This window comes from Oncorhynchus clarkii, chromosome 21, assembly GCF_045791955.1.
Source record: "Oncorhynchus clarkii lewisi isolate Uvic-CL-2024 chromosome 21, UVic_Ocla_1.0, whole genome shotgun sequence".
Taxonomy (NCBI): domain Eukaryota; kingdom Metazoa; phylum Chordata; class Actinopteri; order Salmoniformes; family Salmonidae; genus Oncorhynchus; species Oncorhynchus clarkii.
The window spans coordinates 9287374-9359462 of NC_092167.1; the positions used below are offsets into that span (position 1 = coordinate 9287374).

General features: G+C 42.7%; 1 protein-coding gene across 1 annotated transcript; it reads left to right on the plus strand.

The window, feature by feature from the left end:
- Window positions 1–1215: 1215 nt before the first annotated feature.
- LOC139378469 (anoctamin-4-like) lies at window positions 1216–53653 on the plus strand. The gene is made up of 29 exons (XM_071120662.1): window positions 1216–1660; window positions 2592–2672; window positions 18523–18759; window positions 29241–29435; window positions 30181–30317; window positions 30643–30795; window positions 31642–31742; window positions 32139–32183; window positions 32288–32419; window positions 32878–32984; window positions 33327–33382; window positions 33768–33889; window positions 34126–34260; window positions 34562–34658; window positions 35130–35190; window positions 42041–42123; window positions 44869–45009; window positions 45289–45453; window positions 46586–46622; window positions 46785–46896; window positions 46991–47048; window positions 47587–47684; window positions 47783–47925; window positions 51266–51418; window positions 51739–51886; window positions 51993–52112; window positions 52211–52319; window positions 52423–52626; window positions 53002–53653. The coding sequence occupies exons 1-28, from the start codon at window positions 1420–1422 to the stop codon at window positions 52612–52614; spliced, it is 3459 nt and encodes a 1152-aa protein (XP_070976763.1). The 5' UTR covers window positions 1216–1419; the 3' UTR covers window positions 52615–52626; window positions 53002–53653.
- Window positions 53654–72089: the final 18436 nt, after the last annotated feature.

Below are 72089 nucleotides of genomic sequence, written 5' to 3' on the forward strand. Positions count from 1 at the left end.
GGGGGTGGAAACATCATGCTTTGGGGCTGTTTTTCTGCAAAGGGACCAGGACGACTGATCCGTGTAAAGGAAAGAATGAATGGGGCCATGTATCGTGAGATTTTGAGTGAAAACCTCCTTCCATCAGCAAGGGTATTGAAGATGAAACGTGGCTGGGTCTTTCAGCATGACAATGATCCCAAACACACCGCCCGGGCAACGAAGGAGTGGCTTCGTAAGAAGCATTTCAAGGTCCTGGAGTGGCCTAGCCAGTCTCCAGATCTCAACCCCATAGAAAATCTTTGGAGGGAGTTGAAAGTCTGTGTTGCCCAGCAACAGCCCCAAAACATCACTGCTCTAGAGGAGATCTGAATGGAGGAATGGGCCAAAATACCAGCAACAGTGTGTGAAAACCTTTTGAAGACTTACAGAAAATGTTTGACCTCTGTCATTGCCAACAAAGGGTATATAACAAAGTATTGAGATAAACTTTTGTTGTTGACAAAATACTTATTTTCCACCATAATTTGCAAATAAATTCATTAAAAATAATACAATGTGATTTTCTGGATTTTTTTTCTCATTTTGTCTGTCATAGTTAAAGTGTACTTATGATGAACATTACGGGCCTCTCTCATCTTTTTAAGTGGGAGAACTTGCACAATTGGTGGCTGACTAAATACTTTTTTGCCCCACTGTATACAACAATAATAATTTGGTGGGTGCTTATAATTATTTGTCCTATTTTTTTGTGCATTTGCCAACTACACCTGAGACACCCTCAGAGTGGTATCACGGGTTACCCTATCCCTACATTCGGTTGAAAACTCAAACCCTGGCATTAGAACTAGTGAAATTAAAAAGGCTACTTCATGCCGCCATATTTTTATATAATGTAACGACACTCGGTACACACAATGTGCTATATGCTTCAGAATGTGTTGTTTTACGTCAGTCAAATGTAGGTACTTTTCAATAAAAGGTTGTGTGCTTAAATCAGAAAATGCCTCTAAGGTTCAAATATACTTAATGGGCTTAGGCTACAGCAAAATGCTACACTCATGGTTAACTTATAACGATGCGTATTTTGCAAGTCTCTAGCTGTAGGATCACGTCCATCTATTGATCTGCAGCCTATGATCAGCCAGGAGAGTATGGCAGGGTGCCACCTGGATGACGTGCATGAAAACCACGCCTGTCCCAAACTCTTCGCCCACTGCTAAATCCATCGACCTTATTTTCCAAGCTTTCTGGAAGGACGAAGTCAGGGTGGCCGATAACAGAATGGCAAGCCAAATTATCCATAAAAAAATACGTTATACATCATGAGTAGTTGTAGGCTAGGTTCTGTATTTATTTATAGTCATTAAAATATTAGCTACACTTGTGCTCGAGACATGTAGGCTGGTTAACATATCCCAGGAATTGAACTTGCTGGTGATGATGCTCGTGGATCATGACTGTTCTGGGACTGATGTTCGGTTGGTTCGTCAACTCAACAAGGGTATGAGGATTCAACCAGGGATATGCAGCGGAGGGACCGAGCAGCAACGGGGATGTAAAACCGGAGACGTCAATGAAAATATCGTTTGTCTGCAATCTCAGGATGAAACGGGACGGGTGTGTCCTGGAAGCCCAGCACTGGCGACAGACACGCGGCTATCCTCCTGTTCCACAGCAGGTAAAGTCCAAAGAAAGCATTGTATATTTTTTCTGTAAGGTTTTCAAAGTAGGCGACACGAGATTAATGAAAACAAATGAATAACCCCTTTACATAGGAGCTCGTATATCTGATTCTGTAGATAAGTGTTGGTGCATGGGTGGTGATACAATGTAGCAAAATGTACAGTGCGCTACAATTTACACTAACATCCCACACTAACTTTAAATTAACAATTTAAGCAAGTACATCCCGTTTCATCCTGATGAAGCCTAAATGTGATTGTTTTTCTATAGGCCAACTCAGAGTTATTAAACATTAACTTTTTAATTTCCCTTGATGACCCAGATTTAATTGGTTATTTCTCAGCTCATCAGCCATAGTTTTCAAGGTTAATTTTTTATTTGACTGGATGACCCTCATAATCGTAGCCAGCAAAACTGTCTGACTCAACATAGGTCTTGTAGTGTACGTGGAGACAGTATTGCAATTTAGGACCTATTTAGTGCGCCTTTACTTTAAATACATATTGGATAGTTCGGCGCAAATGTTTTCAGTTCATTTTCAGAGTGGCGACAACAAACATCCCCTGAATTAAAGGAAACATGTATCTCTGAGTACAGTATTGATTATATTGCAGCACTTTCCCCAACCCAGACACAAAAGTCCATTCAAAAACAGACGTTATTTATTTAGTACGTTTCAGCAGCCTCTGGCCAGATTTAGCTCCTCCATTAAAGCTAATCGAACTAATGGGGGCGTTTTTGTCTTCTGTTCTAAAACACAAAAAATGTCCTCCAAGAAACTCCAACGCAGTAAATCAACTACTGTGTGTGACCTTGCATGGGATAAATTCAGGTTATCTGGGGTGAATAAACATGTTCTTGAAGGTTGAGTGTGATGTGAGAGTGGCTCTGATCAAGGGCAACCAATGATGATGTTGTCTTTCCAGACCGTGAACCAAGCAGTGGCAGTTACAACGTCTCCACTGGAACGGGAACCTTTTACAGCTGCGTCAGTCAGATCACCATCGGTAATTGTACTTTACAGAATGTCTTACTCTATATCCAAAAGAGAGCGCAAGGGGAGGCCATATTTGGTTTGGCGGGAAAAAGTCACACTGAAACTTTCAGAAATGTTTGGAAAATAGACCCTGTGTGAAAACGCTGACCACGCCAAGAAATTCGACTTTTAAAAAATGAGTCTGTCCTTTATCAGGTAGAAGTAGACCAGATCCAATATCATGCATCTTTTACACCTGCACATGAACAATTCCTCAGGTGCTGTATGTGGAGTTCTTGACAATGAAATTGATATAGAGTAGCCTAGATAAAAAGCTAATGTTTAATGGATGCATGGATGAGTTTTTGACCAGGCACAAGTCACCCACAGATTGATCATTCTAAATGTAGCACACATGCTTTACCTTGAGCCTCCTCTAGTCTTCAGAAAATGACAAATCAATAGCCTTTCTCAATAAGCTGCCTTCAGAGGAGTCAATATACCCCCTGGATGAGTGTGATTTTAAAATCTTTCCCCATTGTTTGGCCAGGATAGGGTACTCTGCATCACTATGGGTCCCCTAAGTGCTAATGGGCGATCAGTCTCCCCTAATTCAACCCTATTGGTTTGCTGTAGTCTTTACTCTAGTAAGTGCTGTTGATTATTGGAAATGAATAAGCGTATTATAACCATGGACAATTCCTGGATTACAAACAAATGGTGTTCTAAAGTGATGAGCTACATCTAATCAAATGTATTTAATTGATTTATTGATGCAGAATATTCGCCTGGTCAAACATACTGATTGCTGCACTCACCATTGTTTGAATTCACTTATTGACCAGGCCAGCTGATCACAGCCCATGATGAATCCAGATACAATTCCATTTTACTGTAAACAAATTGACCAGACTTTCAGCACGCTTATAGGGAAGGACGTTCAACAAGCACTTGCACAAATGACTGAGGATTGGCTGAGAGAAATTGATAATAAAAAGATTGTGGGAGCTGTTTTGTTAGACTTCAGTGCTGCGTTTGACGTTATCGATCTTAGTCTGCTGCCGGAAAAACACGTGTTATGACTTTACACCCCCGACTCTGCACTATACACGCCAGCTACTACAGCGAGTGAAATCACTGCAACACTAAACAAAGAGCTGCAGGTAGTTTCAGAATGGGTGACAAGGAATAAGTTAGTCCTAAGTATTTCAAAAACTAAAAGCATTGTATTCTGGACAAATCATTCACTAAACCCTAAACCTCAACTAAATCTTGTAATAAATAATGTGGAAATTGAGCAAGTTGAAGTGACTAAACTGCTTGGAGTAACTCTGGATTGTAAACTGTCATGGTCAAAACATGTTGATAAAACAGTAGCTAAGATGGGGAGAAGTCTGTCCATAATAAAGCGCTGCTCTGCCTTTTTAACAACACTATCAACAAGGCAGGTCCTACAGGCCCTAGTTTGGTCGACCTGGACTACTGTTCAGTCGTGTGGTCAGTTGCCACAAAGAGGGACCTCGGAAAATGACAATTGGCTCAGAACAGGGCCCTTACATGTACACAGAGAGCTAACATTAATAATATCCATGACATGCTGAATGCACTGAGGTGTCTGTTTAAACTACTAGCACACAGCTGAGACACACATGCCTACCCCAAAAGACATGCCACCAGAGGTCTCTTCACAGTACCCAAGTCAAGAACAGACTATGGGAGGTGCACAGTACTATGTAGAGCCATGGCTACATGGAACTCTATTCCACATCAGGTACAGCGCATTCGGAAAGTATTCAGACCCCTTGACTTTTTCCAAATTTTTGTTAAATTACAGCCTTATTCTGAAATTGATTAAATAGTTTTTCCCCCTATCAATTTACACAAAATACCACATAATGACAAAGCAAAAAACCCCTTTTTGGGGGACATTTATTTTTTAAAAAACATGTTTTTTTAATGGTATCACATTTACATAAGTATTCAGACCCTTTACTCAGTACTTTGTTGAAGCACGCTTGTCAGCGATAACATCATTGAGTCTTGGGTATGACGCTACAAGCTTGGCACAACTGTATTTGGGGAGTTTCTCCCATTCTTCTCTGCAGATCCTCTCAAGCTCTGTCAGGTTGGATGAGGAGCATCGCTGCACAGCTATTTTCAGGTTTCTCCAGAGATTTTAGATCAGGTTCAAATCTGGGCTGTGGCTGGGCCACTCAAGGACATTCAGAGACTTGTCCCGAAGCCACTCCTGCATTGTCTTGGCTGTGTGCTTAGGGTCGTTGTCCTGTTGAAAGGTGAACCTTCACCCCAGAGGTCCTGAGCGCTCTGGAGCAGGTTTTCTTCAAGGATTTCTCTGTACTTTGCTCCGTTCATCTTTCCCTCGATCCTGACTAATGCCCCAGTTCATGCCGCTGAAAAACATTCCCACAGCATGATGCTGCTACCACCGTGCTTCACCGTCGGGATGGTGCCAGATTTCCTCCAGATGTGTCGCTTGGCAGTCAGGCCAAAGAGTTCAATCTTGGTTTCATCAGACCAGAGAATCTTGTTTTTCATGGTCTGAGAGTCCTTTAGGTGTGTTTTGCCAAACTCCAAGCGAGCTGTCATGTGCCTATTACTGAGGAGTGGCTTCCGTCTGGCCACTCTACCATAAGGGCCTGATTGATGGAGTGCTGTAGAGATGGTTGTCCTTCTCTGGAAGGTTCTCCCATCTCCACAGAGGAACTCTGAAGCTCTGTCAGGGTGACCATCGGGTTCTTGGTCACCTACCAGACCAAGGCCCTTCTTCCCTGATTACTCAGTTTGGCTGGCGGCCAGCTCTAGGAAGAGTCTTGGTGGTTCCAAACTTCTTCCATTTAAGAATGATGGAGGACACTGTGTTCTGTTTTGCTAGCACAGACTGGAATATGTTCCGTGATTCTTTCAATGACATTGAGGAGTACACCACATGAGTGCATCGAGGACGTCGTCTCCACAGTGACTGTACGTACATACCCCAATCAGAAGCCATGGATTTCCGCTTTCAAGGAGTGGGACTCTAACCCAGAAGCTCATAAGAAATCCGTCTATGCCCTCAGATGAACCATCAAACGGGCAAAGCGTCAATACAGGACTAAGATCGAATTGTACTACACCGGCTCGGACGCTCGTTGGATGTAGCAGGACCTGCAAACTATTACAGACTACAAAGGGAAGCACAGCCGAGAGCTTGCCAATGACACGAGCCTACCAGATGAGCTAAATAACTTCTATGCTTGCTTCAAGGCAAGTAACACTGAAATATGCATGAGAGCATCAGCTGTTCCGGACGACTGTGTGATCACACTTTCCGCAGCCAATGTGAGTAAGACCTTTAAACAGGTTTACATTCACAAGGCTAAAGGGCCAGACGGATTACCAGGACGTATACTCCGAGCAATGCGCTGACCAACTGGCAAGTGTCTTCACTGACATTTTAAACCTCTCCCTGTCGGAGTCTGTAATACCAACATGTTTCAAGCGGACCACCATAGACCCTGTGCCCAAAAACACTAAGGTAACCTGCCTAAATGACTACCGACCCGTAGCACTCATGTCTGTAGCCATGAAATGCTTTGAAAGGCTGGTCAATGCTCACATCAACGCCTTAATCCCAGAAACCCTAGACCCACTCCAATTTGCATACCGCACCAACAGATTCATAGAATATGCAATCTCTGTTGAACTCCACACTGCCCTTTCACACCTGGACAAAAGGAACACCTATGTGAGAATGCTGTTCATTGACTACAGTTCAGCATTCAACACCATAGTGCCCTCAAAGCTCATCACTAATATAAGGACCCTGGGACTAAACACCGCCCTCTGCAACTGGATCCTGGACTTCCTGACGGGCCGCCCCCAGGTGGTGAGGGTAGGTAACAACACATCTGCCATGCTGATCAACACAGGGACCCCTCAGGGGTGCATGCTCAGTCCCCTCCTGTACTCCCTGTTCACTCATGACTGCATGGCCAGGCACAACTCCAACACCATAATTAAGTTTGCTGATGACAGAACAGTGGTAGGCCTGATCACCAACAACGGTGAGACAGCCTATAGGGAGGAGGTCAGAGACCTGACCGTGTGGTGCAAGGACAACAACCCCTCCCTCAACGTGATCAAGACAAAGGAGATGATTGTGGACTACAGGAAAAGGAGGACCGAGCACGCCCCCATTCTCATCGACGGGGCTGTAGTGGAGCAGGTTGACAGATTCAAGTTCCTTGGCGTCCACATCACCAATAAACTAACATGGTCCAAGCACACCAAGACAGTGGTGAAGAGGGCATGACAAAACCTATTCCCCCTCAGGAGACTGAAAAGATTTGGCATGGGTCCTCAGATCCTCAAAAGGTTATACAGCTGCACCATCGAGAGTATCCTGACAGGTTGCATCACTGCCTGGTATGGCAACTGCTCGGCCTCCGACTGCAAGGCACTACAGAGGGTAGTGCGTACGGCCCAGTACATCACCGGGGCCAAGCTTCCTGCCATCCAGGACTTCTATACCAGGCGGTGTCAGAGGAAGGCCCTACAAATCGTCAAAGACTCCAGCCACCCTAGTCATAAACTGTTCTCTCTGCTACTGCACGGCAAGGGGTACCGGAGTGCCTAGTCTAGGTTCAAGAGGCTCCTAAATAGCTTCTACTCCCAAGCCATAACTTTCCTGAACAACTAATCAAATGGTTACCCAGACTATTTGCATTGCCCCCCACTGGAATGCTGCTGCTACTCTCTTATCTATGCGTAGTCACTTTAATAACTCTACGTACATGTACCTCGACACCGGTGCACATTGACTCTGTACCGGTACCCCTTGAATATAGCCCAGATATTGTTATTTACTGCTGCTCTTATTATTGTTATTTCTTACTTTTTGGGATATTTTCTTAAAACTACATTGTTGTTTAAGGGTTTGTAAGTAAGCATTTCACTGTAAGGTCTACACCTGTTGTATTTGGCGCATGTGACATACAATTTTATTTATTTGATTGGACTTTCTTGGACCTTCAATGTTTTGGTACGCTTCCTCAGATCTGTGCCTTGACACAATCCTGTCTGGGAGCTCTACAGACAATGTTAACTTGCCAAAACTATATTTTGTTTTGTTTTGGCAAGCCGGTTAAGCTTCTGATAGGCTAATTGACATTATTTCAGTCAATTGGAGGTGTACCTGTGGGATGTATTTCAAGGCCTACCTTCAAACTCAGTGCCTCTCTGCTTGACATCATGGGAAAATCTGAATAAATCAGCCAGGACCTCATAAAATAATTGTAGACCTCCACAAGTCTGGTTCATCCTTGGGAGTAATTTCCAAATGCCTGAAGGTACCACGTTCAGCTATACAAACAATAGTATGCAAGTATAAACACCATGGCACCACGCAGCCGTCATACCGCTCAGGAAGGAGACGCCTGTCTGCTAGAGATTATTGTACTTTGGTACGAAAAGTGCAAATCAATCCCAGAACAACAGCAAAGGACCTTGTGAAGATGCTGGAGGAAACGGGTACAAACGTATCTATCCACAGTAAAACGAGTCCTATATCGACATAACCTGAAAGGCCGCTCAGCAAGGAAGAAGCCACTGCTCCAAAACCTCCATAAAAAAAGCCAGACTACGGTTTGCAACTGCACATGGGGACAAAGATCGTACATTTTGGAGAAATGTCCTCTGGTCTGATGAAACAAAAATAGACCTGTTTGGCCATAACGGACCATCGTTATATTTGGGGGAAAAGGGGGAGGCTTGCAAGCCGAAGAACACCATCCCAACCGTGAAGCACGGGGGTGGCAGCGTCATGTTGTTTGAGTGCTTTGCTGCAGGAGTGACTGGTGCACTTCACAAAATAGATGGCATCATGAGGGTGGAAAAGTATGTGGATACAGTGCCTTGCGAAAGTATTCGGCCCCCTTGAACTTTGCAACCTTTTGCCACATTTCAGGCTTCAAACATAAAGATATAAAACTGTATTTTTTGTGAAGAATCAACAACAAGTGGGACACAATCATGAAGTGGAACGACATTTATTGGATATTTCAAACTTTTTTAACAAATCAAAAACTGAAAAATTGGGTGTGCAAAATTATTCAGCCCCTTTACTTTCAGTGCAGCAAACTCTCTCCAGAAGTTCAGTGAGGATCTCTGAATGATCCAATGTTGACCTAAATGACTAATGATGATAAATACAATCCACCTGTGTGTAATCAAGTCTCCGTATAAATGCACCTGCACTGTGATAGTCTCAGAGGTCCGTTAAAAGCGCAGAGAGCATCATGAAGAACAAGGAACACACCAGGCAGGTCCGAGATACTGTTGTGAAGAAGTTTAAAGCCGGATTTGGATACAAAAAGATTTCCCAAGCTTTAAACATCCCAAGGAGCACTGTGCAAGCGATAATATTGAAATGGAAGGAGTATCAGACCACTGCAAATCTACCAAGACCTGGCAGTCCCTCTAAACTTTCAGCTCATACAAGGAGAAGACTGATCAGAGATGCAGCCAAGAGGCCCATGATCACTCTGGATGAACTGCAGAGATCTACAGCTGAGGTGGGAGACTCTGTCCATAGGACAACAATCAGTTGTATATTGCACAAATCTGGCCTTTATGGAAGAGTGGCAAGAAGAAAGCCATTTCTTAAAGATATCCATAAAAAGTGTCGTTTAAAGTTTGCCACAAGCCACCTGGGAGACACACCAAACATGTGGAAGAAGGTGCTCTGGTCAGATGAAACCAAAATTGAACTTTTTGGCAACAATGCAAAACGTTATGTTTGGCGTAAAAGCAACACAGCTGAACACACCATCCCCACTGTCAAACATGGTGGTGGCAGCATCATGGTTTGGGCCTGCTTTTCTTCAGCAGGGACAGGGAAGATGTGTCATGTACTGTCATGTTGTGTCTTGTCTCTGTCCTTTCCCTTCACCCTGTCTCCCTCTGCTGGTCGTTGTTAGGTTACCTTTTCTCCCCCGCTTTCCCCCAGCTGTTCCTTGTCTCCTCTGACTACCCATTCACCCCGTTTCCCACCTGTTCCCGTTTTCCCTCTGATTAGGTCCCTATATCTCTCTCTGTTTCTGTTCCTGTCCTTGTCGGATTCTTGTTTGTTGTGTTTCATGCCTGAGCCAGACTATCGTCATGTTTGCTGTAACCTTGTCCTGTCCTGTCGGAATCTGCCGGTCTATCTGAGCCTACCTATGTTTGGTTATTAAAGAAGCTCTGTTTAAGTTAGTTCGCTTTTGGGTCCTCATTCACTCACCATAACAGAAGAATCCGACCAAGAATGGACCCAGCGACTTCGGATCCTCTCCACTCAGCCGTCGGGATCCAGGGAGCGATGCTAGGCAGACACGAGCAGGAAGTGTCTGCTGCTCGACATGCCGTTGAGACCCTGGCCACCCAAGTCTCCAACCTCACAGAACAGGTTCACCATCTCCGCCTCGATCCACCGGCCACTTCCAGGGCTTTCGAATCTCCGGAGCCCAGAATCAATAACCCGCCGTGTTACTCTGGGGAGCCCACTGAATGCCGCTCGTTCCTCACCCAGTGTGATATTGTGTTTTCTCTCCAGCCCAACACTTACTCCAGGAGCACTGCTCGTGTCGCCTACGTCATATCTCTCCTTATTGGACGGGCTCGTGAGTGGGGCACGGCAATCTGGGAGGCAAGGGCTGAGTGTACTAACCAGTATCAGGACTTTAAGGAGGAGATGATACGGGTTTTTGATCGATCTGTTTTTGGGGAGGAGGCTTCCAGGGCCCTGTCTTCCCTATGTCAAGGCAATCGATCCATAACAGACTACTCTATTGAGTTTCGCACTCTTGCTGTCTCCAGTGGCTGGAACGAGCCGGCCTTGCTCGCTCGTCTTCTGGAGGGTTTCCGCGCAGAGGTAAAGGATGAGATTCTCTCCCGGGAGGTTCCTTCCAGCGTGGATTCCTTGATTGAACTCGCTATTCGCATTGAGCGACGGGTTGATCTTCGTCACCGAGCTCGTGGAAAGGAGCTCGCGCTCTCCGTCGCCTCCCTCTCCGCATCACTACCATCTTCCTCTGCCGGCTCGGGTGCTGAGCCCATGCAGCTGGGAGGTATCCACATCTCGACTAAGGAGAGGGAACGGAGAATCACCAACCGCCTCTGTCTCTATTGCGGTTCCGCTGGTCATTTTGTCACTTCATGTCCAGTAAAAGGCCAGAGCTCGTCAGTAAGCGGAGGGCTACTGGTGAGCGCTACTACTCCTGTCTCTCCTTCAAGATCCTGCACTACCTTGTCGGTCCATCTACGCTGGACCGGTTCGTCAGCTTCCTGCAGTGCCTTAATAGACTCTGGGGCGGAGGGCTGTTTTATGGACGAGACCTGGGCTCGGGAACATGACATTCCTCTCAGACAGTTAAAGGAGCCCACGGCCTTGTTCGCCCTGGATGGTAGTCCTCTCCCCAGGATTCAGCGTGAGACGCTACCTTTAACCCTCACTGTTTCTGGTAATCATAGTGAAACCATTTCTTTTTTAATTTTTCGTTCACCTTTTACACCTGTTGTTTTGGGCCATCCCTGGCTAGTTTGTCATAATCCTTCCATTAATTGGTCTAGTAATTCTATCCTCTCCTGGAACGTCTCTTGTCATGTGAAATGTTTAATGTCTGCTATCCCTCCTGTTTCCTCTGTCTCTTCTTCACAGGAGGAGCCTGGTGATTTGACAGGGGTGCCGGAGGAATATCACGATCTGCGCACGGTGTTCAGTCGGTCCAGGGCCACCTCTCTTCCTCCACACCGGTCGTATGATTGTAGTATTGATCTCCTTCCGGGAACCACCCCCCCCCGGGGTAGACTATACTCTCTGTCGGCTCCCGAACGTAAGGCTCTCGAAGATTATTTGTCTGTAGCTCTTGACGCCGGTACCATAGTCCCCTCCTCCTCTCCCGCCGGAGCGGGGTTTTTTTTTGTCAAGAAGAAGGACGGGTCTCTGCGCCCCTGCATAGATTATCGAGGGCTGAATGACATAACAGTGAAGAATCGTTATCCGCTTCCTCTTATGTCTTCAGCCTTCGAGATCCTGCAGGGAGCCAGGTTTTTCACTAAGTTGGACCTTCGTAACGCTTACCATCTCGTGCGCATCAGGGAGGGGGACGAGTGGAAGACGGCGTTTAACACTCCGTTAGGGCACTTTGAATACCGGGTTCTTCCTTTCGGCCTCGCTAACGCTCCAGCTGTCTTTCAGGCATTAGTCAATGATGTCCTGAGAGACATGCTGAACATCTTTGTTTTCGTTTACCTTGACGATATCCTGATTTTTTCACCGTCACTCCAGATTCATGTTCAGCACGTTCGACGTGTCCTCCAGCGCCTTTTAGAGAATTGTCTTTTTGTGAAGGCTGAGAAGTGCACTTTTCATGCCTCCTCCGTCACATTTCTCGGTTCTGTTATTTCCGCTGAAGGCATTAAGATGGATCCCGCTAAGGTCCAAGCTGTCATTGATTGGCCCGTCCCTAAGTCACGCGTCGAGCTGCAGCGCTTTCTCGGCTTCGCGAACTTCTATCGTCGTTTCATCCGTAATTTCGGTCAGGTGGCAGCTCCTCTCACAGCCCTTACTTCTGTCAAGACGTGCTTTAAGTGGTCCGTTTCCGCCCAGGGAGCTTTTGATCTCCTCAAGAATCGTTTTACATCCGCTCCTATCCTTGTTACACCTGACGTCTCTAGACAGTTCGTTGTCGAGGTTGACGCGTCAGAGGTGGGCGTGGGAGCCATCCTTTCTCAGCGCTCCCTCTCTGACGACAAGGTCCACCCATGCGCGTATTTTTCTCATCGCCTGTCGCCGTCGGAACGTAACTATGATGTGAGTAACCGCGAACTGCTCGCCATCCGGTTAGCCCTAGGCGAATGGCGACAGTGGTTGGAGGGGGCGACCGTTCCTTTTGTCGTTTGGACTGACCATAGGAACCTTGAGTACATCCGTTCTGCCAAACGACTTAATGCGCGTCAGGCGCGTTGGGCGCTGTTTTTCGCTCGTTTCGAGTTCGTGATTTCTTATCGTCCGGGCTCTAAGAACACCAAGCCTGATGCTTTGTCTCGTCTCTTCAGTTCTTCAGTAGCCTCCACTGACCCCGAGGGGATTCTCCCTGAGGGGCGTGTTGTCGGGTTGACTGTCTGGGGAATTGAGAGGCAGGTAAAACAAGCGCTCACTCACACTCCGTCGCCGCGCGCTTGTCCTAGGAACCTTCTTTTCGTTCCCGTTCCTACTCGTCTGGCCGTTCTTCAGTGGGCTCACTCTGCCAAGTTAGCCGGCCACCCTGGCGTTCGGGGTACGCTTGCTTCCATTCGCCAGCGTTTTTGGTGGCCCACCCGGGAGCATGACACGCGTCGTTTCGTGGCTGCTTGTTCGGTCTGCGCGCAGACTAAGTCCGGTAACTCTCCTCCTGCCGGCCGTCTCAGGCCGCTTCCTATTCCCTCTCGACCGTGGTCTCACATCGCCTTAGATTTTGTCACCGGACTGCCTTCGTCAGCGGGGAAGACTGTTATTCTTACGGTTGTCGATAGGTTCTCTAAGGCGGCTCATTTCATTCCCCTTGCTAAGCTTCCTTCTGCTAAAGAGACGGCACAAATCATCATCGAGAATGTTTTCAGAATTCATGGCCTTCCGTCAGACGTCGTTTCGGACAGAGGTCCGCAATTCACGTCTCAATTTTGGAGGGAGTTTTGCCGTTTGATTGGGGCTTCCGTCAGTCTCTCTTCCGGCTTTCACCCCCAGTCTAACGGTCAAGCAGAACGGGCCAATCAGACTATTGGTCGCATCTTACGCAGTCTTTCTTTTCGTAACCCTGCGTCTTGGTCAGAACAGCTCCCCTGGGCAGAATACGCCCACAACTCGCTTCCTTCGTCTGCGACCGGGCTATCTCCTTTTCAGAGTAGCCTCGGGTACCAGCCTCCGCTGTTCTCATCTCAGTTCGCCGAGTCCAGCGTCCCCTCCGCTCAGGCTTTTGTCCAACGTTGCGAGCGCACCTGGAAGAGGGTCAGGTCTGCACTTTGCCGTTATAGGACGCAGACTGTGAGGGCTGCTAATAAGCGTAGAACTAAGAGTCCTAGATATTGTCGCGGTCAGAGAGTTTGGCTCTCCACTCAGAACCTTCCCCTTAAGACGGCTTCTCGCAAGTTGACCCCGCGGTTCATTGGTCCGTTCCGTATTTCTCGGGTCATTAATCCTGTCGCAGTTCGACTTCTTCTTCCGCGATACCTTCGTCGCGTCCACCCGGTCTTCCATGTCTCCTGCATCAAGCCCGTCCTTCGCGCCCCCGCTCGTCTTCCCCCCCCCCCCCCCCCCCATCCTTGTCGAGGGCTCACCCATCTACAGGGTCCGTAGAATTTTGGACATGCGTCCTCGGGGCCGTGGTCACCAGTACCTCGTAGATTGGGAGGGGTACGGTCCTGAGGAGAGGAGTTGGGTTCCCTCTCGGGACGTGCTGGACCGTGCGCTGATCGAGGATTTCCTCCGTTGCCGCCAGGTTTCCTCCTCGAGTGCGCCAGGAGGCGCTCGGTGAGTGGGGGGGTACTGTCATGTACTGTCATGTTGTGTCTTGTCTCTGTCCTTTCCCTTCACCCTGTCTCCCTCTGCTGGTCGTTGTTAGGTTACCTTTTCTCCCCCGCTTTCCCCCAGCTGTTCCTTGTCTCCTCTGACTACCCATTCACCCCGTTTCCCACCTGTTCCCGTTTTCCCTCTGATTAGGTCCCTATATCTCTCTCTGTTTCTGTTCCTGTCCTTGTCGGATTCTTGTTTGTTGTGTTTCATGCCTGAGCCAGACTATCGTCATGTTTGCTGTAACCTTGTCCTGTCCTGTCGGAATCTGCCGGTCTATCTGAGCCTACCTATGTTTGGTTATTAAAGAAGCTCTGTTTAAGTTAGTTCGCTTTTGGGTCCTCATTCACTCACCATAACAAGATGGTTAAAATTGATGGGAAGATGGATGGAGCCAAATACAGGACCATTCTGGAAGAAAACCTGATGAAGTCTGCAAAAGACCTGAGACTGGGACGGAGATTTGTCTTCCAACAAGACAATGATCCAAAACATAAAGCAAAATCTACAATGGAATGGTTCAAAAATAAACATATACAGGTGTTAGAATGGCCAAGTCAAAGTCCAGACCTGAATCCAATCGAGAATCTGTGGAAAGAACTGAAAACTGCTGTTCACAAATGCTCTCCATCCAACCTCACTGAGCTCGAGCTGTTTTGCAAGGAGGAATGGGAAAAAATGTCAGTCTCTCGATGTGCAAAACTGATAGAGACATACCCCAAGCGACTTACAGCTGTAATCGCAGCAAAAGGTGGCGCTACAAAGTATTAACTTAAGGGGGCTGAATAATTTTGCACGCCCAATTTTTCAGTTTTTGATTTGTTAAAAAAGTTTGAAATATCCAATAAATGTCGTTCCACTTCATGATTGTGTCCCACTTGTTGTTGATTCTTCACAAAAAAATACAGTTTTATATCTTTATGTTTGAAGCCTGAAATGTGGCAAAAGGTCGCAAAGTTCAAGGGGGCCGAATACTTTCGCAAGGCACTGTATATTGAAGCAACATCTCAAGACATCAGTCAGGAAGTTAAAGCTTGGTCGAAAATGGGTCTTCCAAATGGACAATGACCCCAAGCATACTTCCAAAGTTGTGGCAAAATGGCTTAAAGACAGAGTCAAGGTATTGGAGTGGCCATCACAAAGCCTGACCTCAATCCAATGGAACATATGTGGGCAGAACTGAAAAAGCGTGTGCGAACAAGGAGGCCTACAAACCTGACTCAGTTCCACCAGCTCTGTCAGGAGGAATGGGCCAAAATTCAACCAACTTATTGTGGGAAGCTTGTGGAAGGCTACCCCAAATGTTTGACCCAAGTTGAACAATTTAAAGGCAATTCTACCAAATACTAATTGAGTGTATGTAAAAATTTGACCCACTGGGAATGTAATGAAAGGAATAAAAGCAGAAATAAATAATTCTCTCTACTATTATTCTGACATTTCACATTCTTAAAATAAAGTGGTGACCCTAACTGACCTAAGACAGGGAATTTTTACTAGGATTAAATGTCAGGAATTGTGAAAAACTGAGTTTAAATGTATTTGGCTAAGGTGTATGTCAACCTCTGACTTCAACTGTATATAGACAGGTGTGGGCCTTTTCAAATTATGTCCAATCAATTGAATTGACCACAGGTCTCAAGGATGATCAATGGAAACATGATGCACCTGAGCTCAATTTTGAGTCTCATAGCAAAGGGTCTGAGTATTTATTTATTTATTTATTTTAGTAATATGTATATATTTTAATTGTTTGTACTTTTTACCCCTTTTCCTCCCCAATTTCGTGATATCCAATTGATATTTACAGTTTTGTCCCATCGCTGCATCTCCCGTACGGATTCGGGAGAGGCGAAGGTCAAGAGCCATGCGTCCTCCGAAACACGACACTGCCAAGCCGCACTGCTTCTTGACACACTGCTCGCTTAACCTGGAAGCCAGCCGCACCACTGTGTCAGAGGAAACACTGTACAGCTGGCGACCAAAGTCAGCGCGCATGCGCCTGGCCGCCACGCTGAACCAATTGTGCACCTCCTCATGGGACTCCTGGTCGCGGCCAGCTGCGACACAGCCCGTAATCAAACCCAGATCTGTAGGGACACTTCCAGCACTGCGATACAATGTCCTAGACCGCTGTGCCACTCGGGAGACCCCTGTTTTTATTTTTAATACATTTGCTAAAATGTCAACCTGTTTTCGCTTTGTCATTATGGGCTACAATGTGTAGATTGATGAGGAAAACATTTAATTGAATCAATTTTAGAATAAGGCTGTAACGTAACAAAGTGTATAAAAAGGGAAGGGGTCTGAATACTTTCTGAATGCACTGTAACTGATGATTTAAAAAACAGACAATAATACACCTCATGGAACAGCGGGGACTGTGAAGAGACACACACACACGCCTACACATGATAATACACCCACTCTACACACAAGTACACCTGGATTTTGTATTATAGATATGTGGTAGTAGAGTAGTTGCCTGAGGGAACATACTTAATGTGTTGTGAAAAGTGTTATGAAATGTAATGTCATGTAATATGTTGCCTTAATGCAACACATTTTTTTACTTTGAGATTTGTGTATTGTTGTGAATTGTTAGATACTACTGCACTGTTGGAGCTAGGAACACGAGCATTTCGCTACCAATAACATTTGATTTGATTTAATGTTGCTGGACCCCAGAAAGAGTAGCTGCTGCCTAATGGGGATCCTTAATAAATACAACATAATACAAATCTAGCCCAATTCTAGGCACCTGCATAGTAGTATACCTTGGTCCCTCTAAGAGGCAGGAAGTGCTGGCGGTGGTGATCTGGGCCTGACGTTCCTCAGAGAGCTAGGCAGGGTCATTTTTTTATGATGACTGCGACAGAGATGTTGCTTAGAACACACTGTATCATTCAAACAGCTCATTGCATGGATGGTTTTAGAGGGCACCCTGAAGCACACACAGGTGTGGATTACCTTGTATGCTATAGCATTTCAAGTAGCATACAGTTGCAATGGAGGTTGAGATTTCCCAGGGATCCACTACATTTGCAATTATAGGAATAAAGATTTATGTTAATGAATAAAGAGTAGTAATAAAGTTGCCACCCGAAGAGGCGATACATTTTTTTCCTACATTCTTAACTCCATTTTACCGCTTGCTTCAGTGTAATATATAGCCTAATAAAAAATGCAATAAATTATGTATTACTGTCTACTGATGCTTTACACAACATTAATAAGAAGGGTACTTCAGCTCTTCAGTATGGGCCATTCTACTCTCAATGTTTGTCTATGGAGATTGTCAGCAACGGTTGTGGCTGAAATAGCCAAATCCACTCATTTGAAGTGTATCTTATAATGTGCTGGGGGTGTGTTTCCAGAAAAGCTAAAGAAGGCTCTCTTTGCTCTTTGGTGTGATGCCCGTTGAGTGTGGACGGAGATATTTGCGTTGATGCAATGTCTTTAGGATTGTTGGGTATGTTGGCAACCTTCATGTGGTATGCTTCAAAAGGAAAGTCAAATGCATAAAGTAAACTCTGTTAAATCAATTCAAGTTAAATGTACACTCTGCCGCATGCTATCAATGTTACCATATTTTTCTTATTTAATTCTACAGATTTTACAGAATTGACAGACTTCCACAAAGGTGCTTGCAGTTGGAAATGTTTCACAACATACCTTTTTAATAAAGATTTAGTTGTCAACTGTCAAAACATACTTTTTGTCATAAGTAGCCTCCTCATACTTAGTTATGATACTTCCCAAGATGTATGTGGAAGTAGACCACTGACAAAGGAGAAACGAAGATGGACTCATCAAACAAGGGAAAGGACAGTCGTGGAGCAACATCAACCACTAGAGAGCAGCATTGTTATGGACATAGCACCCACATTTTTCCTTTTGAACTGGGAGAGCGAAATATGTCAGCATTTTGCTTAATTGGTCCAACTAGGGAAGCGGAACCCTGAATTTCTGAGATATAGGAAATGTAATCGTAAGTGGAAACTCAATCCTCCAGAGAGCAACAACCTTAGTTTCATTATGAAACAGGAAATTATTTGAATAATATCACTAATTTCCCTTTTCAAGGAATGGGATTTTTCTGCAATGTCTGACTTTCTGGGATCTATTCAATAACAAGGATTTTCAAAGAACCATGACATTGCTATAAGAGAAATAGACTAAGTATGCAAGTTGCAAGGACAAGTGTTGACATTCACATGCTTTCCAGGGTTATGTGTTATAGGAAGGGAGTCCATGTTTTGAGAAACTCTTTCTGAGATATTAATATTCCCTACAGGGTTTGATCTCGGGGGCCAAGTGGCCATTGGCATCTCTCATTGGAAGAGTCCATTCCCTCCCAGAGGTCACCCCCTGTGTGACAGTCCTGATGGGGTTCGCTCCGAGGCCTCTGCTGCCACAGCCCCGCATCTCCCTGAGTACCAAGAGCCAGTGTCCTGTCCTGCCTCCCTGTCAATCAACCCGATATCATCCCACTGCAGCGCCAGCCAGGAGACCATCAGCGACAGCAGCACAAGTAAGGTTTCACCTTTCAACTTTGAACCCTGACTTCATTCTAATCTCAGCTCTGTGGTTTGGTCACTAGCAATCCGGCCTAGAAACGGCTTTATCCTGCCTAAGCTCAGAACCTTTGGCGTTCGGGGTAAATTGGTTCTGAGTTGCACAGAAGAGAGTATCCTGGAATCACATTATAGTGTGAACACACCTGGATCGTTCCATATCATTTCACCAAGTCATTACACCCACTATCTCAGATTGTTCTGAAATTATTTATGTAGTTAGAAACAGATAAGATGTCCTGCAGCATTATTTTGTTGAAATATAATTTGTTGAAATATAATTTGATCTCTGAGAAATTAAGCTAATTGATTGCATCCACATTGCCAATTTTTTATTTAGAGGATTCATATAATACTCAATAAATAAATTACAGTGGGGCGATGGTGGTCTGTGAGTGGCTTTTGACAATTTCTCTGGATTCCTCATGTCTAACTCATTGTTAGAAAAAAGTTTGGTCCAAATTGGATGTTAGGCACTATATTTATTGAATATTATATGAACCCTATACATTTAAAATGGCAAATTTGGGTGCAATAAATTAGCTTAATATCTCAACAAAATAATGTAGCAGGAATGATAATCTTATGTTTCTAACAACAGAAAGAATTTCCGAACAATCTGAGATGGTGGGTGTAAAAATTCAGTGCTTGAAACAAATATGGTTGTTACATAAGCATAAACACATTCTATTTCTGGTTAGTACCCGTGGGGGGAAAAGTACCCAGTTGTGATACTTAAGTAAAAGTACAGATACCTTTTAACAGGAAGTTACTCAAGTAAAAGTTAGTCACCCAGTAAAATACTACTTGAGTAAAAGTCAAAGTATTTAGTTCTAAATATACATGTACTTAAGTATCACAAGTAAATGTAATTGCTAAAATATGCTCAAGTATCAAAAGTAAAAGTATACATCTCTTCAAATTCCTTATATTAAGCAAACTAGATGGCACCCTTTTATTGTTTTAAACGTATGTACATGATGTACAGATAGCCAGTGGCACACTCCAACACTCAGACATTATTTACAAATGATGCATTTTGTGTTTATTGAGTCTGCCAGATAAGAGGCAGTAGGGAGGACCACGTGTTCTCTTGATAAGTGCGTGAATTTGACCATTTTCCTGTCCTGCTATGCATTCAAAATGTAACAAGTACTTTTGGGTGTCAGGGAAAATGTATGGAATAAAAAGTAAATCAATTTTATTTAGGAAAGTGAAGTAAACATTGACAACAAAAAAAATAGAATACAGATACCCCCCAAAAAAAGTCTTAATTAACTCCTTTGGAGATCGGTGTCCCTTCCACGGGACGGTTAAGGCTAATGCGAATAGCATGAGGTTGTAAGTAACAAGAACATTTCCCAGGAAATAGACATATCTGATATTAGCAGAAAGCTTAAATTATTGTTAGTCTAACTGCACTGTTCAATTTACAGTAGCTATTACAGTGAAAGAATACCATGCTATTGTTTGAGAGTGCACAATTTTGAACATGAAAAGTTATTAATAAACAAATTATAAAATGGTTCATTGGATCAGTCTAAACCGTTGCACATACACTGCTGCCATCTAGTGGCCAAAATCTAAATAGCACCTGGGCTGGAATAATACATTATGACCTTTCTCTTGCATTTCAAAGATGGTGCAAAAAAATACAAAATAATGTTTTTTCTTTCTTCTTTGTATTATCTTTTACCAGATGTATTGTGATATTCTCCTACATTCCTTTAAAAATTTCACAAACTTCAAAGTGTTTCCTTTCAAAGGGTACCAAGAATATGCATATCCTTGCTTCAGGGCCTGAGCTACAGGCAGTTAGATTTGGGTATGTCATTTTAGGCGAAAATTGAAAAAAAGGGGCAGATCCCAGAACTTTAAAGTATTTTTAATTAAGTACTTTACACCACTGGTTAGCAGACTGTGTTCCAGTTGGATCCTGCCTGAAAGCAAATTGTTAAAATAGTGTTACTAACATGGTAAAGCGTACAACAGACTTGAAAACACACTTTTGGCAAGCAGCCAGCTATTATATATGTAGGGTTTGTTTAATTTGCAGTAGCGTGACACTCACTCTGAGTGTTGCATGCAAGTAGGGTAACTAATGGTAGAATTTTTTAAGGGATTCCTCCTTTTAAAATATACACACTCTATACAACAATTGTGTGTGTGCATCAATGTGTTTATGTGCATGTGTCTGAGGTGCTGGCTTTAAAAAACACATTGACACCCAGAGCAGCAGCAACTGTCATTCCTTTGGTCAACAACCACACTGATAGAGCCAGCCCTGCTCCGATTGGCTACCCTCAAAGCTCCTGTCCCACGGATTGGCTGACGGGGATAACTGATTAAGAATACTGATTGTCTTGCAGCTCTCTTGCACTCCCCCTCACTCTCTCCCTCTCTCTGCATAGACATTCTGCTTGTATTTTTCCCTGAGAGAAGATCTAAGCTGGTCTGCATCTGTTTCTTCCTGAGCTTTGCCTCGTGCCGGCTGGACAGAGGTTTATATAATCTGAGGGATGTTTTGGGGATGAGCAGAGTGGTGTGTGTGTGTGTGTGTTTGTGTGTGAGGGAGCTCAGAAGCTAGAGCAGAGCGCTGCGGTGCTCGGGAGTGGAGGTAAACATGGGGAATGCAGCTAATTGCCTCTGCAGAAGGTCCTTTTCCTTTTCCAGCTGCGGGGTCTTTAGTACGGGAGCCAAGTTTAGCTAGTTGTAGCTACTGTAGCGCTTGCGGAACCTCCGCTGGGTCGGCCCCCGGGCTGTCGTCCTCTCCTGTTGCCCTCTGAGGGGTTGAAGCTCTCTCCCTCTCTACCCTGCATGGTGAGTGCTGCAGGCAACTTGTTTTAGACCCACAGCAGTGTTGTTGTTTTTTCCCTCTGTAGTGGTTTTGCTGCAGTGATCTCTCTCTCTCTCTGTCGCTCTCGCTCACCCACCCCCCCCTCTCTGTTTCGATCTATTTCTTTCTCTGTCCCTCACTCATATGCTATGACCCAAATGTACTCTTCTTTTACTGTCTATCATCTCTGTTCTCTTTTCACACTATTGTGTTCCTGAACCGTACAGGCATTTGACCTTCACACACGCATACACACACACACTCACTCCTTCTTTCTCCCATCTCTCCTTGGCTCCCATTCCCCCCTTCTCTCTCTCCCGTATCGCCCTCCCTCCCACACGGTTTCACTCCGGGGGTTGTAAATGAGCTGTGTGTCCAAAGTGTAGCACTCCTCCATTATGCATGGTTCAGAGAAGGAGAAGTGGGTCAGGGATCAGTGGAGACGCCGTGTGTCCAAGCTCTGTTTCCCATCTGACAGGTGTGAAACGGCCATTGTGTTGCCCCGGGGCCTGATGGAGCCTGGAGGTCTGTTGTCCCCTGACTGTGCTGGTGTAGTGGTACAGAACCCTCCTCTGTCTTCCTGGTCCCCATGGCAACCATCCCCCCCCTTTTCTATTTTCCGCTCACTTACCCAACCAGCTAGCCTACTGTGAGCTGTCATGCTAAGGCAAGGTTATGTCATATGAACTGAGGAGGCGCTAGCGATTTCATTGGGGAATCATTTTTTGCAAGAAAGATTTCTCTACTGACAATCCATCAGTGGTTATGATTCAGGGTTACAAATCAACTAGCAATACTGTTATACTGTAGCATTTTTCATTTAATTCAAAAGTCATTTTCGCAGCATAACTAGCAGTTCATGCACTTCGTTGCAAAACATCTTAATATTCAACAAAAGTTTTATTGTACCCAAGAATGTAAGCCTGGAATCCTTGGGCTTGTTTCCTTGATGCGTGGAGAAGTCCGCTAAATAGTTATTTGAAAACCAACCGAAACTAGCTTCGACTATTTATTTGAACCCTACTTCTGATTTTTAAGTATTCTCATGTAGCCTAGATTGTTGGTTAATCGGTGTGTCTGACTGGGTATCATGCAACATTTGCTGTTGTCTGTCCTGTTCAACAGTTTTAGATTGTTTGTAGATTCCATGATGAATATATTGTGTAGGTGGTCTAGTTTTTGACGAGTTCACCATTTCCATACATTCAGATCCAAAAATGGGCGTCCATCCCAAAATATCTCGGTGCTCTGTCTGTTTTCCTCTGCTGCCAAGGCTGAGGTGACCTCACCAGTAGCTTATGTTACAAATGAATGGAGATTCCGTATGAATTCAGGACAAAGAAATACCATGATTTTTTGGGATTTTCACTATTTTATTCATATCATTTTTCTTTGGGGGAGGTATTGTTGACATATTTGACATTTGTATCTAAAAGTATAATTGAGGAAAAAAAGTTGGCATATTTATAACATTTTGTCCTGGTTTCATATGGAATTACTCAAATGCAGGTGTGACAGAGAGTCTTATAATGATACAGATTAAATGAGTGCCGACTGTTTAAGCCATAGAATTACATACAGAATCACATGAATTATAGGACCACTAAGAGCTCAGCTCACTAAATTTATGTGCTCATAAATACCATGAAATGTGAAATAAATATTCTGAATCAATACTAGCCAATCTCTTTTTCATCATGTAAGAGGTAACATTTATGGGAATGAGGGAAAAACAATTTGACTCTTGACAGAAGGATTATTTTGTAGGAAACACTACTTTTGTGAATAGTTAGATATTACTGCACAGTTGGAGCTAGGAACACAAGCATTTCGCTACACCCACAATAACATCTGCCTGTGTTACATGTGTAATTGACCCAAAAAAATGTATTTGCTGTGAATTGTGAGCCAGGCTAAATAATGTTAGCTAAACAGTGGCGATTTTAGCATGTAAATCTTGGTGGGGCAAACAAAATAAAATGTGGGATGCATGCCAGCAAAGCCACAACACAACACTAAACAATACATTTATTGCACTATAACAGTGACCACAAACTGGTAGGGCCTACATGTATTTTGTATTTAACCTTTATTTAACTAGGCAAGTCAGTTAAGAACAAATTCTTATTTACAATGATGGCCTAGGAACAGTAGGTTAACTGCCTTGTTCAGGAGCAGAATGACAGATTTTTACCTTGTCAGCTCGGCAATTCTAACTAGCAACCTTTCAGTTACTGGCCCAACGCTCTAACCACAAGGCTACCTGCCGCCCCAATAAAGCTGTCATACATAGAGTCCCAACACCTTACCACTGCTACACTTGGCTTTCAGCGGAGCCTTGTCTGGCAGCGAAGAAAGTTAATTCAGCCTCATTTACTGCCTTTTAAAAAAACATAGCTGATATGGCTGACTTGCTTAAACAAATGTGGTTTCTACTGACAATTGAGATATACAAACTATGGCATAAGAGGACGACAAGCGGATAAGAGGCAATCCATCATTTCGATTAATGAGCGAGCAACAACGGACGTAGTCAATAACTATTTGTTCAGCACTTTTGAAATGTACAGCGACAGAATTCCGAACATGGGCCGTTCTTAGTGTACTCCCTGTACAACAAGTCAGAACCGTATGAAAAATAAAGGGGGCACATAAACAGACAATGAAAGCTCTTACAATATTCAATTATTATATTTCTCTAAAACAGGTTATAGGCTACATGTGCACCACCTAGTTAGAACAGTAGATCAAATTAAGAGGTGAAAATAGACAAAATTATTAGGGTAGGCACACTGAACGCCGTTTGGGTCTTTGCGTGTCAAAAATATACATGTCATACAACACTATTTGACGCATTAAATAAGCTTTTAATTTGACAAGTCAACTTACACAATTCTATTATAGAATCTTGTGTGTGCTGAATTTGCACGTGCAAGCCAAGCGCCACCACTACTATTAGTAGCACTGTACAAAACAAATTTGCAAATAGCCACACACCTGCCACAAACGATGTGTTTACAATACCACGTTGGTGAAAATTAAACAAAATATTAAGATGAGGCACATGGGCTACTAACAGCTTACTACACAACATACACTTAGTATTACTTTTTTAGCTACAGTATGCATATCTCCCTTGCATATTACATTATTTATGCTGCAGCATACAATACATTTTTGGACTCACCTTGTGAAGGTGGAGCGGCGGTCCTTTGTGGGCAAATTTTGTCATCAAAGTCTTGCATTCTCTGGATTTATGGTGGGTACACTGGGGGAAAAACAGGGGTTGCTTTGCAATGTTGCAGTCAGACACTGATTTCTTACAAACCACTCATTGATGAATTTGTGATTTCCAACTTGTTGTGTAATCTTTATATCCAATGGCCGATGAGCACCGTTACATTTTATCTATAATTTCTATTCATTATTTCTCTTCATATATGACAGGGATTAAAAATGATTTGCCAGTAGATTTACTTCATTCATGGTGAAGACTTGCTAGCTAAGACTTTGAAAGTAAGATGCTGACATGATCAGTCCAATCAAAGCTACTCTACATATAACGTGATTTGACGTCATTTTATCTGTGGCCAATGATCTTGAGACTTGTAATATAACTCTATGGCAGGACCCAAAGGACTGAAATTTTGGATGTCTACTCTTACTAAGGACTTAAACTTGGCGATGACATAGTGTCCCAATGAGTGACAGAACACTGAGCCAATCTCGGCGCAATGCTCCTATTTTCTGCTGGCTCGCCCCACCACCACAGAAAGCACTGAGCTGGGCTGAAACACCTCCATTTTGGAGCTGTCTCACGCAATAAAACCAAAAATATACCATGTTTGTCGCCACTGTAGCTAAATGGTGCAGCTTTACTCACAGATTAGCAAATAAAGTCACCTAAGAATCACTGTAGTCCCATGTTACATTTCCTGAGTGTAATTTCATTACATCCACTGAATGTAACTTCGTACTTTGTTTTGCTGTCTGCTAACTTCATTGCATCTTGGTAATGGCCCCCATTCCTGGAGGAATAGAGCCTATTTTTCCCTCCATGTGGTAGACTCAATCACTAACTTAATAACCTGTCAAGTAAGACTGCTTACCTGTTCATGTGCAGAGGCCATGAGCCACTGTTGGTGCTATCTGGGATCCTTGGAACTTCCCTGCCCTTACTCTAACCAGTAACCGTTTTAAATTTCAACTTCAATGGGGTGTCGTCAGAGTTGGGAAATCCCAAGGATCCCATTTAGACTTTTCCCATGAGCCAGTCTATTTGTCCTGCAATTAGCTGGTGATGTGATGCAGCACACCTGAATGTAATGTACTTCTCATTATCAATCAGAAGTTTCTGATAATACACTTTCTGATAATACACTGAATAGTACTATGTGTTTGTGACTGTACAATGGTTTTGTGTGAGGAAACTACTTAAACCAACTAGCTTAGCCTGAACATCCTCCTGAGATAGCTAGCATAGCAACATGTTAGCAATGGCTTGGCCTCCACGCTTATGGCATGGATTACCACATGACAATTGCCATTTTGTGTGTGTACCTTGGGTCAGGATTTTGGCCGATATGCTCATTTACTCTGCACTGTGACTGTCTGACTCGGTGTAAATCAGTTTGTGTGTGTGAGTCTCAGTTGGTAGAGCTTGGTGCTTGCAACACCAGGGTTGTAGGTTTGATTCCCATGGGGGACCAGTATGGGAAAATGTATACACTCACTACTGTTGATCTGGATAAGAATATCTACTAAATGGCTATAATGCGTGTGTGCTGCTACCTAGTGGTCACTCAGAGGCAACAGAGCCACTGTTGTTAATTATTGATTGGCTTTATGTTTCTCTATGGACACCTAGGCTTCTATGCTGATATCATATCTTATCATCCAACCTAGATCAACCTAATGGTCTATTAATGGGCCAATCATCTTGTTCAATATTTATAATTTTCCAGGGTCTAATCTACTGACTAGTTAATATAAATCATGTAAAGTATATCTTAAATGTAAAGTGTTTTTCTCAATGTTGTGAATTGTGCTTAATCTTGAACTTAGAGGGTATTGTGGTAGTTGTGGTAACAGCACGATACAGACCTTGTGTTTGGAAGTAGCAGGTCATTTCGATTTTGATGGGCACAGATGGAATTTTAAAGTGTGCAAATGATATGCTTTGATGTGTCAATTCAGACCGGCAGAGCTGCGTTAGACAACTCTTTCAAATATGAATGTTATTATGGATGGAATCATTCGATTTCTATAGTGCCCTGGCTTTTATCACTCACATCTCCTCTGGGGCTGCAGTAACCTCTACTCGCGCTATAAAATAACCCCTAGCAGCTGATGGCTGAGTGAAACGTTTATTACAACTGAAGTCACGGAGGGAACCCGACCATCGATTTCATCCAGGAAGAAAGAGTTCGTGGTGGTTTTATTACCTGCTGTTATTTCAATACCTCAGCCACTGCGGGAAGGGAGCGTTCTCCCTCCCACTCCTTCTCTGTATGTCTGGGGCTCAGCAGAAATATTTTGCTGAGTCGCGGAGCTGTCACAAAGGGAAATTCAGCGTTCAGACCAGCGACGACCTTCCCCAGAGCCTCGTCAGATGGACGAGTGGGTCACAGACCTCTTCAGAGGGGTTGTTGTTAGCCTACTTACTAGGCCATGTTAGATAATGGCTCCTCTCAGCGGGTGCACAGGATCACTTCAGGGCACGCAATTTATTTCTCTGATCAATTGCATTAGTGTCAACAATGTGCAAACAATATAGCTCAGTGTTTGTATTATTTATTTTATACAGGCTTTTTTGCTCATCTTTATTAAAGGGTGTCAATTATTTCAGGCCCGACTGTATAGAGATAGATATATCTATACATCTTCTTTGGGGCCACTGTAAAGTTTACTCATGATTTGCATGTCTGTATAATAGTGATGGGGGTGTATTATTTTGGGACAATATTATATCAATATTTGACACAAAGTATTTTATTTGACATTTTTTGCTACTATTGGTAGCGTTAGCTAGCGCTATCGGCTGTGGGCCTACCTGCGCCAAAACGCTGGTATTTACCTCCTATATCTTGTTCTCCATCTTCTTTTTAAATATTAAGCCAACATGGTTTCAGCACTTTTATTTCCCTGACTGATCAACACTAATTTTCTCATGGCTCTCTCGTCCCGCTGCAGCAGACATATGGTGAGCAATATGTTTGAAACATCAAATCACAATAATATCACAGTATCGAATCACAATAATATCACAGTATCGAATCACAATAATATCACAGTATCGAATCACAATAATATCACAGTATCGAATCGCAATACAATCACAGTATCGCATCGCAATAAAATCACAGTATTGCATCGCAATACATATAGAATCACAATGCATATAGAATCACCATACATATCGAATCACACTGCAAATAGAATCACCATACATATAGAATCACAATGCATATAGAATCACCATACATATAGAATCACACTGCATATAGAATCACCATACATATAGAATCACACTGCATATAGAATCACACTGCATATAGAATCACCATACATATCGAATCACAATGCATATAGAATCACCATACATATACAATCACACTGCATATAGAATCACCATACATATAGAATCACACTGCATATAGAATCACACTGCATATAGAATCACCATACATATACAATCACACTGCATATAGAATCACCATACATATCGAATCACACGGCATATAGAATCACCATACATATAAAATCAGACTGCATATAGAATCACACTGCATATAGAATCACCATACATATAGAATCACACTGCATATAGAATCACACTGCATATAGAATCACACTGCATATAGAATCACCATACATATCGAATCACAATGCATATAGAATCACCATACATATAGAATCACACTGCATATAGAATCACACTGCATATAGAATCACCATACATATACAATCACACTGCATATAGAATCACCATACATATCGAATCACACGGCATATAGAATCACCATACATATAAAATCAGACTGCATATAGAATCACACTGCATATAGAATCACCATGCATATAGAATCACCATACATATAGAATCACACTGCATATAGAATCACACTGCATATAGAATCACCATACATATCGAATCGTGAGATTTGCCATACATTATCATATCGGCACCTAAGTATGGAGATGATAATATTGTGAACTCCCTGGCATTTCCCAGCCCTACTATATAGGGCTCTGAATTCACCTATCTCCCATTTCCTAACCAACAGAAGATGTCTCCTGAAGGTTTGATAAGGTCTCAAAAGTTACAATGTAAATGTTCCATCTCCCTTACGGTTAGGTTATTTTATTTGTATTTTTATTTTATTGAACCTTTTATTTAACTGTGGGTTTTTATTTTACTTTATTTACTGAGCTCTGATAATACCCCTCACCCTCTCTTCTGTCATCTGTTTTCCACTAAATGTGGGGCCTCAGTCTTTACTGATGGTGGATTGGATTATATGATGAACTCTCTCCCTCTCCTCTCTCTCTATTTTTCTCTCTTTCGCTCTCTCTCTCTCTCTCTCTGTTTCTCAACTCCAGGTGTGAGTTTCTCTCTACATGGGGCTGAGCTCCAATGGCAGAGCCCCCACAGACGCAGAGTTCTGCGGGCCCCGGCCCCTGGGGTTGAGGCTGCGGATTTCTCCTTCCCCCCCAACAGGTCGCCAGTCAGAATGGAGGAGTCCTTGGCTGGGGCTCCTGATTCCCCCAGCACACAGGACAACGTGCCACCCCCCGGTAAGCCATTTGGCACCTCCTTCAAGGGGTACCTCAACCAAATAACATTACTATAATGTAACTGTTGTGCAGCATCTTTTTTTATTTATTTATTTATTTTTTCTCACCAATTGTTAGTAGTTACTATCTTGTCTCATCGCTACAACTCCCATATGGGCTCGGGAGAGATGAAGGTCGAAAGCCATGCGTCCCCCGAAACACAACCCAACCAAGCCGCATTGCTTCTTAACACAGCGCGCCTCCAACCCTGAAGCCAGCCGTACCAATGTGTCGGAGGAAACACCGTGCACCTGGCTACCTTGGTTAGAGCGCACTGCGCCCGGCCCGCCACAGGAGTCGCTGGTGCGCGATGAGACAAGGATATCCCTGCCGGCCAAACCCTCCCTAAACCGGACGACGCTAGGCCAATTGTGCGTCGCCCCATGGACCTCCCGGTCGCGGCCCCAGAGTCTCTGGTGGCACAGCTAGCGCTGCGATGCAGTGCCCTAGACCACTGTGCCACCCGGGAGGCCCCAGCATATTTTTAAAGAGCAAATTTTATGAGACAAAAAAAACTTTTGTGAAGTTGAAATCTGAGTGGTAGTCATGCACTTCATTTAAAAAAAAATGTTTTTTAAGATTTTTGTCTATGTTAATTTTTTTGTTAGATTAAGTAAATTAGGAAGTAATCTAGGTGTCTACAGAATCAGAAACATATTGAGGGTTTGACGAATGACGCTGAGTTTTCTGCTGATGTTCTGTCCAGTTTTGAAGGATGTGAAGTTGTTAATGGAGAGTTTGGAGGGACTGAGCACTCCGTCCAAAGATGGAGACTCGACCCTGCTCGACCCCGGGACCAGTAGCATCCTGGACGACAACACCAGGACTGACCCGGCACCAGAGGTGAGAGGTCAATTACAGGTGTGTCCGTAAAGCACGTATGGTCGATGTGGGTTGAAGCTGGCTGCTGTCAGTGTTATTCTTATCCTCCATGGGGGAACTGTAAAGACGTTTAGTCTTCTTAGGGTGAGCTCATTGGTTTCTTACTACGGTAGTGTGATATATAACCCTTGGAAGGGCATATTTAGATCTTGTGCTTATGAGCAAAGCACTTTAGCTCAACCGCCTCTGTAAATGTTAAGCAGTGCTAATGGTAAAATATATTAAAGTCACTTTGGGTCAAAACAACCTTATAGTGGTTACTCCCTCCCTCTGTTTCTCTCCCCAGGTAGGGAGAAGTAGGTCCAGTGGCTTGTGCTTCAGCGATGGCAAGTGCCACATCGACTACATCCTGGTTTACAGGAAGTCCGGTCCGCAGTCGGAGAAGAGGGAAATATTTGAGCGCAACATCCGGGCCGAGGGCTTGCAGATGGAGAAGGAGGCGAGTACTACGTAGTATTACAGTAACATACTATTACAGTAACAGTATATTATAGTATGACAGTATTACAATAGTCACTGAAGCTCTGCCTGTCACTCATAAACCAATACAAATGTGCTGATGGCAAGTTTCATCCTCAATCCTGTTTAGAAGGAGCAGGGAAGCAATTGTGCTGAGAGTGTGTGTGTGTGTGTGTGTGCGTGCGTTTTTGCATGTGTGTGAGTGGCTGATGCCTAGTGTGCTGACGCAGTAACATCAAGGTCATCACGTGGAGCATTCAAAGAGACTATGCTTCTTCTCTCTTTTAACAGCATAATTTGCTGTCAGACTGCTTAGGATGACAACAAGATGCAAGGCAGAATTCTGCTTGAAATTATCAGAGAATGCAGTACTGACTATATAACTGTGCTACTGGGATTTTGAAGAAATCAAACTCACATAGTTTGGTATCTTTTAAAGATCCTAGTAAAAACTATTCCACAGCCATGACAGTGAAGGCCTGTGAACTGTTCTGAGATCAGTCACAGGAAATTGATGTCACAGGAAATGATGAGAGAGAAAAGAAAATCAATATTTCAACTGTCCCTTTCCTCTTTACGTCCAGGTATGTCCATAAACCTCTACTCTTGAAGATTAGTCCAAATGAGGACTAAAAGAGATCCAAATAAAGTCAAATCTACTGAAGCTCGATACATGTGTGGCAACATGATTTAGAATAGAAACATTTTCATTTAAAACATTCGATTTTATATTATTCACATTTTTTCACGTGCTAAGAAACTGTTCTAAGAAATATTATCAACAGGACGCAATACTTCTAATGCTGGGTCTTTTCCCCTCAAACAGTTGTCTGTGTGCAACAGTGATGTGATCTTCCTGAAGGTGCATGCTCCCTGGGAGGTGCTGTGTCGCTACGCAGAGCTTATGAGCATTCGGATGCCGTTCAGGTGGGGAGACGAACACACAGCCTCTGTAGTTCCGGACACTCACACACATAAATCACATCGACAGACACTGCCTGTCTCTCTCTCTCCCTCTCTCGCTCTGTCTCGCTCTCTCACTCTCTCTCACTGACTCTCTCTGTCTCGCTCTCTCTCGCTCTCTCTCGCTCTCATACTATGAGTCTACAATTATTTGCAATGCACTTTTATTTTCTGTATTTCTTCATGTTTGTTAGATAGAATCTGACCCCTCTAGAGCACTCTCACCATTCTAACACATGTGAGCACCGGTACATGTGTTCCAAGGCTTAAGTGACCTAGACTGCTAGACCGCCCCAGGCCACTGCAATGCATTAATGCACTGAGATTTTTAATAGTTGATAATGTTGTGGGAGTTTTCAGGAGGAAAATCTACTACATGCATCGACGGTACAAGTTCATGAGTAGGTGAGTGCGAATTGATTTATTGATTTGAATTTTGGGGCACAACCCTAATGTTAATGGTCTCTGGCTGTGTGTGATGTGGTTTGGGGTTTTCTGTCACCATCCAGGATGGAGAAGAGAATCAACAGATTTCGAGGATGGCTGCCTCGCAAACCCATGAAGTTTGACAACAACACCCTCCCTGACCTGGAGGAGAACGAGAGCTTTACCGCCCCCTTCAGTCGCTCCAGAATACATCAGTGAGTGTGTGTGTGTGTGTGTGTGTGTGTGTGTGTGTGTGTGTGTGTGTGTGTGTGTGTGTGTGTGTGTGTGTGTGTGTGTGTGTGTGTGTGTGTGTGTGTGTGTGTGTGTGTGTGTGTGTCCACCACCACCAGTCTGGTATATGTTTTTTCCTCACTAACTTAAAGGTGAAAATGAATCAATGTCTTCCATTTTTAAACCACAATTCTTAGTTTTGGGTACCACATTTTTGTGATGTAAACAAATGAACAAAATTTCCTTGTGGGTGTGGTCCAATTTTAGGGGCCTTTTTGGGGGGGCTCACAAGCGCCCGTCGAGGCAAAATGATATAGAATGCACTGAGATGACATCAGGCCAAAATGGTGTGCTTTTCCAAAGCTCAATCAATCCAACGGACTGGAACGGTCTAGAAGAAATATGATCTAGGATCCTTTTCTGTATCTATATTATGTTCCAGTTTCACCATTCACAACAAAGACACGTTCTTCAACAACGCCACCAGGAGTCGCATCGTCCATCATATCTTGCAAAGGGTCAAATATGAGGAGGGCAAAGACAAAATGGGTGAGATTGTCATCGTCATCTAACACAGTTACAAATGGCCTCTGGATAATACATTTACACTGTAATCATCTAGCAGATGCTCTTATCCAGGGTGATTTACAGGAGCAATTAGGGTTAAGTGCCTTGCTCAAGGGTACATTGACAGATTTTTCACCTAGTCGGCTCAGAGATTCGAATCAGCGACCTTTCAGTTACTGGCCCTACGCTCCTAACCGGTAGGCTACCTGGCACCTCTCCAAGTAGTACAAGTCCACTGCTAGATGTGTTCCACGTTTGAGATACAGCATGTCTCTGGTGTGTAGAGTTATTGACGGTGTCTTCATGTTCTTGTTCATGCTCCAGGGCTGAATCGTCTTTTGAGCAATAGTTCATACGAAGCAGCTTTTCCCCTTCATGAGGTAATGCACTGACACTTCACACATTGGCTTGGAAGAGAAATATCACGTGTAGGGTCTTCATTTGAGTCAGTTCACTACAGCAGGAAAATAATCCTGCAGCAACGGGAAATGTCAATTATTATTTGGTTTATTTAATGGACATTTTTGTAGGGGTTGATACATTTTTCATTGCGACAAATCAAGTCTGATATTTCAAAGTGGAAATTACCAACTTTAGAAGCATTTTTAAAACTCAAATACACTACAAGTTTGCATTTCCTGTCAGCAACAAAAAAAAGTGATCAAATTTAGATCCCACATCTGTAGATATGATGGTACATTACTTGTGTGTGTGTGTGTGTGTGTGTGTGTGTGTGTGTGTGTGTGTGTGTGTGTGTGTTAACAGGGGAGCTACAGAAGTAAGAACTCCATCCGGACGCATGGGGCAGAGAACCACAGACACTTGCTGTATGAATGCTGGGCCTGGTGGGGTGTGTGGTACAAGTACCAGCCACTGGACCTCATAAGGTACAACACTGTGTTAACACTCCTGCTCTAGAAGGACATCACGGGTCTAATACAATGTATTATCTGCACCTTGCAGGTTGTCCCTAGATCCTGCAAGCAATACAACTTCACCAGCCACATGTATTAAAGCCACATGAATGAATCAATGGAGTGAATTTACTAGATCATTAAAAACGTATGCAGCCACATTGCAGTGGTGGTACATAATGACGTTTGTCTCCTGGCGGTGTTGTCAGGCGGTACTTCGGGGAGAAAATTGGTCTCTATTTTGCCTGGCTGGGTTGGTACACTGGGATGCTGTTCCCTGCGGCGCTGGTTGGGCTCATGGTCTTCCTCTACGGCTGGTTCACCCTAGACCACTGCCAGGTCAGGTAATGTGAGCTCACCTAATACTCATTGGTCTTCTTTAATTAGGTTTTACCTCATTGTTTTACCTTAGTGAAGGATAAAAATATGTATAAAATACTATGTTTGGTCTTGTGTTCTTCAACTAGAAAAAATACCAAACAGTGCATGCTTTACACTGGTGTATATTTGGCCTTAGTCTGATAGAAGTCTATTACCAATGCTATCAATGTCTTAGTCGTGTGGCAACACTGACACAGGCTGATAAATGCACTAAGAATTGATGAGTGTATGGAACCAGGCTAAAGGTTGTCTGTGATTCTCCAGTAAAGAAATCTGCCAGGCCACTGACATCATCATGTGCCCCATATGTGACGAGTACTGCCCCTACCTGAGACTCTCAGACAGCTGCATCTATGCCAAGGTGACTTCCGTACTACCATGTTAAAAGTTTGCCCCAGACTGAGCACTGCTGACAAACATCAGGGCAGTTGTGGCTAATTCCGATCCTGGAGAGCCACTGGGTGATTCAAATGATTAACTAACGATGGTCATGAATTTAGTTGGGTTGAAACAAATTTTTTGACAAACATTTATTCCAGAGCTATGCCACAGTAACATAAGTTTAACACATTTAGCAAGGTAACCTTTTTACTTCACATTTTTGTCATTTAGCAGACGCTCTTATCCAGAGCGACTTGCAGTAGTGAATGCATACATTTTCATACTGGTCCCTCATGGGAATCGAACCCACAACCCTCGCTCTACCAACTGAGTTTACACGGGACTTTGTGATCTTTCTATACAAATGTGACTACTTTGTGTTTGCACTGAATTCATGTTTTCAGAATTCATTTCTCTAAGCAATTGCTATTGATGTGTTTCTTGGCTTTAGGTCACCCATCTTTTTGACAACGGAGCAACAGTTTTCTTTGCTGTATTCATGGCTGTGTGGGGTGAGTTTTTATCATTTATTATAAATATGATAGGTTCAATTTAAAACATCTAATTTTATTGAAAAATAAAGTTTAAGAACTAACTTACTCAACCGTTTTATGGATCAGCATTCCATGCTCACTATATTTAAGTGTCAGTATTTACAGTGAAGTGTTACAGGGTCCTCCTCAGCATTGCACAAGATCCCAGGCAAAAGGTGTATAGGGAGAGTTAGTGCAGGGCCCAGCCTCCTCATCGTCATAGCAGCAGGGTCTAGGCAGGGAGGATTCAGCCACTTCTACGTCATAACGACAGTAAGCCGGTGGTTTCACACTCTTCAAGTCCTCTGGAAGTTGAATGATGGAGGAAGGGACTGAAACATATGGAATACAGGTGTTATTAACATTGCCTCCTGTTTAGTCGATTGAAAGGTTGCATTTCAACCTGCTTAACTTTTGATTTCAGAATGTAGTGGGATCGAAAGTGTTCAGTGGATTTGATAAAACCAAAACAAACGTTTTTGTCAAACTACATACTTGCCTTGGTCAGTTCATTGATCACTGCACTGTCAAGGCAACATCCCTGGAATAGACCTACCTGTTGTGAGGAGCTTCCCCGTAGACGGCAGGTTTTTACGAGCCTGCTTTAGCCTCGTGTCAAAACTCCAGCACTTCAGCAGGCAGAACACAGCTAGGTAGAACTGCAGGCCAAAGGCCAACAGAAGCGCCAGCCAAATGAAGACCTGGGCGGCTGTGTGAGAAGACAGGTGGGGAAAAAGAGTTAGGGAGAGAAAGAGTGAGTGAGATAAAGGAAGAGAGCAAAGCTGGTAGACTGACATGGAGGAAGGGATGATCAAATGTCTACAGTTTATCCAAAATGTCCCTGGGGAAATGGACCCAGATTAGACCAAGCACCTCTGGACAAGCGCTCCTAATGGCCAGGGCCAAGCCCTTTGCAACGTATAGCAAAGTAACCATACAGAAGTTGTAGACTGTAACCAGTGTGGTGGAAAAAGGTAGTCCGATCTCAATATAAAAAGCTTTATTACGAGCATGCATGCAAGGGAAAACCAATTTGACTCGCTATTTGTTCTCCACAGACATTTTATACAGACCAAGGATGGGTGGGGTGTTTCACATGCACTTCAAATGAGTCCGGTACTTCTGCTTATCACCACAGATAGTAGACTCTGAGAAAGACCAATCATATCAAGGACATGTCCAGGTCATGTCAAATTAAAAATCGAATTTCCTCTTCCACACCAGTCCTCTTCCATCTGTTTTCCAGAAACGTACACAATTGAACAATAGGCATGAACAATGGCTTTAATACACTGTAGATACCTGACTGTAAGCTGCCCAAACACTAATCCATATTACCAGTCCTCTATTTTCCAGATAGTTCAAATGAGAAATACAAGTTGTGTGATGTATCTTCGACTCTTCTCAGGTGACTTCCAAAGCTGAGGTGGTGAGTGCGCTGCCAGACTGTGCTCATATTAAAATAGCTGTAACTCTTAGTTTTTCAATTATTGATTGCACTGCAAATTCAGACATTGTCTTCAGGGCTAATGGAAACCACTCTTATAAATTTCCTTGTCATTCATCTTTTATGGTGAGCAATTTATGGTATAGAGGGATTTAACTGCCACATACATTGGATCAGGTATTCATTACACACTCTACATATAATACTGTACTGTAAGTCAGCAATTTAAATTCAGTTTATCCAAGAATAATTAATTGACCAACACAAACAATGGAGCAATGCTCCAAGGTGCATTCTAGGCCATTTTCACATGCAATATATAGCACTTGATTTACAGTTGAAGTCGGAAGTCTACATTACACTTAGGTTGGAGTCATTAAAACTCATTTTTCAACCACTCCACAAATTTCTTGTTAACAAACTAGTTTTGGCAAGTGGATTAGGACATCTACTTTGTGCATGACACAAGTCATTTTTTCCAACAATTGTTTACAGACAGATTATTCACTTATAATTCAATGTATCACAATTCCAGTGGGTCAGAAGTTTACATACACTAAGTTGACTGTGCCTTTAAACAGCTTGGACAATTCCAGAACATGATGTCTTGGCTTTAGAAGCTTCTGATAGGCTACTTGACATCATTTGAGTCAATCGTAGGTGTACCTGTGGATGTATTTCAAGGCATACCTTCAAACTCAGTGGCAAAAGAAATCAGCCAAGACCTCAGAAAAAAATTGTAGACTTCCACAAGTCTGGTTCATCCTTGGGAGCAATTTCCAAACGCCTGAAGTTACTACGTTAATCTGTACAAACAATTAGTATGCAAGTGTAAACACCATGGGACCACGCAGGCTCCATGCCGCTCAGGAAGGAGACGCGTTCTGTCTCCTAGAGATGAGCGTACTTTGGTGCGAAAAGTGCAAATCAATCCCAGGACAACAGCAAAGGACCTTGTGAAGATGCTGGAGGAAACAGGTACAAAAGTATCTATATCCACAGTAAAACGAGTCCTATATCAACATAACCCGAAAGGCCGCTCAGCAAGGAAGAAGCCACTGCTCCAAAACCGCCATAAAAAAGCCAGACTATGGTTTGCAACTGCACGTGGGGACAAAGATCGTACTTTTTGGAGAAATGCCCTCTGGTCTGATGAAACAAAAATAGAACTGTTTGGCCATAATGACCATCGTTATGTTTGGAGGAAAATGGGGTAGGCTTGCAAGCCGAAGAACACCATCCCAACCGTGAAGCACGGGGGTGGAAGCATCATGTTGTGGGGGTGCTTTGCTGCAGGAGTGACTGGTGCACTTCACAAAATAGATGGCATCATGAAGAAGGGAAATCATGTGGATATTGAAGCAAGATCTCAAGACATCAGTCAGGAAGTTTACGCTTGGTCGCAAATGGGTCTTCCAAATGGACAATGACCCCAAGCATACTTCCAAAGTTGTGGAGAAATTGCTTAAGGACAACAAAGTCAAGGTATTGGAGTGGCAATCACAAAGCCCTGACCTCAATCCTAAAGAACATTTGTGGGAAGAACAGAAAAAGCGTGTGCGAGCAAGGAGGCCTACAAACCTGACTCAGTTACACCAGCTCTGTCAGGAGGAATGGGCCAAAATTCACCCAACTTATTGTGTGAAGCTTGTGGAAGGCTACCCAAAACATTTGATTCAAGTTAGCAATTTAAAGGCAATGCTACTAATTGAGTGTATGTAAACTTCTGACCCACTGGGAATGTGATGAAAACTGAAATAAATCACTCTACTATTATTCTGACATTTCACATTGTTAAAATAAAGTGGTGATCATAACTGACCTAAAACGGGGAATTTGTTTTAGGATTAAATGTCAGGAATTGTGAAAAACTGAGTTTAAATGTATTTGGCTAAGGTGTATGTCAACTTCCGACTTCAGCTGTATGCGATTCACTCACCCGCCGTTGGCGTGGGTTCTGGCTGCCAGACCCAGACGTCTGACTGGGAAAGGTCCAGAGAGAAGCTGTCATTCTGGGGACGGCCCATCGCTCTACTCCTTTACACCGGACCAGGACCAATCTAGACAAGACGGAGACATTAGCATGTAGCGTCAACCACATATTGCTTTAGATAACAACAACTTGGACTTGACAGAGGCTGTCATAATTCTTCATAAGAGCTTGTGACAGTAGGGTTGCATGTTTCTTCAATGCACGTTATGGTTACTGATTGCATACTTCATGAGTCAAGATTTTTGTCATACTGTTCACTGTTTGAATGGTCACGTGTTGATCAGTAATCGTTGTTTGTGATGGCTTTACTAACATGGAACCCAAACTGGCTGCGCACGTGCGATATCGTGCATACATTTATTTTGTCCTCCCACACCAAACGCGACCACGACACGCAGGTTAAAATATCAAAACAAACTCTGAACCAATGACATTAATTTGGGGACAGGTCGAAAAGCATTAAACATGTATGGCAATTTAGCTAGTTAGCTTGCACTTGCTAGCTAACGTTAATTAGCTAGCTGAATCGTTTCTAGTCATCTCTCCTCCTTCCAGGCCTTTTCATCTTTGAACTTATATGGTGATTGGCATCTAACTTAATTTTACCACAATGACCGGCAAAACATTTCATCTTTCAATCACCCACATGGGTATAACCAATGAGGAGATGGCACGTGGGTACCTGCTTCTATAAACCAATGAGGAGATGAGAGAGGCAGGACTTTCAGCGCGATCTGCGTCAGAAATAGGAATGATTTCTATTTTAGCCCTTGGCAACGCAGACGCTCGTTGGCGCGTGCGAACAGTGTGGGTGCAATAATTGAATAACATGGATTTCTACATTTATTTTGCGACACTCGCGCATGCGACGTGTCCTGTCTGGTCAGCATGTTAGGCATCGTGTACTTAAAGCTTGAATCCAGCAGTGAAACTGTCACATCTGTTTGCGATATTACAACAACAAAGACGTTACTTAAAACAACAAACTGTTTTTCCCCCCTCGGACATCTTTGCATACATGAGAGAACAGCAGAGTATGTAAGATGCTGGATGCTTATTTCCTCAAAACAAGAACAGGTGGGGTGCCAGTGGTGCTGTTTCGCCAATTGCGGATTTCTTCCCTAATGTGTTAGCGAGATTCATGTGTAGGATAATGGGGTCAAATGTAGGTTAAATCTCCACCATTCATCATTCTCTTGAGTGCAATGTCTACTAAAAATATTTTATCTAACCCTGCCTTTAATTAATTAGTCACAAATTGGCGATTTCATCTCCTTGGTACAAAGTTACAGTACTTCAATGGTCAAATTGTCACGGCTGTTGAAAGGAGAGGCCCAAGGTGCAGCGTGGTAAGCGTACATTTTCTCTTTATTTGGAAAAAAGACGCCGAACAAAAACAACAAACACTACAAAAACAAACCATGAAGCTAAAGGCTATGTGCCCTAAACAAAGTCAACTTCCCACCAAGAAAGGAGAGAAAAAGGACTACCTAAGTATGGTTCCCAATCAGAGACAACGATAGACAGCTGTCCCTGATTGAGAACCATACCCGGCCAAAACATAGAAACACCAAATCATAGAAAACGAAACATAGAATGCCCACCCCAAATCACACCCTGACCAAACCAAATAGAGACATTAAAAAGCTCTCTACGGTCAGGGTGTGACACAAATATATTGCGTGAACTCTGCTTCACTCAACTTCATGCAACAAAGTAGATCAGCTGAAAACGTGAAACAGTTACAGTAGGTAGCAAAAATGAATAAACTAACCTGAAAAATGTAAGTAATACATGTCAGCTACACTTCAATAGCACACTACTCTTTTGTAACAATCCCATAGCCTACTCACGTTTTTAGTATTTTTGTTGTTTTTGTTGCTAAAGCAAATTATGGAAAATCTACAAGTGATAAACAACCTAACTGCATTCGGTGCTCTTTCAACTGGTAGATTGCAATCATTTACTGTAGTGCAATTACATTTACATTTTAGTCATTTATCTGACACAATATCCAGACACACTTATAATCATGTAGGTGCATACAAGTGGAACCAACCACAGGTATAAAAGTATGACAATAAAGCAAAACATTTCAAAATAAATTTGGGATTAATCAAGGCTAAATAACTGCATAGGCCCTCAGATACTTAATACAGCATGGTTCCCCAACTGGCGGGCCGTGGGCCGAATTTGGCCCGCTGGTGCTTTTTTGGGGCCGCCAAAGTTTTCTGAGCAAAAACATTTTCTTTTTTTTTGTGGTGAATTTTCATTGTTGGACATGAGACTGTAAAAAAGAAAACAGTTCATCAGCTTTAAGTTACTTTAATTTAAGAAATCTGTTCCCAAGTATTCTCACGCATAATAGAGAGACAGGACGTGATCATATACAAATGCAAGCAAGGTTTGAAATGATTGTTTTAGTCAAACATAATCTGTTTGGGCAGTCTTTTTGCAGTCTACAAATGATTTGTAGTTATGTTCTAACCTCCTAACCATCCGCTCAAGAAAAAACCGTCCCGCGGCTGAATCTAGTTGATGATCCCTGCAATACAGTATCGTTGGACTGCCTGCAAATAAGTATACAACTCAACCTACCTGGGTTTGTCTGGAGAGCAGGGGATCTTGCTGCAGGGCCTTGCTGTTGTCCAACACTGACTATTTCTTGGCATTCACCTACAGTAGAATACCCATTGAAATCACTTCATTAACATTCCTCTCAAGTGAGCTCCCCTGCTGCTGGCTCTGCAGAAACATGTGCCTTTCCACCAAAAGAGACCGCTAGTCACTGGCCGGCCTCGTGCAACTGTCTGGAACTACTAAAACATGTGCCTTTCCATTCAGAGCTACTAGTTTAACTGATCTTAGTCCAGCCTCTGCAAAGAGATATTGCTCTGATTGTCAAGTGACACACTGGTAAACAGGTTGGCAATGGATAACCCATCCAAAGGAGAACCTTTCCTCTCTCTCTTCAGTGCTTTAAAGGCAGCAATGGCTTGTTGGTGAAATGACCTATTGTGACCATCCTAAATAGCTAAACTAGTGAACGATTTTAGATAACTGAAGTAACAGTATGAATCCTGGCACCCAGCAACCGTGCTGCAAAATACTTGTGTTATTGTCTTATCTGAATGTGTAGAACTTCTAATCATTTTAAGTCATGCAAAACAACCTTCCTTCGACAAAGAAAGCGATGGTTGAATTTAAAGGGTTCCTGTTTTTGGCGGCATTGCAAGAGATGGTTGAATTTAAATGATTCTGTTTGTAATACATTGCCAACATTGTTTTATAGCTTGAACACAAGTGTACATATTTGTCCCACATTGAATATGACACATACTCACCTAGCCCTAACAACCCTCAAACACTAACCTAGTTGTGTATTTTAGCAACCGTGTTTCTCGAGTTCTGGAAGAGGCGGCGAGCGGTCCTTGCGTATGACTGGGACCTAATTGACTGGGAGGAAGAGGAGGTAAATATATCTTTATTATGATCAGCATCATCAAATTAGAAATAATCTCCCAGGCAAAACGTGTGTGTGTTTATAGCAAGAAGAACTTTTCAGATTTTTTTGTGATTTTTTAAAATACATTTCTTATAAGATTTTAACAATCATACCATGAAGGTCCTAGGGACGTTCCACTTTGCTGAAATATACAAAATATTACAAGAGGGAGCATTGCCTTGAGATTCCCACTCGGGTTATGACTAGGTATGAGTAATGGGAACTGGGTTACTTACTGAGATTTTCCACCCAAACCCAATCCCTTTTCTCTGGATAAATAACAGCAAGAAACCCGTAAATTATTTCTAGTCCTTCTCTCTGCTATCGCATACAGTGGGGCAAAAAAGTATTTAGTCAGTCACCAATTGTGCAAGTTCTCCCACTTAAAAAGATGAGAGAGGCCTGTAACTTTCATCATAGGTACACTTCAACTATGACAGACAAAATGAGAAAAAATTCCAGAAAATCACATTGTAGAATTTTTAATGAATTTATTTGCAAATTATGGTGGAAAATAAGTATTTGGTCAATAACAAAAGTTTATCTCAATACTTTGTTATATACCCTTTGTTGGCAATGACAGAGGTCAAACATTTTCTGTAAGTCTTCACAAGGTTTCCACACACTGTTGCTGGTATTTTGGCCCATTCCTCCATGCAGATCTCCTCTAGAGCAGTGATGTTTTGGGGCTGTTGCTGGGCAACACGGACTTTCAACTCCCTCCGAAGCTTTTCTATGGGGTTGAGATCTGGAGACTGGCTAGGCCACTCCAGGACCTTGAAATGCTTCTTACGAAGCCACTCCTTCGTTGCCCGGGCGGTGTGTTTGGGATCATTGTCATGCTGAAAGACCCAGCCATGTTTCATCTTCAATGCCCTTGCTGATGGAAGGAGGTTTTCACTCAAAATCTCACGATACATGGCCCCATTCATTCTTTCCTTTACACGGATCAGTCGTCCTGGTCCCTTTGCAGAAACAGCCTCAAAGCATGATGTTTCCACCCCCATGCTTCACAGTAGGTATGGTGTTCTTTGGATGCAACTCAGCATTCTTTGTCCTCCAAGCACGACGAGTTGAGTTTTACCAAAAAGTTATATTTTGGTTTCATCTGACCATATGATATTCTCCCAATCTTCTTCTGGATCATCCAAATGCTCTCTAGCAAACTTCAGACAGGCCTGGACATGTACTGGCTTAAGCAGAGGGACACGTCTGGCACTGCAGGATTTGAGTCCCCTGGCGGCGTAGTGTGTTACTGATGGTAGGCTTTGTTACTTTGGTCCCAATTCTCTGCAGGTCATTCACTAGGTCCCCCTGTGTGGTTCTGGGATTTTTGCTCGCCGTTCTTGTGATCATTTTGACCCCACGGGGTGAGATCTTGCGTGGAGCCCCAGATCGAGGGAGATTATCAGTGGTCTTGTATGTCTTCCATTTCCTAATAATTGCTCCCACAGTTGATTTCTTCAAACCAAGCTGCTTACCTATTGCAGATTCAGTCTTCCCAGCCTGGTGCAGGTCTACAATTTTGTTTCTGGTGTCCTTTGACAGCTCTTTGGTCTTGGCCATAGTGGAGTTTGGAGTGTGACTGTTTGAGGTTGTGGACAGGTGTCTTTTATACTGATAACAAGTTCAAACAGGTGCCATTATTACAGGTAACGAGTGGAGGACAGAGGAGCCTCTTAAAGAAGAAGTTACAGGTCTGTGAGAGACAGAAATCTTGCTTGTTTTTAGGTGACCAAATACTTATTTTCCACCATAATTTGCAAATAAATTCATTAAAAATCCTACAATCTGATTTTCTGGATTTTTTTCTCATTTTGTTTGTCATAGTTGAAGTGTACCTATGATGAAAATTACAGGCCTCTCTCATCTTTTTAAGTGGGAGGACTTGCACAATTGGTGGCTGACTAAATACTTTTTTTTGCCCCGCTGTATCTCCATGATCAATCATCAATGCTCACATTGAGGACAGACAGCCCACCTCAGTATGGAGCACAGAATTGTTACAATTATTTTTATGTTGAGGTACATTCATGTAATATATTTTTTTAAACACCCCCTTTCTAAAATTAGGGTTTTACATTTAATAAAAAATATATACATTCTGCCCACTTATTTTCCTTCCAAATGTGTTTGCCAGTTTTGCACATATCTAAATATTACCAAAAGGGAGGGTTATACGCTAATACACACGTCACACAACATTAGGGGAAATATTATGAAAGTTGTGTATATATAGGTGTAAGCCTACTAATTATAGAAATGTAAAATAGGCCTTACTGCATACATTTTTTTCAATCAAATGTACTTACCTGTAATTGTAGCTTTGTAGGCCGCATGTCCTGCACCAGCATAACAGCTTCTCTCCCAGCTTCATGGTTTGAGCGATGTCCATATAAAACAGTGACACAGTCCACACTCCAAACATTAAACACTTTGAATGACACTTCCAGTTTTGGTGGGAAGTACTGGGTTACCCGGGAGAAAAGTGGTTTTATTCTCGGGATGGAACATTTGTAAAATACCAGGAAAATATTCAACCTTGGTTATGACACACTGCTGTGTTCTTGAAATACCCACAGTTATGCGTTCTACAGCTGTTTCAAGAAAGCCAAGGAGACGTGTCATGATCACGTTCCTAGAACATTTTGCAGACGTTTGCAGAACATTCTGGGAGCGTTTGTGGCTCAGCCAGCTTTCTGTGTGCTGCAGGAGGAAATCCGCCCCCAGTTTGAGGCCAAATATTCCAAAAAGGAGAGGATGAACCCCATATCTGGAAAGCCTGAGCCGTACCAGGCCTTTACAGACAAGTACAGCCGACTCATCGTCTCAGCTTCTGGAATCTTCTTTATGGTAAGTCCCTGGAGTAGGTATAGTGAATATTTCATAATAAATTCATTTGAGTAGGGACAGATTCATTAAAATGGTTTGCATGTTGCCTCGTGCTTGCCGCAAAACCAGTTTCCCACTGGGTTTTGTTTGAATTCATTCAAATCTTCAGTAAGTGGCCCATGCAGGAATCAAACCCACCACTGTGACGTGGCAAGCAAGCCAACACAAGCCAGTGAGCTATCAATCAGATTTGCCTTGTTGCTATCGGTGTGTCTGACCAGAATGTTTTATTGACCACAGATCCTGGTGGTGATCGCTGCCGTCTTCGGCATCGTGATTTACCGCGTGATCACAGTCAGCACTTTTGCCGCCTTCGGCTGGGCTCTCATCAGGAATAACTCTCAGGTGGCCACCACCGGCACAGCCGTGTGCATCAACTTCTGCATCATCATGCTCCTCAATGTGGTAAGGGCTTTGTTGAGAAATGCATTTAGGATTATGAGATTAAAAAAGTGGCATATATATATATACACACACACTGAGTGTACACAACATTAGGAACACCTGCTCCACCCAAAGGACATCTGGCAAACCAGTGGTTAAAAACGGGTAATTGATGAAAGGGGACAAAGGAGGCTGACACAAGTTGTGCAGAGCAGCAGACGTGCTACAGTTAGTCAACTGACAGTCCAGTACAACATTGGTGCCCAAAAACATACAAAAGAATGCACAACTCGTCATACCTTGACACAAATGGGGTATGGCAGCCGACAACCTTACAGAGTTCCACCTTTTTCATTAAAAACAAGAAACTGCGTTTGCAATGGGCTAAGCAACGAAGACACTGGAGAATTGGAAAAACATTGCCTGGTTCCTGCTTTTTCACATTGGTGTGTGTCAACATTGCAGCCTAGTGGTGATGGTGTGGGGTGTGTTTTCATGGCACACATTAGGCCCCTTGATAAAAGTGGAGCAACATTTGAATGCCAAAGGATATCTGAACATCGTTACCAATCAGGTGCATCCCTTCATGGCAGCAGTGTATCTGTCTGCAAATAGATTTTTAACAGCAGGATAATGCCCCATGACACAAGGCTAGGATTGTCCAGAAATGGTTCCACGAACATGAATGAATTCAGCTTAATGCAGTGGCCTGCCCAGTCATCAGATCTCAATCCAATTGAGCATCTGTGGGATAAGATGGAACAAGCTATTTGGAGTAGAGATCCACTACCAGCAATTCATGGGGGAATCATAGGAGTCAACATGGGCCAGCATCCCTGTGGAACGCTTTCGACGCCTTGTCCATGACCCAATGAATTGAGGCTGTTCTGAGGGCAAAGGGGGGTGCAACTCAATATTAGGAAGGTGTTCTTAATGTTGTACACTCAGTGTATATTGTCTATCAGCGGTGAAACCCTAATGTCGTGTAGCGCTTTTTGATTCAGTTAACTACAGTTGTGCTCAAAATGTTGATAAAAATGGATCCTAACGCCCTTCAATGTCATGACGTATCGCATTTTAGCTACAACCGCATGAGAGTCAAGAGAGTCATAGAAAACAAACCCTATTAACTGGTAACCTTGTTTCTTTTCAGTTGTATGAAAAAGTTGCCCTTCTGCTCACCAATTTAGGTAAGCTACAACTGTTCCTCCATCTGTCATCATGCGTCATCACACGTTTTATACACATCCTCTCTCCTTCTGTCGCCCTCTCTTTATTCTTCTTTCTCTCTTATTCTCTATTTTCTCCCTCTTTCTGTTTCTCTGTCTCTCCCTCTGGCTCTGTGTCCACAGAGCAGCCGAGGACTGAGTCTGAGTGGGAGAACAGCTTCACCCTGAAGATGTTCCTGTTTCAGTTTGTCAATCTCAACAGCTCTACCTTCTACATAGCTTTTTTCCTGGGCAGGTGAGGAAACATCTCTACTTCATGGTGTAAATCGTAATACTCGGCTATATTTCATAGAGATTAGTTAGTAAAATGATGTGACCACCTTTGTCAGGTTCACTGGTCGGCCAGGAGCCTATATCCGCCTCATTAACCGCTGGAAACTGGAAGAGGTGAGTGAACTTGTATGTTTTTCATTGGGCTTTTGAAATGTGTTCAACGTGGAAAATTTATAGTGGAAAGTACTCTCGTGGACAGATGCACATAACATAAATGGTAGTAGCATCTGTCGACAGACTGTGGGATGCCACTACGAATTAGGAACTTTGTTCCAGTACGTCGATTTTTCATCGCTGATCACATCACAATTTCGCAGTTGCTCGCATCTTTCGAATTTAGGAAGTGGAGGGGACATTTTGTCCCGTGGACTTGCCAGAAACTGTCTGAGAGTTTCAGTTTAGAGGGGTGGAGACTTCACTAGTCTCTTTAGTATATTTCCTAACACGTCTCCGCCCAGAACTGAATTGAGTTTATGCCGCAAATACCCCCAAAATGTGCTCTGGGTGTCCCAGATTAAGTGGAAAGTAGCTTGGAACACTGTATTCTCACTCTAACCTCTGTGTTATGAACCAGAAAACTAGGGTTACTGGATAGTTAGTTGAGGAGTTATGATTGAATAAAGTGTCGGTGCTGTTTCCCCTTTCTGTGTAGTGCCATCCCAGTGGTTGTTTGATAGATCTCTGCATGCAGATGGGTATCATCATGGTGCTCAAGCAGACCTGGAACAACTTCATGGAGCTGGGCTACCCGTGAGTATGGCCTGGCTTAGCCAATTAGACGCAACTAGCACCTATCGTGTCATCTCCACCAGTCATCCACTGTGACTTTATAATTGGTTGTTTGTCAGGCTGATCCAGAACTGGTGGACGCGGCGAAGGCTGAGGCAGGAGCACGGCCCCAACGCCAAGGCCAGCTTCCCACAGTGGGAGAGGGACTACAACCTGCAGCCCATGAATGCCTACGGACTGTTTGACGAATACCTGGAGATGAGTATGTGCCCTTTGACCCTGAGCCCACGTTTAAAGCAACTGTCCAATGGAAATCTCACTTTTAAAACTTAATATTCTGTAAACTCATATCCAAATAATGTTGTTGACTCATCCTATACTCGTATTTGTGGCCAAAGCATACATTGGAGGAAAACACCTTGCTATTTCCACATAGAGGATGATGTCATCCTCCTGGCCAATCAGTTGGTCTACTCATATATATTTTTTAATTACCAGTGTATACCCACAGCTTTCTGTTGTTGGGCTACAACATTCCAATACAAAAAAGCTGCCTTTTAACATACTTAAGCACCAATTTTTTGGATGAAAAATATTTCACTCATATTGTAATTAGTTCTAGGTTATATTCCATAGAAATCTGGAAACACTGGACAGTTACTTTAAAATGCAAATCATTTCAATCTCACTATCAATCAATTGACCAATCAGAAGAAACCAGTGTGGCTTGAGCGATATAGACCTGAGTGAGCAACCAAGTAAGCCACTGCTCTGCATTGAGAACACTGAGAGTCATTGTCGTCATCATCTTGTACACAGTTAATACACAAGTGCAGAAAACATAGCTAACTCCTCTGTGTAAGATGGGTGTAAAAATGTGTTGATGTTGTCATCGATAGATCCCCCTTTCTGTTTGTCCCATTCCCATCAGTGGTGCTTACACTGTTCTGTTTGTTATGTTCACACGCTTTGACTAGAAATGGTTCAATTGTAGACACTTTGGAATGATTTGGACATGAAATGCTAAACATGTTAATTTTGGGGATATTGAGTTACATTGGTCTTTGGATAATAAAACAACAATGTTAGAATTTGGGAATTGTGGCCACTGGCCAGGTATATAAAACCAAAGGATGGATTGATGTCTAACCTTATCTCTAGATGTCTTACGGTGTAAGGAAAACAATGTACATGTGTATATTGGGTGAACCATTTCCTTAAACAATTTGGGTAACACTTTACAAGGGGTTCTTATTACCGTGTAATTATTCCTGTGAGTACAGTGTAATTATACATGTGAGTACAGTGTAGTTATTCCTGTGAGTACAGTGTAGTTATTCCTGTGAGTACAGTGTTACAAGAATTTTAATTACTCATTGTTACACTCCAACTTAGAGCAGCACAACTAACCCTAGCAGCACCTAGACATAACCGTTAGTTACGCTAACAGTAAGTACAGTGTAGCAATGACTAATTACAATTATTTTTGCACCGCTTACAATAATAATTCAACAGTAATAAGAGTAGTGTAATGTAAATTGTTAATAAGTTGAGAGAACCTATTGGTCAGATGTGGGACACCAACTCCGTTGTCATTTTTCCCTGATTGCCTGATTGCTTGCAGTGAACATGAAAGGTACTGTAGAACAAAATGTTGTTTACTAGTTAGGTCATGAATGCATGTGCCAAATATGTTTATTGCGCTCCTTGCCATCATATTCTGCTTTGCCAGGCAAACTGCACATGGAGAGGAGAAAGGCCATGAATATTAGCTAAGGATCTAATTACTTCTATAGAAAACCGATTTCCACTGGGCACAACAGTGTTCTTTGAGGGGCTGCAGGTGGTTCTGTGGTGGACAAAGTGCTGGTGTTAGTGCCAACTTTTTCTCCAGGCTGCCAAAACAATAACACACCTGACTACAGTCTATTGATGACTATAGATCACCTCAGAGGGTGTTGATTAACCTAGCTAGTTTCTGGGTGGTGGAAATGACCTTTCTGTCTGAGAGATTCCAGACTGAAATACAGCCTACTTGAATAAGTGGCCAGTTCATAGATTAAACGTCACAGGGCCCACATAAGGCTGAAAACACCTGTCATAAGAATACAGAATTTCTAACAAATTATACCAGTATCACAAATGACCCGGGAATGTAATTGACCAAGAAAACACTGGTGTAAAGAATGAGTGGTTATGACCTGGGTATGATGTCATTATTGAAAAGTTAACTGAAGTATAATGCTATGCAATTCTCCATGTGAAATGTCCACATCAATCTGTAAGCTCTTCACCTTTACAGGAATGACATCCTCTAAAACGGCATGCAGCCTCTGCCAACTTTACTAACTAGGAGAGATCATTATTGAAATGTCATCATTTCACTATTTTATAATCCTCTAATACAGTCTGATATTTAAGAACTGTTGAGTATAAACCGGAACATGTTTGGACAGTAAGATCTCTAACCTGCTCTTGTTACATTCTAGAATACGTTGACCTACATAACTGATTTATACTCTTTGCCCCCGTGGGGAGCTGGAGGTCGAAGGTCAACCATAAACTAGCACTCGTACAGTGTTTGCTCACGTAAACCATTATATACAAGCCATGTACTGTATATATCATGTTTACATTTATTTACCATCAATGTGAATGCTGGTAAATGTGAATAATTAACGTCTACATAGAAAAGTCTGCCCCAAAACTATCTTTTGGTATTTGTTAAATTAGTCCATTGTTGACATAGTCCCAAAATGTTTTTCTTGTCAGCGCTCAAGTTAAGATACGTAACTTTCAAAATACAGTAATCATCACTATATGATGCATTTTGCATTATATGATGCTGCGGTTTGCACCATACGGGGATGATTTCTGTGTTTTGAAAGTTACATATCTTGAAAACTTGAGTGCTGACAAGCAAAACCTTTTGGGACTATGTCAACAATGGACTAATTTAACAAATACCAAAAGATAGCTTTTGGGGTGGAGTTGTCCTTTAAGTATGATTATGTGAGGTATACATAAAGCAGGCACATGCCATGTATTAATCACACAATGGTTACTTGAAGCATTTCTCCTACATGTGTTTGGTGTAGACAGATTTATGTGTGACAATGTCAGATGACCGTGACATTTATGACAGTGACAGATCAGTGTAACGCTTAGGCTAGGATTCCGTGGTTGCATGCAGCTATGTCCACATGCATGTGTCACTGTTTATTTTAACCCATATTGCTATTTTAACCCATAATGCTATTTTAACCCATAATGATGCATAGATCCATTATGTGGCGTCTCTGTAGGCTTTTTGAATGCTGATTTGTAATTACGCTCGATGTACTATACCGTCTGTGACTTCCTTGGCGAGGCTCTTCACGAAGCACAAAATCAAATGGCAAACCTTGTCCTGTGAAATGCCCACACGCACTGACATACAGTAACAATTGTGACATTGAATGGTATAACCTCAAATCATATTGGCCTTTCTGAGTGAATATGGCTTTGGGGTGGCCTTCTGTACAAAATGTAATGGGGTTTTTGAATGGGGTTTTGAATAGGACTACTGTTGACGCTTTACTCCCTGTGTCTGTGTGTTTCAGTCTTACAGTTTGGCTTCACCACCATATTTGTGGCAGCTTTCCCCCTGGCCCCGCTCCTGGCCCTCCTCAACAACATCATCGAGATCCGCCTGGACGCCTACAAGTTTGTCACCCAGTGGCGGAGACCCCTGCCCTCTCAAGCCAAAGACATAGGTTAGGCTCATCTTCCGGTCTGACAATCCCCTACTGTAGGGCCATTTTCAAAGGAACGCAAAACATGCCATATAGGCGTAATTGTTCTACGCCAACAATCAACACCGTGCCTCAGCTATTTTCACTCAATGGAACCCTATTTCATTAGTTTCAGCACAGACAAACGATTTTAGCGGGCCAGTCTATTATGCTTTATACTTTTGGAATCATTCTCAAACCCCTTTATAAGTATTCTTTGAAGAAGTCCTGACAGGCTGCTTGCTGGTGAACTGTAATAAATCATTTGCATCGGAGCAAGAACATTGTTATTTTCTCTCCAGGGATCTGGTACGGCATCCTGGAGGGCATCGGTATCTTGTCCGTCATCACCAACGCCTTTGTCATCGCCGTCACCTCCGACTTCATCCCACGCCTTGTCTACGCATACAAGTACGGCCCGTGTGCCGGGCAGGGCCGGGCCGGGGAGAGGTGAGCGAGCCTGACCACAGTGACCACACAGGCAAAGTGTCTGCCTTTGACATGTTTTCTGGCATCACAACGTCAAACCACTGACATTTTAATGTTTCCTGTCCAGGTGCATGATGGGATATGTGAACGCCAGTCTATCGATGTTCAGAGTGTCTGATTTTGAGAACACGTCGGTGCCCAGGACAGATGGATCGGATACGTTTGGAGAAGCAGTGAAGTACTGCAGGTAGGTTTGGTGACCAAAGAGAGTCTTGGTATGGTTGGGCTTGTTTGAACAGAAAAGTCATAACCTTTGACCTTTCGACCCTGTGCTTGACCCCCCAGGTATCGTGACTACAGAGAGCCCCCAGACTCGCCCGGTGAGCCATACTCCTACACACTGCAGTTCTGGCATGTCCTGGCCGCACGACTGGCCTTCATCATAGTCTTCGAGGTTAGTTTGTACAGTTCATTCCATTCAACAAAACCATAACACAATATTCAGCCGAGATGACATTCTGTAATTTCTGTACTATTGGTGTTGTGTTCTTTTGTAGCACATGGTTTTCACCATCAAGAACCTGATCGCCTACCTGATCCCAGACCTGCCCAAGGACCTGCGTGACCGCATGCGGCGGGAGAAGTACCTGATCCAGGAGATGATGTACGAGGCCGAGCTAGAGAGACTGCAGAAGGAGAAGAACGAGAAGAAGAAGAATTACAGGGCCCATCATAACGCATTGCTCTGAATGCACAAACAGGTGATGAATAACTACACTGCACTGAAGGGACCAGCACGGAATACAGACAGACAATCTATAACAGTTTGCAGGCTGCAGAGTGTGGCGCATAGGAATTACATTTATATATAGGAAGAATAACTCACCTGTATGACCAAGATGTAGCACCACTCATCTGGGTGAAGCACGGCTGTCATTTTATGCCTGAACGCTCAACACACATCAGCTATCGAAGTAAGATTTGCCAATTGAAGCACGGGACGACAAGGGACCAGGTTGTGCAAGGAAGGGAAATAAGTAAATAAAATTAAAAAGTAATGTCCCTTTTGTTCCTGTTGTCTAGAAGTTCCACTACTGTTGTGATTATCTACTGACACTCTCTCTATGACTCCACAGGTCATACTGGTGTCCATTTTTGCTCGGTGGTGTTGTGAGTGGGAATGACAGAGACCTGGCTGCATGCACGCCAGGGACTGTCCTGCCTGTCTGCGTCTCCCACTGGACCAGGTGAGCGCCCCCAAGAGGACCGTCAGCATGCTCCTCGCCATGGTGTTCAAACGTACTGTACGTCATTCTGAATCCGAGAGGCCAGTGGGTGAGGGGAAAAAAGAGGACATACGTTGGAACATTTGACAATGGGTTTACTACTTTTTTTCCCCCAGATTGCTCCTTCCACTTTGGACTCTCAACTGTACATATCTTGAAAACCTGAATGTAGATTTCAAAGAAACACAAAAAACAAACTTTTGCAGTTCTGTTGTCACAACTTAAAGAAATATTCTGTCATCTGTGCGGTTGAATGACAAACCCTGTTTACAATCCTAGCCTTTTCATTTCGAGGACAAATTCATGAGGAATCATGATCAATGGCTTTTACAAGTTTGTAAACCTTCGGCCATGTTCTCTGCTTACGTTGTGTGCTGCTTACAATGTTATTTTGAAACGTTCCATCAGATCTGTGTTAGTGGACGCAGACTGCTCAGACATCCAATGCCTTCCTTTACAATGGATACTAATAAGAGTAATAAAAATTCGTATTTGTTACAAACCGGTTTTGTAATTGTCCCATTTGCACTTTGCTGTCATTTTAAAACCATCTCAACATGTTTCCATCTGACAGAATGTGCCACTACGAGAATCTCCATGGCGGTTAGCACATCCTTAGCGGGTAGGTCAGGTTGTCAGAGCACAGTATGCATCACTAACACTGATGTCTCCTCCAGCTCGTTTAGAGGCTGCCCACCAAGTAACTGTAGCTACTGTCTGCCTCTAGTGTCTAGTGTCTAGTGTCTAGTGTGGTAACACCTGACACCCCCTCTGCAGTTCCCTACTTGGCCACCAAGGGACGCCAATACACCTACCTTCTGATGCAGCCACAGGCATCAACAATGAGAGAGAGAAGGGAATAGGTGCACAGTTCTCACATTTTTTTTGTCAGGTGTCCAAAGATAAACACAGTCATGTTCTGATACTTTGAAGGTGAGAAGTATCTTTATTTTTGTTTATTGTATGGTGGGTTTTTTGTGCCCCTGGAGGAATTCTTGTTTGGTTTACACCATTATTGGTGTAAAATATCTGTCAAATCCTTAAAGCTTTATGTTTATTTAAATGCTCTCTACTGTTGGCAGCTTTCTCCTGTACGTTTATATAATTCCTAGTGTCTACATGTCTATGTAATAGTAATACACATTTTGCAGTTGGTTCCCCAAGCACCGCCTCAATATCGACCACTTTCTTTCATATCCGTAGGAATTGTCAGACTTGTTTCACACATTTGGCACTATAACAGCCTATCAAGGTGAACTAGCTTGTTATCCCTTTCTGTGATAGGTAACAGTTACATTGAGGATAAGACGTCATTTAAAACTGTTACAGCTCCTATTCATGATTGACTTTCAGGGGTCTAATAAGACAAAAGAAGAAGATGGCTGAAGTGGCCAGTCAAGGTCGTGTTGGCAATCAGAGCACACTGAAAGGCCTTTTCAGCAGCAAACACAGGGCTGGATTCCAGCAGAAATCGCATGTTCCTGTTTGAGCACAAAATACACAAATGTTGAGGGTAAATTTCTTGGCTGAATGTCATTGAAGAGAGACAGCATTTTGGTTGGAAGTTGATTGTCTTGACAATGGAATCACAACCATCTTGCATCTGTCTTGACCCTGGAAGCCTGAGAAAAGGGCTTTGTAATGCCACTGGGAAGTTCCAAACCATTCTGTATGTTTTATGAAAACGGCTTTTACAGTATGTTGTCTATGGTCATATTGTGTGAGCATTATAAAGCCATTCTGAGGTTACATAAAGTATCCCTTCTTAGTCTAACGGTCTGACCTTGACTGGAACTGATACATGTGGAGCTGGAAGCTGTTGGAAATCACATCAGCATGCTAAATCCTCCTGACCCTTGGAAAATGCTTGTAATCTACTGTTCAGATTTTTAACTTTCTCTTGTACATGATGCACATCACTGCAAATCGGAGGCTATAAGTTCTATGTAGTCCAGTGCCATGTCCTTCAGGTTGGTTACTGTGGTGTGGTGGAGGAGTTAGCGCAGGGTGCACATCCACGCGTAAACTCTCCATTATGAGAATTAAAAACAGGAGGGGAAACATGGCGTTTCCTATTAAGGCAAATGTTCTCCTCTAAGAGGATTATCCCTGACACCGGCTTTGAGTTGCGTAAGGCTATCCTGGGAATCTGCGATCATATCAGCCATGGCCTCATATCCTGTATTTTTTCAGAAATGTCCAATACGAAGTGGTAGGGACCTGGGAACATAGAATGAATGAATAGATTATATTTCTATGTACAGGCTCCTGTTTGATGGGATGTAAGCTTCATTTGAGTTTTCATCCATTTGGTTCAGACCAGTGACCAGTGTTCCTTGACCCGTCTGGGTTTTTTTTCTTCAAATGTGTATCCCTCTCTAGTCTTTTTAATCAATCCAACTCATTTTCTAATACTTATTCATGCAGAACTACTCAGTCTACCTCTCCAGTCTGTCTCAGCCACGATTCCGACATCAAACACAATGTCTCATGTTATACCCAGACCTATTGGTGTTCGATATCATTTAATAGGAGTTCTCAAATATAGACTTTCAGATTTTAATTGAAGAGACCCCTGCATTGTGTGGTTCCTTGAATGTTGCTTGCCTCATGATCAACCATGCCTGATACCTGAAAACCCATGTCAGCTCCTAGAGCTAATTCTAAGGCTTTAGCTCGGTGGGCTACCACGGACAACTTGGGTTTGATACTGGTCAAATTTGTATACCCCAAGATCAAGGCTCACGGGTAAAAGCTATTTTGTCAGGATCCGGAACTTCAATGTGAGGGTGAAAAAGCTCTAGCACACCTGAATCACACAGTGATGGTCCCACAGGCATTTCCCAACCCCAGTGAGAGCTTTGCCAGAATAATGCATAGGCCCTTGAGCAACAGAAAGCACCAACACACAACTGATGTTTCTAACATGGTCTTGTATTTTTATCATATGTCATAAATGATTTCAGCACTCCCGTGGTGACAGTGCCATGGTGCACGTCCTTGAATGTCAGGACCCCAGCTGTCGGCCCTAATGTTGCTGATGAAGAGCCCTCCTCGCAGGCTGTTTGCACAAACAGATTAGATGTATGACTGTCTTCCTCTGTCCCTGCTACAGGGAGAGAAAGAACCACTCACTGGTTGCCTGGAACGACACAGCAGCCTGTTCCATCTCACACACACACACTTAAGTGCGCCTACAACCCTTGTAACAGCGGATAGATAATAATGTAGTCTAATAACACGGTTGATGATGTGGAAAGCTACTCTCATCCTGTCCAAACCGTGACCCCAATGCGTGCACCCAATGCGTTGAAAGGGACCATTTTTAAGAGTGAATCTGTCAGCCCTTGTCCCAGTGAAAGTGGCAATTATGTCAACAGTGCACCACTCTTCACCTTCCCCACACAAGAAACTGGGTCAAAGGTACCACGTTCTATTTATTGACTTGTCCATGGAATCCATTTCTGTTTATATGAAATGTTATGGCACCATTTTACCAGTCCTGTTCTAGGAAATAGTGTCACAACAAGAGTCTTATTCCCCTCACTTTAATAGGTCCACCGACCATACGAATGAATTCATTCTGAAAGAACACATAAAATTGTTATAAATTGATGATACATTTTTTTTAAATTAAATTAGTTCCATATTTAATAAATAAACAATAATTTAGTATGTGCTGCATCTCTAAGACAAACATTTTGAAATGCTGCTTAATAGTTTCATAGCCAATCATGTTTGACCTTTTCTTGCACATGTAACTGAATATCATTTAGAGATTAGGATCAAATGTCAAACGTGAAAGCTTTCAGAGGAGGCATGTTAAAAATCTAAGTGAATAAATATACATTTATAGATATGGCTAAATTTGCTAATGTAGACCCATCATAACAACTCTTATCTCTTTGAATGTATTTGTCTTGTTTCACAAGCTCCTGCTAATCTAACCTGTTAATTGACTTGTTTACTTTCCAAACGTACATCTCCTTCTTGCTGAATGTTTTTTGTATTATTTATTTTTTTAACCTTTATTTTAACATGGAAGATGTGCCCTGTATAATACAACATAAATATACACATTATACACACAATAAAACACCCAAAAAACTGTAATAGGAAGCACAAATAAAACATTACAAATCATGTGTAACTCTGTACCAGAGTTACACATAGAATAAACAAACATACCATCAATAATACAGTAGAAAAATCCATATACAGCATGTGCAAATGAGGTAGGATAAGGAAGGTAAGGCAATAAATAGGCCGTGGTGGTGAAGTAATTACAATATAGCAATTAAATAATGGAATGGTGGAATGTGCAGAAGATGAATGTACAAGTAGAGATACTAGGGTGCAAATGAGCAAGATAGATAAATAAATACAGTATGGGGATGAGGTAGATTGGATGGGCTATTTACAGATGAGCTATGTACAGGTGCAGTGATCTGTGAGCTGCTCCGACAGCTGGTGCTTAAAGCTAGTGAGGGAGGTAAGAGTCTCCAGCTTCAGATATTTTTGCAGTTCATTCCAGTCATTTGCAGCAGAGTACTGGAAGGAGAGGCGACCGAAGGAGGAATTGGCTTTGTGGGTGACCAGTGAGATATACCTGCTGGAGCATGTGCTACTGGTGGGTGCTGCTATGGTGACCAGTGAGCTGAGATAAGGCGGGGCTTTACCTAGCAGAGACTTGTAGATGACCTGGAGCCAGTGGGTTTGGCGACGAGTATGAAGTGAGGGCCAGCCAACAAGAGTGTACAGGTTGCAGTGGTGGGTAGTATATGGGGCTTTGGTGACAAAATGGATGGCACTGTGGTAGACTGCATCCAATTTGTTGAGTAGAGTGTTGGAGACTATTTTGTAAATGACATCGCCGAAGTCGAGGATTGGTAGGATAGTCAGTTTTACGAGGCTATGTTTGGCAGCATGAGTGAAGGATGCTTTGTTGCGAATAGGAAGCCAATTCTATTTAATTTTGGATTGGAGATGCTTAATGTGTGTCTGGAAGGAGAGTTTACAGTCAAACCAGACACCTAGGTATTTGTAGTTGTCCATATATTCTAAGTCAGAACCGTCCAGAGTAGTGATGCTGGACGAACAGGCGGGTAAGGGGCAGCGATCGGTTGAAGAGCATGCATTTAGTTTTACTTGCATTTAAGAGCAGTTTGAGGCCACGGAAGGAGAGTTATGTGACATTGAAGCTCATCTGGAGGTTAGTTAACACAGTGTCCACGGAAGGGCCAGAGGTATACAGAATGATGTCGTCTGCGTTGAGGTGGATCAAAGAATCACCGGCAGCAAGAGCAACATGATATGGGTCTGGAAGGAGAGTTTACAGTCTAACCAGACACCTAAGTATTTGTAGTTGTCCACGTATTCTAAGTCAGAGCCGTCCAGAGTAGTGATGTTGGACAGGCGGGTAGGTGCAGGTAGCGATCGGTACGATAAGAGCAATTGGAGGCCACGGAAGGAGAGTTGTATGGTATTGAAGCTTGCCTGGAGCGTTGTTAACACAGTGTCCAAAGAAGGGCCGGAAGTATACAGAATGGTGTCGTCTGCGTAGAGGTGGATCAGAGACTCACCAGCAGCAAGAGCGACCTCATTGATATATACAGAGAAGAGAGTCGGCCCGAGAATTGAACCCTGTGGCACCCCCATAGAGACTGCCAGAGGTCCAGACAACAGGCCCCCCGATTTGACATAATTAACTCTATCAGAGAAGTAGTTGGTGAACCAGGAGAGGCAGTCATTTGAGAAACCAAGGCTGTTGAGTCTGCCAATAAGAATGTTGTGATTGACAGTCGAAAGCTTTAGCCAGGTCGATGAATACGGCTGCACAGTAATGTCTCTTATCGATGGTGGTTATGATATTGTTTAGGACCTTGAGAGTGGCTGAGGTGCACCCATGACCAGCTCTGAAACCAGATTGCATAGCAGAGAAGGTATGGTGGGATTCTTCCTAGGTTTTGGCCTTTCTAGGGAGTTTTTCCTAGCCACAGTGCTTCTACACCTGCATTGCTTGCTGTTTGGGGTTTTAGGCTGGGTTTCTGTACAGCACTTTGAGCTGATGTACGAAGGGCTATATAAATAAATTTGATTTGATTTGATTCAAAATGGTCGGTAATGTGTTTGTTAACTTGGCTTTCGAAGACCTTAGAAAGGATAGATAGAGGTCTGTAGCAGATTGGGTCTCGTGTCTCCCCCTTTGAAGAGGGGGATGACCGCGGCAGCTTTCCAATCTATGGGAATCTCAGACGATACGAAAGAGAGGTTGAACGGGCTAGTAATAGGGTTTGCAACAATTATGAACACTAACACATACAGTGGGGAGAACAAGTATTTGATACACTGCCGATTTTGCAGGTTTTCCTACTTACAAAGCATGTAGTAATTTTTATCATAGGTACACTTCAACTGTGAGAGACTGAATCTAAAACAAAAATCCAGAAAATCACATTGTCTGATTTTTTAAGTAATTCATTTGCATTTTATTGCATGACATAAGTATTTGATACATCAGAAAAGCAGAACTTAATATTTGGTACAGAAACCTTTGTTTGCAATTACAGGGATCATACGTTTCCTGTAGTTCTTGACCAGGTTTGCACACACTGCAGCAAGTATTTTGGCCCACTCCTCCATACAGACCTTCTCCAGATCCTTCAGGTTTCGGAGCTTTCGCTGGGCAATTCAGCCATGGTAATGGTAATGGTAATTCAGCCATGTAAAGTCAGTTAAGAACAAATTCTTATTTACAATGACAGCCCGGCCAAACCCTAACAATGCTGGGCCAATTGTGCGCTGCCCTATGGGACTCCCAATCACATCCAGTTGTGATACAGCCTGGAATCAAACCAGGGTCTGTAGTGACGCCTCTAAGAATGAGATGCAGTGCCTTAGACCTCTGCGCCACTCGGGAGCCCAAAGGTGCTGTATTGAAAAAGTTGACAGTGTTGCAATTCATAACAGTAACCGCGTTTCCACCCACACCATATATAAAAAAATCACAACAGCTGTGATGGAAACAGGAGGTTTTGGTACATTTTTATAACTTCTAAGAGATAATTTGTTCTTTCTTTTTGTGTGAGAAGTGGCAGTGGAAACGCCTTTATTGATATAGTAACCATCATATCGAAGTAAACTTGGAGTCACGCGATGACATGGTGTGTGTGATCCTCCCACTACGACTCAGAAAATCATGCCGTTTATTAGGCTACAAAGGAAATAAATGATGATGAACTTCACAGGGTGGTGAAAGTATGAGCTTGATGCTCCTTTCCAATAAATGTTGGTCTTATTCATCTGTTATTTACCAGGTTTGTTGACTGAGTACACATTCTCATTTACAGCAACAACCTGGGGAATAATTACAGGGCAGAGGATGAATGAGCCAATTGTAAACTGGGGATTATTAGGTGACCATGATGGTTTGAGGGCCAGATTGGGAATTTAGCCAGGACACTGGGATTAACACCCCTACAATAAGTGCCATGGGCTCTTTAATGACCTCAGGACACCCGTTTAACATCCCATCTGAAAGACAGCACCCTACACGGGGCAGTGTCCTGCAATCAGAGGAAAGAGTGTCTCCTACTGGCCCTCCAACACCACTTCCAGCAGCATCTGATCTCCCATCCAGGGACTGACCAGGCCCAACCTTTGCTTAGCTGCAGAAGCAAGCCAGCAGTGGTATGCAGGGTGGTATGCTGCTGGCACAAACATGTCAAGTTCTGTTGACATGATTATCAATGCTGGGCTGCCATTTGACAAATACAAATATTATCGCTCTTATCCAAAATAATCTCATGTATTGCAGACTAACATACCCGCAGAGCCTACCCGCACTGTATCTGCTGGCTGTTGGCTAGAGCGCACGTGCCAAGACCAGAGTAGGCTAATTGTTTATTTAACGCAACACGTTTTTGTTGAAAATGTGATGGAATTCATTGAACAGTAGATTTTAAATTTTGTACATGAAAACTAAGGTGAAAAAGTACATTTTGTGTGCACTACATCATCACGCACTGATTTTAATCCACAGCAATTCAGTTTGGTGGAAACACCACTGTTGGGAAATGTGCAGATTTTAGAATATCAACATGAAAATCTGTCGCCAATTGAATGGAAACCTAGCTCCTTACTAACTTAAATAACTATGTACCAGGAATGAGCAGCAAGTGCAATCAATCAGGCTTGATTGACATTTGGCTTCTTTGTCATTTTAAAAAGTGTTACACAGGAAGAGGAAGAAGGAGAGCCAGGTATGAAAGATGGTGGGCAGTTTGATTTAGGGAAGTAGTATTTGGGCACAAATGTTTAAAGAGGTACAACTTGGGAGACCATAAACCTCGGAAGAGTTAGTAGCATAAACCAAATACATGTTTATTCATCACATGCTTCGTAAACTAACAGTGAAATGCTTACTTACAGACCCTTCCCAACAATGCAGAGAGAAAGAAAATCAGAGAAATAATAGAAAAATTCAAGTTAAAAAATAATAGAAAAGTCAAACAAGTAATAATAATTACACAGTGAGTAACAATAACTTGGGCTATATACAATGTACTCAAAGCATGCACAGACCAACTGTCAACTGTCTTCACAGACATTTTAAACCTCTCCCTTACCAAGTCTGTAATACCTACATGTTTCAAGCAGACCACCTGTGCCCAAGGAAGCGAAGGTAACCTGCCTAAATGATTACTGCCCCGTAGCGCTCACGTCGGTAGCCATGAAGTGCTTTGAAAGGCTGGTCATGGCTCACAACAGCATCCTTCCGGACACCTTAGATCCACTCTAATTAGCATACCACCCCCAACAGATCCACAGATGACGCAATCACACTCCACACTGCCCTTTCTCACCTGGACAAAAGGAACACCAATGTGAGAATGCTGTTAATTGACTACAGCTCAGCGTTCAACACCATAGTGCCCACGAAGCTCATCACTAAGCTAGGGATTATGGGACTAAACACCTTCCTCTGCAACTGGATCCTGGACTTCCTGACAGGCCTCCCACAGGTGTTAAGGGTAGGCAACAAAACGTCTGCCACGCTGATCCTTAACACTGGGGCCCCTCAGGGGTGTGTACTTAGTCCCCTCCTGTATTCCCTGTTCACCCATGACTGCATGGCCAAACACGAATACAACACCATCATTAGGTTTGCTGACGACACAGCAGCGGTAGGCCTGATCACTGACAACGATGAGACGGCCTATAGGGAGGAGGTCAGAGAACTGGCAGTGTGGTGCCAGGACAACAACCTCTCCCTCAATGTGAGCAAGACAAAGGAGCTGATCGTGGACTACAGGAAAAGGTGGGCCGAACAGGCCACCATTAAAATCGAGGGGGCTGTAGTGGAACGGGTCGAGAGTTTCAAGTTCCTTGGTGTCTACATCACCAACGAACTATTATGCTCCAAACATACCAAGACAGTCGTGAAGAGGGCATGACAAAACCTTTTCCGCCTCAGGACGCTGAAAAGTTTTGGCAATGGGTCCCCAGATCCTCAAAAGGTTCTACAGCTGCACCATCGAGAGCATCCTGACCGGTTGCATCACCGCCTGGTACGGCAACTGCTCTGCATCTGACCATAAGGCACTACAGAGGATAGTGCGAACGGCCCAGTACATCACTGGGGCCAAGCTCCCTGCCATCTAGGACCTATACAATATGCAGTGTCAGAGGAAAGCCCATAAAATTGTCAGAGACTCCAGCCACCCTAGTTATAGACTGCTTTCTCTGCTACCACACGGCAAGCGGTACCAGAACGCCAAGTCTAGGACCAAAAGGCTCCTCTTCTACCCCCAAGCCATAAGACTGCTGAACAATTAATAAAATCGCCACTGGACAATTTACATTGACCCCCCCCCCCTTTTGTACACTGCTGCTACTCTTTGTTTATTATCTATGCATAGTCACTTCACCCCCACCTACATGTACAAATTACCTCAACTAACTGTACCCCCGCACACTGACTCGGTACCAGTGCCCCCTGTATATAGCCTCGTTATTCTTATTGTGTTACTTTTATTATTACTTTTTATTTTAGTCTACTTGGTAAATATTTTCTTAACTCTTCTTGAACTGCACTGTTGATTAAGGGCTTGTAAGTAAGCATTTCACGGTAAAGTCTACACTTGTTATATTCGGCGCATGTAACAAATAAAGTTTGATTTGATACACAGGGCACCAGTACCAATTCGATATACAGGGGTACGAGGTAATTTGAGGTAGATATGTACATATGGTATAACTAGGAATAAGTGACAGATAATAGGGGTGGCAGGTAGCCTAGTGGTTAGAGCTTTGGACTTAAAAACTAAAGGTTGCAAGAATCCCCAAACTGGTAAGGTACAATTTGATGTTCTGAATCAGGCAGTTCCTAGGCTGTCATTGAAAATAAGAATTTGTCCTTAACTGACTTGCCTTGTTAAATAAAGGTAAAAAAATCGTATAAACATTAGCAGCAGCTTATGTAATGAGGGTTATTTCAAAAAGGGTCAATGCAGATAGTCCGGGTAGCTACAGTGCCTTGCAAAAGTATTCGGCCCCCTTGAACTTTGCGACCTTTTGCCACATTTCAGGCTTCAAACATAAAGATATAAAACTGTATTTTTTTGTGAAGAATCAACAACAAGTGGGACACAATCATGAAGTGGAACGACAATTATTGGATATTTCAAACTTTTTTTAACAAATCAAAAACTGAAAAATTGGGCATGCAAAATTATTCAGCCCCTTTACTTTCAGTGCAGCAAACTCTCTCCAGAAGTTCAGTGGGGATCTCTGAATGATCCAATGTTGACCTAAATGACTAATGATGATAAATACAATCCACCTGTGTGTAATCAAGTCTCCGTATAAATGCACCTGCACTGTGATAGTCTCAGAGGTCCGTTAAAAGCGCAGAGAGCATCATGAAGAACAAGGAACACACCAGGCAGGTCCGAGATACTGTTGTGAAGAAGTTTAAAGCCGGATTTGGATACAAAAATATTTCCCAAGCTTTAAACATCCCAAGGAGCACTGTGCAAGCGATAATATTGAAATGGAAGGAGTATCAGACCACTGCAAATCTACCAAGACCTGGTAGACCTGGCCGTCCCTCTAAACTTTCAGCTCATACAAGGAGAAGACTGATCAGAGATGCAGCCAAGAGGCCCATGATCACTCTGGATGAACTGCAGAGATCTACAGCTGAGGTGGGAGACTCTGTCCATAGGACAACAATCAGTCGTATATTGCACAAATCTGGCCTTTATGGAAGAGTGGCAAGAAGAAAGCCATTTCTTAAAGATATCCATAAAAAGTGTTGTTTAAAGTTTGCCACAAGCCACCTGGGAGACACACCAAACATGTGGAAGAAGGTGCTCTGGTCAGATGAAACCAAAATTGAACTTTTTGGCAACAATGCAAAACGTTATGTTTGGCGTAAAAGCAACACAGCTGAACACACCATCCCCACTGTCAAACATGGTGGTGGCAGCATCATGGTTTGGGCCTGCTTTTCTTCAGCAGGGACAGGGAAGATGGTTAAAATTGATGGGAAGATGGATGGAGCCAAATACAGGACCATTCTGGAAGAAAACCTGATGGAGTCTGCAAAAGACCTGAGACTGGGACGGAGATTTGTCTTCCAACAAGACAATGATCCAAAACATAAAGCAAAATCTACAATGGAATGGTTCAAAAATAAACATATCCAGGTGTTAGAATGGCCAAGTCAAAGTCCAGAACTGAATCCAATCGAGAATCTGTGGAAAGAACTGAAAACTGCTGTTCACAAATGCTCTCCATCCAACCTCACTGAGCTCGAGCTGTTTTGCAAGGAGGAATGGGAAAAAATTTCAGTCTCTCGATGTGCATAACTGATAGAGACATACCCCAAGCGACTTACAGCTGTAATGGCAGCAAAGCTACAAAGTATTAACTTAGGGGGGCTGAATAATTTTGCACGCCCAATTTTTCAGTTTTTGATTTGTTAAAAAAGTTTAAAATATCCCATAAATGTCGTTCCACTTCATGATTGTGTCCCACTTGTTGTTGATTCTTCACAAAAAAATACAGTTTTATATCTTTATGTTTGAAGCCTGAAATGTGGCAAAAGGTCGCAAAGTTCAAGGGGGCCGAATACTTTCGCAAGGCACTGTATATGGCTAGCTATTTAGCTTGGGGGTGCAGCTGTAGAACTTTTTAAGGATCTGCGGACCCATGCCAAATCTTTTCAGCCTCTTGAGAGGGAAGAGGCGTTGTCGTGCCCTCTTCGTGACTGTGTTGGTGTGCTGGGCCCTCCTTTTCCTGTAGTCCACGATCATCTCCTTTGTCTTGCTAACGTTGAGGGAGAGGTTGTTGTCCTGGCACCACACTGCCAGGTCTCTGACCTCCTCCCTATAGTAGTCAATGAACAGCATTCTCACATAGCTGTTCCTCTTGTCCAGGTGGGAAAGGGCAGTGTGGAGTGCAATAAAGATTGCGTCTTCTGTAGATCTGTTGGGGCTGTATGCGAATTGGATTGGGTCCAGGGTGTCTGTGATGATGGTGTTGATGTGAGCCATGATGGAAAACCCATGTTTTACTGTAGTTAGTACGGTTCCTTTGGAGGTACTCCTAACAACTAATTCCGCTTCATTGACTTTTCCATGTACATGTACGTACTCTGTGGATTTGCTGAAGGAAAAACATTTCATATGCCATTGTTACTTGTTTTTAAAGGCCCACTATCGCAGCCACAGAGCTCAGCCAGCCTGAGGATTAATCCGTAAGAGTCTGGTCATCAGTTGGTGAGTCCATGTGCCAAGACGTTTGTTTAGTTCGTTGACATTTGTACTAACAGGTATACGAACCCAAGTACATATTGTTGCCAAGATAGTGAGTGAATGCCTCTTGGCACTCGGAATAATTTTTCGTTGGGCAACTGAGAAACAGATTTAATGAATCAGGTTCTGTCAGGTCAAAAATGAGGATTTCCCTGAAATTCTATCATATTGGTACAGTCAGCATCACCAAAGTTTTGAAGTTCTGAAAAACAAAAGATAAAACTTCATCTGAAATAGCAAGGCTTCCAAAAAGCTGTTATATCTGACAGAAGATAAGCTATACAGGTTCAGATCAGGGAGACGCCCCTCGGCGTGACCAGAAGGTAAATACAGGTGTCTGGCGTAAACCATCCCATTTCTAGCATTCAATCCTTGATGTGTCGTGGTGGTTGGACACTTTTGCAGGGCTCTTGAGACCATCTCTTTTGATGATGATTTCCATGGCAACCGTCCCTAAGGCAGAGTGTGTCTGTCACAGTGCCCAGGATGGGAAGCTCATAATTATGTAGGAAGTCTGGATTACGTTGTAGGCCTCCCATTCAATTCCCTTATGGCTAATGGAATTGACTTCACTTTGTGTGTGGGAATTAAATGGACTCAAACTGCTCTGTAGTTTCATCAGGTACTGATGCTTACTAAAGCATCACTTGTGATGCTATAACGGTGTCAGATGTGCCCGTACACATGCAATGGGTGTGGTGACTAAACATGTCTTTATCCAAAATGGAGGCCTGCTATCAAGAATTTTGTTTCCCAGTTTACCTATATAGTAGGAACTGTTTTGCTATTGATCTAAATTAATATCTGATCTGATTGCCCGGCAAGCTAGCAACTATTTGGCTGTAGGCTCAATTCAAGTTTACAGCGGGCAAGGAGTTCACCCTTAACTCTTTGTAACATTGTCCAGCACCTCAGAAAAGTTAAGACAATCATTATGGAAAGCAATGAAAGCTACCAAGTTAGTTATACATTTAAAGGCTATGTGATGGATTAAACAAAGCTACAGTATATGATATAACTTCACACATGGAGATATTATCTTGGCTGTTACGGTAAAATCAACCTACAGTCAGTGGTGTAGTGGAGGGTATACAAGGTATACCCCGTATACCCACTTATTTTTCAGTGGGCATTAAGTATACTCACTTGAATCCCCACGATGCATATCAAAGTAGGACTAGTGTAGTGGAGGTACAGTGTACGCTGTATAAATTAATAAGGCTGATGGAACAGACCATTTTGAATCAACATCTTAAAATGTTGATCAACTATTATTTCTTCACATTTTAAGCGCACCAATGTGCACACAGATTTTAAATGTAAAATAAATGCCTGAAACTAGATCCCCTACATACTGCTCTTGACGAGAAGGGGAAAAAGCTGTCGGGGGAGGTTCTCTTCTGCACTGTTCAACCAATCCAGTACATGTGGAGGAGGAGTTAAGCTGGAGCATCACCTTATTAAAATCCAATAGAAAAAGTTGCATCACAGGCTCTATTTCCCTCGAAACTGAACATCCAGTTGTTGGGGACTCAGCAGAGGCTACATGGTGGTAGGCCTACTCGCAAATGTTCCAAAATGCAATTTGCGGGAAAACCTTGTTCTGAAATGCCCATCGCACATGTGAGCAGTTTCATGGACAGAGATCTAAATATCTGTTAGACATTTTAAAAGAGGGGAGATCTAAAGATGCAACATCATGGGTTGCTAATATGACTAGGATTATGCCTTTGGTGGCTAGACAATGAAAGAAAGTTGAAAGAAAACCAATAAAACAGGAGAATGCATAAGAGGAAGTATTTTATAATGTAATTGCTGCCAATTGATGGGACTAACTGCCTTCTGGTAAATGGAAAGGCTTTCCCAAAACCTTCTCAATTAAATGTTAACCAGCTACAAAGTAGCCTACCTGGCTGAATGATATCATGATTATTTGCATCAATCCAGTGCCTATTTGTTTCGTAAACTCCATCTCATGTGCTACAGAAACACCGCTAACCAAACAACAGTGCTATGTGCTTGCACACTTGAATCAAAGGGTAACTACAATAAAAAAATACATCTATTTGATTTTTCCAAGATTTTCTGGGAAGAAGTTCCTTAGTGACCTTAATTCATCAATCAAGTACAAGGGTGGAGCGAAAACCCACAGACACTCGGTCCTCCGTGGAATGAGTGTGACAAGTGTGACTTAGAACTTTAAATTTAAAAAATAATAATATTCAAAAAGTGACTTAAAAACCTTAGAAAATATATAAATAAGAAACCTGTGAATTTCTGACTCAGTTGACAGACTCATTTATCTGTTTCAACAGAAGGCCTACTATTAGCCTACTTGCACAGTACAGCTTGGGGAGGCCTGACTGTGAAAGACCAAATATGGGATTTATAATTTTAGGTCATTCAGAGTGTGTCACTATTTCTCAGACGTTTTCACACAGGGTGCCTTTCTGTTGCCGGGTGGGCCATTTTTTTTTCTTCTCACAATTAGAGTATATCCACTTCTCCAGGCACCACTTAACCACTGCCTACAGCGATTCACATAGTGTCCTATTTAGGGAGGGAATCTGTGTAGGATGGGTTGTATCATTCAAGCTAATCAGATATTTTCTATTCAATGCAAAAAGCTGTTAGGTGGGTGAGAAGTGTTTCATGTTGGTTATGCTGATCAAACCCTTCAAAGTTAGATTTATACCATGCACTGAATTTGTTAATATAATGTTATTCCTAATAGGATATGTGGGTAATACTACCCCGTGGGAGGCATATAACTTCAATATAACACCACCAGGCATTGGTCATGTCAGCGGGACCTTTTCGAAGCACACAGTCACAGGAAATGAGGCACATGAGTCAGGGGTATGGGCTGAATTTAAAGCTCCATGGTCTTTAGATTGTCCCAAAAGACTTGAAACGTTGCCAGATAGGCCTAATAACTGCTGTTCAATAGACATGGCATATAGTATGTCCTTTGTTGTGACAGTAAGAGTACTTCATATTCAGTTATGAAATATATTATGTTTTATCCAAAGTAGACAAGTTCAAGTGTTGATTATTTGGTATAAATATATACTGTAGGCCTATAATTATCTTCTTATACAATCAATCTATTGTTCCCTTTTCCAGGTGCCAAATACAGTTCAATGCACCAGTTTGTTGAAATTCTTCTCCACTAAAGACTGTGGTAGAAGACATATGGTGATTTCCATAACCATGCTACTCTCTATTCTGATTTAAATAGGCCACTGTCTTCGTATGACTTGAAGGGAAAGGGGGATGCCTAGTCCGTTGTACAACTGAATGCATTCAACTGAAATGAGTCTTATGCATTTAACCCAACTCCTCTGAATCAGAGAGGTGCGGGGGGCTGCCTTAATCAACATCCACGTCATCGGCACCCGGGGAACAGTGGGTTAACTGCCTTGCTCAGGGACAGAATGAAGGGCAAACTGCAGTTGCTACATCCATTATTGGACTTATAAATTAATTATATATACCCATTCTTGAAGAATATAACGTAATGCCTCATGAGCTTAGTTCAACTGTCACACCCCATCTGAACCCAAAATATAAGCTGGTTTTACTACAATGATTGTAAACATTGTAAATGTATAGCCTAAAAACATAGTTAAAACATGGTATTATTGGTTAAAACAACACCTTTGATATTCTGTATGGTCAGTCCTCTGTCTATGAATTTAAATGGTTAAATTTAAGGCCCGTCCCTCAGCTTTTTACCAAAAGAGAGCAGGGTTGACGCTTTGTTATTGTTTCAACAGCGGATTGGCCCTTTAAGTGGAGACTTGAGAGATATGGGATAAGCCACCTAATTGTGTCTGCGCAGGATCCTTTCAATGATTTTAGAACATGAACAACAGAGAATGCAATGCAATAACATGTTTGGCAAAATAAACATCCTGCTGGGCAAAAACTGGTTGAGTTGATTCAACTTTGATGACGTTGAATCAATTTGGAAAAATGATTGGATTTTAAAAAAATCAGCAACATAAGGGTATATCGGGGTGTTTTCACCTAACTTTAAACATAAATCCAATGACATGGTTCATTTTTTGTTGCTGTATTGAATTTAGTTGACAACAAATGTAAATCAAAACTAGACGTTGAACTGACGTCTGTGTCCAGTGGAATGTAGCCTACATAATTCAAGAAAAAACCTTTGATTGCACTTACTGATTATGGATTTGATCAATATCTGTGATTTCTCTTCACTTTCATAGCCTACATTTCTTGATTAGACTTGTATATTACAAATGGCATTTGATTAGCCTTTAGCAACAATAATTGTAAATAGGGTAGTAGTAGCCACCTGGGGCAACTGCCCCCCTGTAATTCACATAAAGACCAAGATGTCAAATTATTTTTCCAACAACCTCCCTAGCTGTCACTGTTCTTGCTGAACAAAAAATGTCCTGTGTCATTACAACCTTGAGATATTTCAACAAAACGATTTTGTGGTAAGTTGATCTAATTTTTTTACATTTAGCAAAAGTTGTAGATATATTATATTATATATTTTTGTTACAAATTCAAGTAGGAAAGCCTTAGAAATAACCAACTTGTTTAGAGAGAAACATGTTCATAGTTTGAGTATGTTAGATGAGTGTGTTGGGGCAACTCTCCCCCCTACTAGGGGGTAACTGACCTCTGGGGGCTTGTTACCCCTTTATGGTTATGAATGTTTTTATTCCTGTCAGTTAGACAATGACTAGCCCAGTTAGTGCTAGTTTATGCTAGCTAGCAACTTCACTAGCATTAAATGCTTGCCAGCTAGCTAGTTAGCATAAGCTGCTAGGAGTGCTAGCTAGCAATCTCACTACCAGATCGTCTGAGGAAAAATATATTTAAAAAGATAACATAACTGTTATGCGGAGTGGAACAGGGGAACCCAATAACAGACTCAGACAAGGAGAGTGGGAGGAAGTAACCAAGGTATTTATTGAACCCCAGGGGGAGATGTAGTGTAGGTCAGGGAAACCAGGTGCGGAGGCTGAGGCTGGAGTGAGAAGGGTTGAGACAGGGTAAGCAGGTCCGGAGGGGAATCCAAGGGAGTAATAGAGTGGGGACTCCAGGACAGAGTAGCAGGATGACTAGACGTGGTACAGGCACAAGAGTCAGAGCGGGCAGAATTGTAGGGGAGAGGAAAATAGCATCAGGCAAGGAAACCAGGATCTGAATAGTAACAAATAGCTAGCCACGTAGACTGACTGAGCAGATATTACAATCTGGCAGTGGCAGGGCTGAGTATTTGTAGAAGTCTTGATTATGGAATAGGTTGCAGCTGGTGGGGATCTGCTCTGAATCCAGCACACCTGTCTCCGCCCACACAATCACACACACACACACACACACAGAGAGAGAGGGAGGGGGAGAGAGTACTGGAGGAGTGGCGGCAGGTCAAGGAGACACAGGATGAGCAGTAGAGGGCGTGGCAGGAGCAGATGTGACAATAACTTAATTTCAGTTCTAAATGTTTCCGCTAGTGACTGATAGCTTTACTGTTAATTCAACTTTATAGCCTTTTAGCTATTTTACGCAGCATTTTATGTTATATAGTTAGAAAAAACGTAGATAGCTAAGAGAGAGCTTTTCAATTGGCATCTCTCCCCCTGTTTTCAGTCACAGGTGGGGATTTAGGTGCAAGCAGTGCTGGAGGTGGGCTCATGAGTTGTGCTCCAATTTTACTAGGGATAGCTGTATTTGTGACCTACATGTTCTAATTAGAATTGTGCAATAGCAGAACATAAGAGAGTTGCCACATCGTTACACTGAGTTAATTAGTTAAATTACTGGTATTAAATGTTATATTCCAATGTTATTTAATGTTATTTATATTTCATTCTAATATTATATTCCAATGAATATTTTTTTAATTAATTAAAAACACTATTGAAAACCTTTTGCTCCTGAATGTCATTTTAAAGACTGCTGGGATTTAAGATCTTGCATTATTCAAATCATATTTAGTGTAATGGTACATAATGGATTGTATGTGTAATGTTCCTTTTCCATACAATCCATTATGTACCAACAGAGAAAGAACAAATAAAAGGAATGTGCAGGTGAGCTAAAAAGAGGGACTTTACATCAAATCTCCTC

What these genes read in the sequence shown, in the direction of transcription:
- LOC139378469 (XM_071120662.1), top strand. Translation starts at nt 1,420, where the DNA reads ATGATGCTCGTGGATCATGACTGTTCTGGGACTGATGTTCGGTTGGTT. An exon ending in AGCATTCGGATGCCGTTCAG is followed by an intron (nt 31,743 to 32,138) that starts GTGGGGAGACGA and finishes GGGAGTTTTCAG; the next exon opens with GAGGAAAATCTACTACATGC. An exon ending in GAAGCAGTGAAGTACTGCAG is followed by an intron (nt 52,113 to 52,210) that starts GTAGGTTTGGTG and finishes TTGACCCCCCAG; the next exon opens with GTATCGTGACTACAGAGAGC.